Source organism: Triturus cristatus, chromosome 7 (assembly GCF_964204655.1).
Source record: "Triturus cristatus chromosome 7, aTriCri1.1, whole genome shotgun sequence".
Lineage (NCBI taxonomy): Eukaryota > Metazoa > Chordata > Amphibia > Caudata > Salamandridae > Triturus > Triturus cristatus.
Window position 1 is genome coordinate 244,602,092 of NC_140590.1, and position 72,089 is coordinate 244,674,180.

A 72,089-nucleotide genomic window follows, 5' to 3' on the forward strand; every position below is an offset into this window, starting at 1 on the left:
CAGTGCACATATATACACAGCCAGAGGCCGTAGTCTGAGTATTGAGGAGCCACAGTAGGTGACGGTGGGCCAGCGCACATACATACACAGCCAGAGGCCATAGTCTGAGGATTGAGGAGCCACGGTAGGCGGCAGTGGGCCAGCGCACATACATACACAGCAAGAGGCTGGAGTCCAAGGATTGAGGAGCCACAGTGGGTGATGGTGAGCCACCTCACATACATACACAGCCAGAGGCCATAGTCTGAAGATTGAGGAGCCACGGTAGGCGACGGTGCGCCAGCACACATACATACATAGCCAGAGGCCGGAGGCCAAGGATTGAGGAGCCACAGTGGGTGAAGGTGAGCCACTGCACATACATACACTGCCAGAGGCCGGAGCCCAAGGATTGAGGAGCAGCAGTGGGCGACGCTGGGCCAGTGCACATACATACACAGCCAGAGGCTGTAGTCTGAGGATTGAGGAGCCAAGGTAGGCGGCGGTGGGATGGCTTAATTACATAAACAGCCAGAGGCTGGAGTCTGAGGATTGAGGAGCCACAGTGGACGATGGCGAGCCACTGCACATACATACACAGCCAGAGGCCATAGTCTGAGGATTGAGGAGCCACAGTAGGTGGCGGTGGGCCACCACACATACATATACAGCCAGAGGCTGGAGTCCAAGGATTGAGGAGCCACGGTAGGTGGTAGTGAGCCACCGCACATACATAGACAGCCAGAGGCCGTAGTCTGAGGATTGAGAAGGCACAGTAGCAGGCGGTGAGCCACCGCACATAAACACATAGCCAGGGGCCAGGGGCCATAGTCTGAGGATGGAGGAAGCATGGTAGGCGGTGGTGAGCCAGCTTACATACATTCACAGCCAGAGGCCATAGTCTGAGGAATGAGGAGCCACTGTAGGCAGCGGTGGACCAGCGCACATACATACATAGCCAGAGGCCATAGTCTGAGGATTTAGGAGCCATGGTAGGCAGCGGCGGGCCAGCCCACATACATACACAGCCAGAAGCCATAGTCTGAGGAATGAGGAGCCACTGTAGGCAGCGGTGGACCAGCGCACATACATACATAGCCAGAGGCCATAGTCTGAGGATTTAGGAGCCATGGTAGGCAGCGGCGGGCCAGCGCACAGATATAAACAGCCAGAGGCCGGAGTCCAAGGAATGAGGAGCCACAGTGGGTGATGGTGAGCCACCGAACATACATACACAGCCAGAGGCCATAGTCTGAGGATTGATGAGCCACAGTAGGCGGAGTTGGGACAGAGCACATACATACACAGCCAGAGGCAATAGTCTGTGGATTGAGGAGCCACAGTAGGTGGCAGTGGGCCAGCTCAAATACATACACAGCCAGAGGCCGGAGTCCAAGGATTGAGAAGCCACAGTGGGCGACGGTGAGCCACCGCACATACATCGACAGCTAGAGGCCATAGTCTGAGGATTTAGGAGCCACGGTAGGCAGCGGCGGGCCAACGCACAGATATACACAGCCAGAGGCCGGAGTCCAAGGAATGAGGAGTCACAGTGGGTGATGGTGAGCCACCGCACATACATACACAGCCAGAGGCCATAGTCTGAGGATTGATGAGCCACAGTAGGCGGAGGTGGGACAGAGCACATACATACACAGCCAGAGGCCATAGTCTGTGGATTGAGGAGCCACAGTAGGTGGCAGTGGGCCAGCTCAAATACATACAAAGCCAGAGGCCGGAGTCCAAGGATTGAGGAGCCACAGTGGGTGATGGTGAGCCACCTCACATACATACACAGCCAGAGGCCATAGTCTGAAGATTGAGGAGCCACGGTAGGCGACGGTGCGCCAGCGCACATACATACATAGCCAGAGGCCGGAGGCCAAGGATTGAGGAGCCGCAGTGGGTGAAGGTGAGCCTCTGCACATACATACACTGCCAGAGGCCGTAGTCCAAGGATTGAGGAGCAGCAGTGGGCGACGCTGGGCCAGTGCACATACATACACAGCCAGAGGCTGTAGTCTGAGGATTGAGGAGCCAAGGTAGGCGGCGGTGGGATGGCTCAATTACATAAACAGCCAGAGGCTGGAATCTGAGGATTGCGGAGCCACAGTGGACGATGGCGAGCCACTGCACATACATACACAGCCAGAGGCCATAGTCTGAGGATTGAGGAGCCACAGTAGGTGGCGGTGGGCCACCACACATACATATACAGCCCGAGGCTGGAGTCCAAGGATTGAGGAGCCACGGTAGGTGGTAGTGAGCCACCGCACATACATAGACAGCCAGAGGCCGTAGTCTGAGGATTGAGAAGGCACAGTAGCAGGCGGTGAGCCACCGCACATAAACACATAGCCAGGGGCCATAGTCTGAGGATGGAGGAGCCATGGTAGGTGGTGGTGAGCCAGCCCACATACATTCACAGCCAGAGGCCATAGTCTGAGGTATGAGGAGCCACTGTAGGCAGCGGTGGTCCAGCGCACATACATACATAGCCAGAGGCCATAGTCTGAGGATTTAGGAGCCATAGTAGGCAGCGGCGGGCCAGCCCACATACATACACAGCCAGAGGCCGGAGTCCAAGGAATGAGGAGCCACAGTGGGTGATGGTGAGCCACCGCACATACATACACAGCCAGAGGCCATAGTCTGAGGATTGATGAGCCACAGTAGGCGGAGGTGGGACAGAGCACATACATACACAGCCAGAGGCAATAGTCTGTGGATTGAGGAGCCACAGTAGGTGGCAGTGGGCCAGCTCAAATACATACACAGCCAGAGGCCGGAGTCCAAGGATTGAGGAGCCACAGTGGGCGACGGTGAGCCACCGCACATACATCGACAGCTAGAGGCCATAGTCTGAGGATTTAGGAGCCACGGTAGGCAGCGGCGGGCCAGCGCACAGATATACACAGCCAGAGGCCGGAGTCCAAGGAATGAGGAGTCACAGTGGGTGATGGTGAGCCACCGCACATACATACACAGCCAGAGGACATAGTCTGAGGATTGATGAGCCACAGTAGGCGGAGGTGGGACAGAGCACATACATACACAGCCAGAGGCCATAGTCTGTGGATTGAGGAGCCACAGTAGGTGGCAGTGGGCCAGCTCAAATACATACAAAGCCAGAGGCCGGAGTCCAAGGATTGAGGAGCCACAGTGGGTGATGGTGAGACACCTCACATACATACACAGCCAGAGGCCATAGTCTGAAGATTGAGGAGCCACGGTAGGCGACGGTGCGCCAGCGCACATACATACATAGCCAGAGGCCGGAGGCCAAGGATTGAGGAGACGCAGTGGGTGAAGGTGAGCCTCTGCACATACATACACTGCCAGAGGCCAGAGTCCAAGGATTGAGGAGCAGCAGTGGGCGACGCTGGGCCAGTGCACATACATACACAGCCAGAGGCTGTAGTCTGAGGATTGAGGAGCCAAGGTAGGCGGCGGTGGGATGGCTCAATTACATAAACAGCCAGAGGCTGGAGTCTGAGGATTGCGGAGCCACAGTGGACGATGGCGAGCCACTGCACATACATACACAGCCAGAGGCCATAGTCTGAGGATTGAGGAGCCACAGTAGGTGGCGGTGGGCCACCACACATACATATACAGCCCGAGGCTGGAGTCCAAGGATTGAGGAGCCACGGTAGGTGGTAGTGAGCCACCGCACATACATAGACAGCCAGAGGCCGTAGTCTGAGGATTGAGAAGGCACAGTAGCAGGCGGTGAGCCACCGCACATAAACACATAGCCAGGGGCCATAGTCTGAGGATGGAGGAGCCATGGTAGGCGGTGGTGAGCCAGCCCACATACATTCACAGCCAGAGGCCATAGTCTGAGGTATGAGGAGCCACTGTAGGCAGCGGTGGTCCAGCGCACATACATACATAGCCAGAGGCCATAGTCTGAGGATTTAGGAGCCATGGTAGGCAGCGGCGGGCCAGCCCACATACATACACAGCCAGAGGCCATAGTCTGAGGAATGAGGAGCCACTGTAGGCAGCGGTGGACTAGCGCACATACATACATAGCCAGAGGCCATAGTCTGAGGATTTAGGAGCCACGGTAGGCAGCGGCGGGCCAGCGCACAGATATACACAGCCAGAGGCCGGAGTCCAAGGAATGAGGAGCCACAGTGGGTGATGGTGAGCCACCGCACATACATACACAGCCAGAGGCCATAGTCTGAGGATTGATGAGCCACAGTAGGTGGAGGTGGGACAGAGCACATACATACACAGCCAGAGGCCATAGTCTGTGGATTGAGGAGCCACAGTAGGTGGCAGTGGGTCAGCTCAAATACATACACAGCCAGAGGCCGGAGTCCAAGGATTGAGGAGCCACAGTGGGCGACGGTGAGCCACCGCACATACATACACAGCAAGAGTCCATAGTCTGAAAATTGAGGAGCCACGGTAGGTGACAGTGGGCCAGCGCATATACATACACAGCCAAAGGCCGTAGTCTGAGGCTTGAGGAGCCACGGTAGGCTGAGGTGGGTCAGCGCACATACATACACAGCCAGAGGCTGAAGTCTGAGGATTGAGGAGCCACAGTAGGTGGCGGTGGGCCACCACACATACATACACAACCAGAGGCTGGAGTCCAAGGATTGAGGAGCCACGGTAGGCGGCAGTGAGCCACCGCAAATACATACACAGCCAGAGGTCGTAGTCTGAGGATTGAGAAGGCACAGTAGAAGGCGGTGAGCCACCGCACATACACAGACAGCCAGGTGCCATAGTCTGAGGATGAAGGAGCCACAGTAGGTGGCGGTGAGCCAGCACACATACATACACAGCCAGAGGCTGTAGTCTAAGGATTGAGGAGGCACAGTAGGCGATGGTAGGCCAGCCCACGTACATGCACACCCAGAGGCCATAGTCTGAGGATTGAGGAGCCACGGTAGGCGGCAGTGGGCCAGCGCACATACATACACAGCCAGAGGCCGGAGTCCAAGTATTGAGGAGCCACAGTGGGCGGCGGTGATCCACTGCACATACATACACAGCCAGAGGCCATAGTCTGAGGATTGAGGAGCCACAGTAGAAGGCGTTGAGCCACCGCACATACACACACAGCCAGGGGCCATAGTCTGAGGATTTAGGAGCCACGGTAGGTGACGGTGGGCCACCGCACATATATACACAGCCAGAGGCCATAGTCTGAGGATTGAGGAGCCGTGGTAGGCGGCGGTGGGCCAGCGCACATTCATACACAGCCAGAGGCCATAGTCTGAGGATTGAGGAGCCACGGTAGGCGGCAGTGGGCCAGCGCACATACATACACAGCCAGAGGCTGGAGTCCAAGGATTGAGGAGCCACAGTGGGTGACGGTGAGCCACCTCACATACATACACAGCCAGAGGCCATAGTCTGAGGATTGAGGAGCCACGGTAGGCGGCGGTGGGCCAGCGCACATATATACACAGCCAGAGGCCGTAGTCTGAGGATTGAGGAGCCACAGTAGGCGACGGTGGGCCAGCGCACATACATACACAGCCAGAGGCCATAGTCTGAAGATTGAGGAGCCACGATAGGCGACGGTGAGCCAGCGCACATACATACATAGCCAGAGGCCGAAGGCCAAGGATTGAGGAGCCACAGTGGGTGAAGGTGAGCCACTGCACATACATACACAGCCAGAGGCTGGAGTCCAAGGATTGAGGAGCCACAGTGGGCGACGCTGAGCCAGTGCACATACATACACAGCCCGAGGCTGTAGTCTGAGGATTGAGGAGCCACGGTAGGCGGCAGTGGGCCAGCGCACATACATACACAGCCAGAGGCTGGAGTCCAAGGATTGAGGAGCCACAGTGGGTGACGGTGAGCCACCTCACATACATACACAGCCAGAGGCCATAGTCTGAGGATCGAGGAGCCACGGTAGGCGGCGGTGGGCCAGCGCACATATATACACAGCCAGAGGCCATAGTCTGAGGATTGAGGAGCCTCAGTAGGCGACGGTGGGCCAGCGCACATACATACACAGCCAGAGGCCATAGTCTGAAGATTGAGGAGCCACGAAAGGCGACGGTGAGCCAGTGCACATACATACATAGCCAGAGGCCGAAGGCCAAGGATTGAGGAGCCACAGTGGGTGAAGGTGAGCCACTGCACATACATACACAGCCAGAGGCTGGAGTCCAAGGATTGAGGAGCCACAGTGGGCGACGCTGAGCCAGTGCACATACATACACAGCCCGAGGCTGTAGTCTGAGGATTGAGGAGCCACGGTAGGCGACTGTGGGCCAGCGCACATACATATACAGCCAGAGGCTGTAGATTGAGGATTGAGGAGCCACGGTAGGCGGCGGTGGGCCAAAACAGCCAGAGGCTGGAGTCCAAGCATTGAGGAACAACAGTGGATGATGGCAAGCCACCGCACATACATACATAGCCAGAGGCCATAGTCTGAGGATTGAGGAGCCACAGTAGGTGGCGGTGGGCCACCACACATACTTACACAGCCAGAGGCTGAAGTCCAAGGATTGAGGAGCCACGGTAGGCGGTAGTGAGCCACCGCACATACATACACAGTCAGAGGCCGTAGTCTGAGGATTGAGAAGGCATAGTAGAAGGCGGTGAGTCACCGCACATACACACATAGCCAGGGGCCATAGTTTGAGGATGGAGGAGCCACGGTAGGTGGCGATGAGCCAGCCTACATACATACACAGCCAGAGGCCATAGTCTGTGGATTGAGGAGCCACAGTAGGTGGCAGTGGGCCAGCTCAAATACATACACAGCCAGAGGCCGGAGTCCAAGGATTGAGGAGCCACAGTGGGCGACGGTGAGCCACCGCACATACATACACAGCAAGAGTCCATAGTCTGAGAATTGAGGAGCCACGGTAGGTGACGGTGGGCCAGCGCATATACATACACAGCCAAAGGCCGTAGTCTGAGGCTTGAGGAGCCACGGTAGGCTGAGGTGGGTCAGCGCACATACATACACAGCCAGAGGCTGAAGTCTGAGGATTGAGGAGCCACAGTAGGTGGCGGTGGGCCACCACACATACATACACAACCAGAGGCTGGAGTCCAAGGATTGAGGAGCCACGGTAGGCGGCAGTGAGCCACCGCAAATACATACACAGCCAGAGGTCGTAGTCTGAGGATTGAGAAGGCACAGTAGAAGGCGGTGAGCCACCGCACATACACAGACAGCCAGGTGCCATAGTCTGAGGATGGAGGAGCCACAGTAGGTGGCGGTGAGCCAGCACACATACATACACAGCCAGAGGCTGTAGTCTAAGGATTGAGGAGGCGCAGTAGGCGATGGTAGGCCAGTCCACGTACATGCACACCCAGAGGCCATAGTCTGAGGATTGAGGAGCCACGGTAGGCGGCAGTGGGCCAGCGCACATACATACACAGCCAGAGGCCGGAGTCCAAGTATTGAGGAGCCACAGTGGGTGACGGTGATCCACTGCACATACATACACAGCCAGAGGCCATAGTCTGAGGATTGAGGAGCCACAGTAGAAGGCGGTGAGCCACCGCACATACACACACAGCCAGGGGCCATAGTCTGAGGATTTAGGAGCCACGGTAGGTGACGGTGGGCCACCGCACATATATACACAGCCAGAGGCCATAGTCTGAGGATTGAGGAGCCGTGGTAGGCGGCGGTGGGCCAGCGCACATTCATACACAGCCAGAGGCCATAGTCTGAGGATTGAGGAGCCACGGTAGGCGGCAGTGGGCCAGCGCACATACATACACAGCCAGAGGCTGGAGTCCAAGGATTGAGGAGCCACAGTGGGTGACGGTGAGCCACCTCACATACATACACAGCCAGAGGCCATAGTCTGAGGATTGAGGAGCCACGGTAGGCGGCGGTGGGCCAGCGCACATATATACACAGCCAGAGGCCGTAGTCTGAGGATTGAGGAGCCACAGTAGGCGACGCTGGGCCAGCGGACATACATACACAGCCAGAGGCCATAGTCTGAAGATTGAGGAGCCACGATAGGCGACGGTGAGCCAGCGCACATACATACATAGCCAGAGGCCGAAGGCCAAGGATTGAGGAGCCACAGTGGGTGAAGGTGAGCCACTGCACATACATACACAGCCAGAGGCTGGAGTCCAAGGATTGAGGAGCCACAGTGGGCGACGCTGAGCCAGTGCACATACATACACAGCCCGAGGCTGTAGTCTGAGGATTGAGGAGCCACGGTAGGCGGCAGTGGGCCAGCGCACATACATACACAGCCAGAGGCTGGAGTCCAAGGATTGAGGAGCCACAGTTGGTGACGGTGAGCCACCTCACATACATACACAGCCAGAGGCCATAGTCTGAGGATTGAGGAGCCACGGTAGGTGGCGGTGGGCCAGCGCACATATATACACAGCCAGAGGCCATAGTCTGAGGATTGAGGAGCCACAGTAGGCGACGGTGGGCCAGCGCACATACATACACAGCCAGAGGCCATAGTCTGAAGATTGAGGAGCCACGATAGGCGACGGTGAGCCAGTGCACATACATACATAGCCACAGGCCGAAGGCCAAGGATTGAGGAGCCACAGTGGGTGAAGGTGAGCCACTGCACATACATACACAGCCAGAGGCTGGAGTCCAAGGATTGAGGAGCCACAGTGGGCGACGCTGAGCCAGTGCACATACATACACAGCCCGAGGCTGTAGTCTGAGGATTGAGGAGCCACGGTAGGCGACTGTGGGCCAGCGCACATACATATACAGCCAGAGGCTGTAGATTGAGGATTGAGGAGCCACGGTAGGCGGCGGTGGGCCAAAACAGCCAGAGGCTGGAGTCCAAGCATTGAGGAGCAACAGTGGATGATGGCAAGCCACCGCACATACATACATAGCCAGAGGCCATAGTCTGAGGATTGAGGAGCCACAGTAGGTGGCGGTGGGCCACCACACATACTTACACAGCCAGAGGCTGGAGTCCAAGGATTGAGGAGCCACGGTAGGCGGTAGAGAGCCACCGCACATACATACACAGTCAGAGGCCGTAGTCTGAGGATTGAGAAGGCACAGTAGAAGGCGGTGAGTCACCGCACATACACACATAGCCAGGGGCCATAGTTTGAGGATGGAGGAGCCACGGTAGGTGGCGATGAGCCAGACCACATACATACACAGCCAGAGGCCGTACTCTGAGGATTGAGGAGCCACACTAGGCGGCGGTGGGCCAGCGCACATACATACACAGCCAAACGCCGTAGTCTGAGGATTGAGGAGCCACAGTAGGTGGTGGTGGGCCACCGCACATACATTCACAGCCAGAGGCCATAGTCTGAGTATTGAGAAGGCACAGTAGAAGGCGGTGAGCCACTGCACATACACACACAGCCAGGGGCCATAGTCTGAGGATGGAGGAGCCACGGTAGGCGGCGGTGATCCAGCCCACATACATACACAGCCAGAGGCTGTAGCCTGATGATTGAGGAGCGACAGTAGATGATGGTGAGCCACCGCACATACATACACAGCCAGAGGCCATAGTCTGAGGATTGAGGAGCCACGGTAGGCGGAGGTGGGCCAGCGTACATACATACCCAGCCAGAGGCCATAGTCTGAGGATTGAGGAGCCACGGTAGGCGGCAGACGGCCAGCTCACTTACATACACAGCCAGAGGCCGGAGTCCAAGGATTGAGGAGCCACAGTGGGAGATGGTGAGCCACCGCACATACATACACAGCCAGAGGCCATATTCTGAGGATTGAGGAGCCACGGTAGGCGGCGGTGGGTCAGTGCACATACATACACAGCCAGAGGCCATACTCTGAGGATTGAGGAGCTACAGTAGATGGCAGTGAGCCACCGCACATACATACACAGCCAGAGGCCGTAGTCTGAGGATTGAGAAGGCACAGTAGAAGGCGGTGAGCCACCGCACATACACACACAGCCATGGGCCATAGTCTGAGGATGGAAGAGCCACGGTAGGTGGCGGTGAGCCAGCACACATACATACACAGCCAGAGGCTGTAGTCTGAGGATTGAGGAGCCACAGTAGGTGACGGTGGGCCAGTGCATATACATACACAAACAAATACAGATAGGGTCTGAGGGAAAATATTTAAAGACCTATGGATGTCTCTCAACAAGAAGTAAGAGTTGAGTTTGACCTAAAAAACTGCATTATAGTTCTGACAAAAGCATTTTTGTATCTAGTAAATTGTCTTGTACATGGTAATAATATAAATGCCCATGAGATTGCACCATTGAGAATACTACCACACCTCATAATGTAATTAAAAATTGATAGAGGGCCCCTTCGTTGCATTTTTAAGCTATATAGTACTTGTACATCTATTGACATTTTGTCATGTGGCAAACAGCATGCAGATCGATCATGTCTCAGCTACTAGTTGATAGCAGCAACGCTATTTTTTCAGCATTGACATTAGCCTACGCGGAGATTAGATGATATTGATACACGTCAGATCCTGCTTTCCCCACCGCACTTAGTCCTACAGGCATCTACAGACAGGACAAGTGCCGTACCAACATTGCTTGTAAATAATAAAAAATAAAATAAATAAATAATAAAAATTAAAATTCTTTTCCGATCATTAATGGGTATTTCTCTTAAATTAAGCCTAGCATGATAGCTATCACACCCTTTTTGATGCCACTGTACAAATACTGTTACAACAATATAGATGCCCGACAGACATATCGTTAACAACACGTAGTGACACAGAAAACTACAACTACCACCCTTTATGACGCTGTTTTGTAGTTCTGATGTACGTAATGCTTTAAGCGCCGGAAGTCTCTACGGCGGTCTATTCCGGATTGCTTACAGCTGATGATTATTTGCAAACGGTATAAACGTAAGCTGTTTGGTCACGTTCGGTACCTCCATCCCAGCACGAGTCCCTGTCGGAGGTACCGACGGACAGGTACGGACACATAGCATTCCTTTGTGTCTCTTGTAAATGACTTGCTTTTTTGCCGCTCTAGAGATAAGTACATGCTTTCTGATGCTTTTTGAACTTACATTTAGAACTCTGTCGATTATAAACATCTACCATGCCACAGAAAATCACTGTCCTAGTTACTTTTCTATCACTGCTCTAAATTACATTATTGTCAACTATGTCAGTATGTTGCTAAGATTAAGAGATGTAGCTCTGACCTGAGCAGTGTTTTGCCAGTTTGCTAGGACTGTCTTTACATCATAAGCCAGAGGGGCTTTTTTACCTTGGGTGTCTTTTGACTATGGAAAATTGTTGCATTGTCTTCCGTGCCATACCGCGGACTTTGGTCCTTAAATATCATTTGTTGCTTCGCTGACAGGCTTCACATTCGAATACTGAAATAGTAAGGGACCTGGTCAAGCGTTTTTGTTTTGTTTTGTTTTGCATTCTGCTTTTTGAGTTAAGAGACTGCATTTTTCTTTTTCTTTTCTCCTTATTGGCTCACGTTTATTTTCAGAGCGGGGCCTCTTTCTTGACTTGAGCTGGTGCCAAGCGAGGTGAGGTCTTTTTCTCAATATGTATTGGTAAGAATTATTATCATTATCCTTTTTAGATACTTTGATTAATGGGGACAAAAGGTGGAAGCACAAAATGCCATGTGATTATTTGCACAACTTAAATTTTAATACACGTCTCTGTTGCTTTTAGATGTCATAATACATCAATATTTACAGTGAGGAATTGGAAACAGCTATGAGGGTATAGTAATAACCCATTATTTCTTGCGAAGCCTACTACTAGAAGCTTTGGTTATGAGGTCCTGAAGAAAGCCAGGGATAGTCTTTCCGAAGGCTGAAACATGTCGACCAGCAAACAGGAGCAGTAATCGTTTTCAACTGTTCCTTCTTGTTTATTTTCTTTCATACACAGCTTTTAGACAGGAATGCGATTGATTAGACACAAGCAAGAAATATATACTTGTTGTTTGTCTTTTGCTTATTCTATTTTAAAAACACACAAATTCTTTCTCAGAAAATTTGCACTGCACTCTAATATTCTTTTCCTCTTTTCTTTGATCTAAACTTGGTAAGAGGACTCAACTCGTTCATATCTCCTCTCTGTTATAAGAGGTTGCTGAGAAGAGTTGTTTGGTAACCCAGATGATGACACTGGGCACTTTGAGAGTGTAATGATGGGATGCTGATTATCCTTATCAAGTTCTTTTCTCTCACCTGTTTTGTTCTTCACCTTTTGCATCTGATATCTTACATGCTTACTTCTTATTTTATTTGTTGGAGCAATTGCTAAATGGCAACCATCTTGAATTGCATCAAGAGTTGCTTAGTTCTAGACCTCGGATTTCTTTATTGTATTTGCATATACATACACAGCCAAAGGCCATAGTCTGAGGATTGAGGAGCCACGGTAGGCGGCGGTGGGCCAGAGCACATATATACACAGCCAGAGGCTGTAGTCTGAGGATTGAGGAGCCACAGTAGGTGACGGTGGGCCAGTGCATATACATACACAGCCAAAGGCCATAGTCTGAGGATTGAGGAGCCACGGTAGGCGGAGGTGGGCCAGCACACATACATACACAGCCAGAGGCCTGAGTCCAGGGATTGAGGAGTGTAGGAGAGTAGGATCTGCACTTATGTTGCCCCCACTTTTTTTCTGATGTATACACTGGTTTCTGGCTATAGTCTGGCTGGGTCCCTGCTAATCAGGGCCCCAGTCTCACTGATCTCTCTAAACACCTTGGTGTGCATATTAGATGCACTAGTGATTGGATACTGTGGTACCTTATGAGCCCCTAGTATATGGTACCTTAGGTACCTAGGGCATTGGTACTTCACAGGCCTACCAGGGGCTGCAGCATGTATTATGTCACCCCTGGGAAGCATTCACAATCTGACACCACAGGCCTGCTACTGCAGCCTGTGTGAGGTAGTGTTAGCACTCCTCACTGAGGTATAGGTTCCTATATCTCACCATACACACACATATAAACCTATCAGCCACCCCTATTGCAGGCCCTAACAATCCTGAGGGCAGGGTGCTTGCTTTACTATGTGAGGGGGTGCTTCTGCATGAGCAGGACCCCTCTGCAGCTGGCAGAGTCTATTCTCTGCTGCTGTTTGTGGATGCGGTTAAACCATATACTCTTAAGTGCATTATAACCTCGCGGTAAATGCTAACTTTGGAATGACTGCATCAAAACATGTCGTTTGTTGGTTTCAAACAACTTGGAATCATACCTACACACCAGTAACTGGTGTGGGAGTATGATCCCACCCTTCTAGAGGGGATCACATGTACCCACTGTACTAAACGGTAGAAATCTTCTAGAGCCCTGGCGTCACAAAATGGATGCCACCAGCATAGACACTGGGCTGCCCTCCTGCTGCTGACCGAAACTCGCAGTGGAGGAAGCCCAACAAAAGGTATCCTGTCACAGGGAGGTGTCACCACCTCCCAGACAGGCTTTAGTGTATTGGAGCTGGGTGGGTGCACTCTTAGAGTGCTTTGAAGTCCTGCACTGGGGGAGCAGTGCATATGCCAGCTCAAACCGGTTCAGGGGCTACCTGCCCCTGCTCTGGCGCGAAACTGGATAAAGGGAAGTGGGTGTAACCACCCACTACCCTGACCCTCCTAGAGGAGTGGTCATAGAGCTAGTCCCTCCCCTATCTTAACTATAAGATAGCAAGCATTGCCAATGCAATCCAGATTACCCTGGACGACGCTCTACAAAGAAGAATCCTGGCCCTTCAACGTTCCACTATCTCTGGAAGACTGAAGACTCCCCTGCTTGGCAGGCACCTGTAACTTCAATCGACGGTTGCAAACTTCACCGCTCCCACCAGAGTCCGATGTCCCTGCGTCCCCTGAAGCAGATTTCCTGACCTCTTGACGGCCATTTTGAGTCCCCAGCGAAGCTGTGGCATCTGGACCCCACGAGTGATGATGAACAGCAATACCAGGGAACCGTGCACTGATTTCGAGTGCAAACCCTAGACAACGTTCTACGAACTTGTGCTTTGGACCATCTGTAGTCCAAGTCCCTAGCAGGTCTGGTTCCGAAAATCAGCAGCTTACCCCGTCCCGAGTGACCGTGGGCTCCTGTGAAACTTTTCCTGCAAAGGCGTCTTTGCGGTTACTTGCCCGTTGGCTAGTGACTCACCCGAAGACTTTCTAATCAACTTCAATGGCTCTCCTGATTGCTCCGGGCCTGCCCTCACTTACCCTTGCTGGGTAAGTCCATCAGACCTTGCTGGTCTGCATCACCAACTATCTTTAGTCCACACGAGACTTGCAGTTGCCAAGGCTTGTTGGCGCCAATCCAGTTGCCGTCACCATCATCAGCTGCAGACGTTGTGGGACACTCCGAATCCAGATGCTGCTCATTGTTCATCCCTCCTGGACCTCGTGAGCGAAGAGACAAATCACAATCGATGAACTGAAACGACGAGACATCAGTGGTCATCCATCCTGCTGGCCACCGGTCACTGGCAAGTGACTTTGAACACTGTCCCCTCAATTTTCAGGTCCTCTTCATCTTCAATCCACCTTCGGATTCCAGCGGACACCTCTTCAGTCGTCTCAAGCAGCAAGTCTTCATTGGTCTCCATTGAAAACAGCATCGCGACCCGACACCAAAAGACACCTTTGCACCCGGCTTCCCTGGGTGAGGTAACTCGTGCACTCCGGTGCCCAAGTGTGTGTTGGCCCTCGAAATACTTACCCTGTAAGTGGCTTGCTTGTTGACTTCTTCGAAGTGCCCTAAAACTTTAAAATACAAACCGCGACTTGCTCCATTGTAACCTATAGGAAACACGCGGCTGTTTTTAGACACTGCACGCGTCTCCCGTGGGCTTGTTAATTACCTGCTAACACTGCAGTAGTGAAGCCCCAGCGATTCCCAAGGCCCTAGGCTTTGTCATTTTGCAAGTCGACTTTGTTAAACCATTTTCTTAGTATATGGTCTGGTACGCCCCTAGGGCTACAGCCATATTTGTGCTAAATTTATTGAGAACTGTTGACATTTGAATGTGTATCTGGGTTCTAATCTCATAAAGAGATTAGTAGAGTGTATCTAGAAATAAATACATATATATTTGATATATATACCTGTGTGGTGTCATTTTCATTTGGTAATTCAAGAGATTATAAGGTAAAACAAGCTGCTTTACATTCCTCAGAGACTTAGCCTGAAGGCTGCTCTCCACAGCTACCACTAGGATAGCTTTCTTTAAAAAGGTTGTCTTAAACCTATCTACCATAAGAGTCGAATTGGACTGGTGCAAGGTGGCCACTATAACTAGTGACCAGCATATGCCAGGCCAACTTCTCACAAGGAGCCACAGTGGGCGACGGTGAGCCACCGCACATACATACACAGCCAGAGGCTGGACTCCAAGGATTTAGTAGCCACAGTGGGCAACGATAAGCCACCACACCAACATACACAGCCAGAGGCCGTAGTCTGAGGATTGAGGAGCCATAGTAGAAGGCAGTGAGCCACCGCACATACACACACAGCCAGGGGCCATAGTCTGAGGATGGAGGAGCCATGGTAGGCGACGGTGCTCCACCGCACATACATACACAGCCAGAGGCCATAGTCTGCGGATTGAGGAGCCACGGTAGGAGTCGGTGAGACACTGCACATACACACACAGCCAGAGGCCATAGTCTGAGGATTAAGGAGCCACAGTAGGTGAAGGTGGGCCAGCGCACATACATATACAGCCAGAGGCCATAGTCTGAGGATTGAGGAGCCACTGTAGGCGGCAGTGGGCCAGCGCACATACATACACAGCCAGAGGTTGGAGTCCAAGGATTGAGGAGCCACAGTAGGTGATGGTGAGCCACCTCACATACATACACAGCCAGAGGCCATAGTCTGAGGATTGAGGAGCCACGGTAGGCGGCGGTGGGACAGAGCGCATATATACACAGCCAGAGGCTGTAGTCTGAGGATTGAGGAGCCACGGTAGGCGGCGGTGGGCCAGAGCACATATATACACAGCCAGAGGCTGTAGTCTGAGGATTGAGGAGCCACGGTAGGCGGCGGTGGGCCAGAGCACATATATACACAGCCAGAGGCTGTAGTCTGAGGATTGAGGAGCCACGGTAGGCGGCGATGGGCCAGCGCATATACATACACAGCCAAAGGCCATAGTCTGAGGATTGAGGAGCCACGGTAGGCGGCGGTGGGCCAGCGCACATACATACACAGCCAGAGGCCGGAGTCCAAGGATTGAGGAGCCACAGTGGGTGATGGTGAGCCACCTCACAAACATACACAGCCAGAGGCCATAGTCTAAGGATTGAGGAGCCACGGTAGGCGGCGGTTCGCCAGCGCACATATATACACAGCCAGAGGCCGTAGTCTGAGGATTGAGGAGCCACAGTAGGCGGCAGTGGTCCAGTGCACATACATACACAGCCACATGCCATAGTCTGAGGATTGAGGAGCCTCGGTAAGCAGTGTTGGGCCAGCGCACATACATACACAGCCAGAGGCTGGACTCCAAGGATTGAGTAGCCACAGTGGGCAACGGAGAGCCACCACACCAACATACACAGCCAGAGGCTGTAGTCTGACGATTGAGGAGCCATAGTAGAAGGCAGTGAGCCAACGCACATACACACACAACCAGGGACCATAGTCTGAGGATGGAGGAGCCATGGTAGGCGACGGTTGTCCACCGCACATACATACAAACCCAGAGGCCATAGTCTGCGGATTGAGGAGCCACGGTAGGTGTCGGTGAGCCACCGCACATACACACACAGCCAGAGGCCATAGTCTGAGGATTGAGGAGCCACAGTAGGCGACGGTGATCCAGCGCACATACATTTACAGCCAGAGGCCATAGTTTTAGGATTGCAGAGCCACAGTAGGTGGCGGTGGACCAGCGCACATACATACACAGCCAGAGGCCGGAGTCCAAGGATTGGGGAGCCACAGTGGGTGAAGGTGAGCCACTGCAATTACATACACAGCCAGAGGCCATAGTCTGAGGATTGAGGAGCCGCGGTAGGCAACAGTTGGCCAGCGCACATACATACACAGCCAGAGGCTGGAGTCCAAGGATTGAGGAGCCACAGTGGGTGATGGTGAGCCACCTCACATACATACACAGCCGGAGGCCATAGTCTGAGGATTGAGGAGCCACAGTAGGCGGCGGTGGGCCAGCGCACATATATACACAGCCAGAGGCCGTAGTCTGAGGATTGAGGAGCCACGGTAGGTGGCAGTGGGCCTGCTCACATACACACACAGCAAGAGGCCGGAGTCCAAGAATTGAGGAGCCTCAGTGGGCGACGGTGGGCCAGCGCACATACATACATAGCCAGAGGCCATAGTCTGAAGATTGAGGAGACACGGTAGGTGACAGTGGGCCAGTGCACATACATACACAGCCAGAGGCCAGAGTCCAAGGATTGAGGAGCCGCAGTGAGCGATGCTGGGCCAGTGCACATACATACACAGCCAGAGGCCATAGTCTGAGGATTGAGGAGCCATGGTAGGCGACGGTGAGCCAGCGCACATACATACACAGCCAGAGGCTGTAGTCTGAGGATTGAGGAGCCACGGTAGGCGGCGGTGGGCCAGCTCACATACATAAACAGCCAGAGGCTGGAGTCCAAGGATTGAGGAGCCACAGTGGGCGATGGTGAGCCACCACACATACATACACAGCCAGAGGCCATAGTCTGAGGATTGAGGAGCCACAGTAGGTGGCGGTGAGCCACCACACATACATACACAGCCAGAGGCTAGAGTCCAAGGATTGTGGAGCCACGGTGGCGGTAGTGAGCCACCACACATTCATACACAGCCAGAGGCCATAGTCTGAGGATTAAGAAGGCACAGTAGAAGGCGGTGAGCCACCGCACATACACACATAGCCAGGGGCCATAGTCTGAGGATGGAGGAGCCACCGTAGGTGGCGGTGAGCCAGCCCACATACATACACAGCAAGAGGCCATAGTCTGAGGATTGAGGAGCCACTGTAGGTGGCGGTGAGTCAGCGCACATACATACACAGCCGGAGGCCGTAGTCTGAGGATTGAGGAGCCACGGTAGGCAGCGGTGGGCCAGCGCACATACAAACACAGCCAAACACTGTAGTCTGAGGATTGAGGAGCCACAGTAGGTGTTGGTGAGCCACCGCACATACATACACAGCCAGAGGCTGGAGTCCAAGGATTGAGGAGCCACAGTAGGAGGCAGTGAGCCACCGCACATACATTCACAGCCAGAGGCCATAGTCTGAGGATTGAGAAGGCACAGTAGAAGGCGGTGAGCCACCGCACATACACACACCCAGGGGCCATAGTCTGAGGATGGAGGAGCCGTGGTAGGAGGCGGTGAGCCAGCGCACATACATACACAGCCAGAGGCTATAGTCTGAGGATTGATTAGCCACAGTAGATGATGGTGGGCCAGCGCACATACATACATAGCCAGAGGCCATAGTCTGAGGATTGAGGAGCCACGGTGGGCAGCGGTGGGCCAGCGCACATACATACACAGCCAGAGGCCGGAATCCAAGGATTGAGGAGCCACAGTGGGCGATGGTGAGCCACCGCACATAGATACACAGCCAGAGGCCATTGTCTGAGGATTGAGGAGCCACGGTAGGAGGCAGTGGGCCAGCTCACATACACACACAGCCAGAGGCCGGAGTCCAAGGATTGGGGAGCCACAGTGGGTGATGTTGAGCCACCGCACATACATACACAGCCATAGGCCATAGTCTGAGGATTGAGGAGACACGGTAGGCGGCGGTGGGCCACCACACATACATACACAGCCAGAGGCTAGAGTCCAAGGATTGAGGAGCCACGGTGGCGGTAGTGAGCCACCACACATTCACACACAGCCAGAGGCCATAGTCTGAGGATTAAGAAGGCACAGTAGAAGGCGGTGAGCCACCGCTCATACACACATAGCCAGGGGCCATAGTCTGAGGATGGAGGAGCCACCGTAGGCGGCAGTGAGCCAGCCCACATACATACACAGCCAGAGGCCATAGTCTGAGGATTGAGGAGCCACTGTAGGTGGCGGTGAGTCAGCGCACATACTTACACAGCCGGAGGCCGTAGTCTGAGGATTGAGGAGCCACGGTAGGCAGCGGTGGGCCAGCGCATATACATACACAGCCAAACACCGTAGTCTGAGGATTGAGGAGCCACAGTAGGTGTTGGTGAGCCACCGCACATACATACACAGCCAGAGGCTGGAGTCCAAGGATTGAGAAGGCACAGTAGGCGGCAGTGAGCCACCGCACATACACACACCCAGGGGCCATAGTCTGAGGATGGAGGAGCCGCGGTAGGAGGCGGTGAGCCAGCGCACATACATACACAGCCAGAGGCTGTAGTCTGAGGATTGATTAGCCACAGTAGATGATGGTTGGCCAGCACACATACATACATAGCCAGAGGCCATAGTCTGAGGATTGAGGAGCCACGGTGGGCAGCGGTGGGCCAGCGCACATACATACACAGCCAGAGGCCGGAATCCAAGGATTGAGGAGCCACAGTGGGCGATGGTGAGCCACCGCACATAGATACACAGCCAGAGGCCATTGTCTGAGGATTGAGGAGCCACGGTAGGTGGCAGTGGGCCAGCTCACATACACACACAGCCAGAGGCCATAGTCTGAGGATTAAGAAGGCACAGTAGAAGGCGGTGAGCCACCGCTCATACACACATAGCCAGGGGCCATAGTCTGAGGATGGAGGAGCCACCGTAGGCGGCAGTGAGCCAGCCCACATACATACACAGCCAGAGGCCATAGTCTGAGGATTGAGGAGCCACAGTGGGTGATGTTGAGCCACCGCACATACATACACAGCCAGAGGCCATAGTCTGAGGATTGAGGAGACACGGTAGGCGGCGGTGGGTCAGCGCTCATACATACACAGCCAGAGGCAGTAGTCTGAGGATTGAGGAGCCACAGTAGGCTGCGGTGGGCCAGCGCACATACATACACAGCCAGAGGCTGGAGTCCAAGGATTGTGGAGCCACCGTAGGTGGCAGTGAGCCACCGCACATACATACACAGCCATAGGCCGTAGTGTGAGGATTGAGAAGACACAGTAGAAGGCAGTGAGCCACCACACATACACACACAGCCAGGGGCCATAGTCTGAGGATGGAGGAGCCGTGGTAGGAGGCGGTGAGCCAGCGCACATACATACACAGCCAGAGGCTGTAGTCTGAGGATTGATTAGCCACAGTAGAGGATGGTGGGCCAGCACACATACATACATAGCCAGAGGCCATAGCCTGAGGATTGAGGAGCCACGGTAGGTGGCAGTGGGCCAGCTCACATACACACACAGCCAGAGGCTGGAGTCCAAGGATTGAGGAGCCACAGTGGGTGATGTTGAGCCACCACACATACATACACAGCCAGAGGCCATAGTCTGAGGATTGAGGAGCCACGGTAGGCAGCGGTGGGCCAGCGCACATACATACACAGCCAGAGGCTGGAATCCAAGGATTGAGGAGCCACAGTGGGCGATGGTGAGCCACAGCACATAGATACACAGCCAGAGGCCATTGTCTGAGGATTGAGGAGCCACGGTAGGCGGCAGTGGGCCAGCTCACATACACACACAGCCAGAGGCTGGAGTCCAAGGATTGAGGAGCCACAGTGGGTGATGTTGAGCCACCACACATACATACACAGCCAGAGGCCATAGTCTGAGGATTGAGGAGCCACGGTAGGCGGCAGCGGGCCAGCTCACATACACACACAGCCAGAGGCTGGAGTCCAAGGATTGAGGAGCCACAGTGGGTGATGTTGAGCCACCGCACATACATACACAGCCAGAGGCCATAGTCTGAGTGTTAGATCTGGGGGTCTCTAGTTGGCAGAGGTATACACCTTAGACCAAATAGGGACCCTTGCTTCTAGTCAGGGTACAGGGACACACACGGTAGATAACCCCTGCTCACCCTCTAGGTAGCTTGGCTCGAGCAGACAGGCTTATCCCCAAGGCAATGTGTAAGGTATTTGCACGTAGACACCACAATGATCCCCCCTTCCGTACACCACAAACTTAGACCACACAGGTGAGTTATATCAAAATTAATATATCTTTATCTAGTTTCCGCAGTTGAAATCAAGCATCACAGGTTTACACAATATTCGCTTTCTTGGTTGGTCGGGATCGTAAGACGATAGTCTCTAGTCTCTTGTGTGATTCGATACTCACTGAGAATGAATCAGTTTGTAGGCTCTTGTTGTTTAGGCAGCTACGTTGCTCCGGAGGTGTCGCTGCACTCGTTGTAAAAGCGCTCCTCGGGCTGTTCGGTGCAAGGTTTCCACAACTCCCTCGACGAGCCCCCAGTGACGATGTCGAGTCAGCCACTCACAGCGCGGCTTCGTAGAGCAGGGAAGTACGACTCTCGATCTGCTTCAGGCCTCCGGGTCGCGGCAAGGCACGTGCCGATGAGCACGTCGGTCTTCTTGATGCGGCAACCGGTGTCAGGCCTGGATCAGCGCGGCACTCTCCAGCAAGACAGAGAGCAGCCAGCCCACTTCACAGGCAGATGTTGAGAAGCTTGGTAGAACAGTCCACGGTCCCTGCGGCACACAGCAGCGCAGGGGGGACACAGCAGAGTCTTGAGCTTTTGGCAACCTTTCTATCCCTGGGTTGCGAAACAGGAGGCCAGCTCTTCTCAGGCCCTTGGAGATTCGGTTTAAGACACAGCACACAGCAAAGTCTTGTTTAGTCAAGTGGGTAGGGTCAGCACACAGCAAGACCCCTTCTCCTCCTCAGCTTCAGTTGTCCAGCAGAACAGGTCAGCCCTTAGAGCACACAGCACGGCAATCTTCCTTTAGTTCTTCAGCGATCCGTCTTTCAGCAGAGGTTCCTCTTGATGGTAGAATCTAAAAATCTGTTGTCAGGGGTCTTGTACTTATACCCCTAAAAGTCTTTGAAGTCTTTGTGCAAGTGGGTCCTGAGCCCGGTCTGATCCAGTTCTGGGTGTTGCTGGAGCACTTTGTTTTCTTGGCTTCTGCTTTCTTTTCAGAGTGAGGGGCAGAGTCGTCAGCCGCCCAGCAGGAGGTGGAGCCAGCAGTGTGGCAGGCAGGCAGGCACAGCCCTATTCACTCCCAGGTGCTATCTCCTCCCTCTGCTCTCCTTGCAAATGTCGCCATTCAGCAGAGGGCTGACTCAGCCAACCTCCCGGGGAATCCCCAGCCCCTGTCACTCGCAAGCCAGACAGTCAATCCACAAGCGCGCCCATGCACACAGAAGGGTCAGACAAGAGAACAGCCACTCTCTAAAAAGTACTGTCCTCCAACTCAGGATTTAGAAACAACCTCTCCTACAAGATGTGTTATTAAATGCTGAGCTCAGGGATATCAAATACTCATGTCTTATCTTGTTCCTATGAGAAGATAAGCCGATAGCCATTGGCACCGGCCATCCCCATGTTAGCCTATGGAGCAAGATAACCTTGCAGCAGTGAACACACAAAATGGCCGTTGTTCACTACCAGAACATGTTACCTGCACTAGTACATGCTCTACCTTTTACATACACTGCACCCTGCCCAGGGGGGTACCTTGGGCCTTCCATAGGGATGACTGACGTGTATAAAAAGGGAAGGGTTAGGCCCGGTCAGTGTGGACACTGGCCAGGAGGACATGGCAGTCCGGGGACTGCAGGCAGGCCTGCGGTGGCAGGCCTGAGACACCATTTTAGGGCTACACAGGTGGGTGGCGCAATCAGCGCTGCAGACCCACTAGTAGCATCTGTCATCACCAGCCCTGGCACACACAGCGCACTTTACTAGGGACTTCATGGTGATACAGATATGCCAATCAGGTATATCCAATCAATATGATATTTTACACAGGGAGCACTTACACTCTGGCACTGATTAGCAGTGGTAGAATTTCCAAAGCATCTAAACCAGCAAAAACGAAATCCATCACAGCATCAAAAATCCAGGTAGCAGAGGCAAAAGATAGGGGAAAAACCCACGCCAAGGATGTCAGGTCTAACACTGAGGATTGAGGAGACACGGTAGGCAGCGGTGGGTCAGCGCAAATACATACACAGCCAAAGGCCATAGTGTGAGGATTGAGAAGGCACAGTAGAAGGCGGTGAGCCACCATACATACACACACAGCCAGTGGCCATAGTCTGAGGATGGAGGAGCCACGGTAGGCGGCGGTGAGCCAGCACACATACATACACAGCCAGAGGCTGGAGTCCAAGTATTGAGGAGCCACAGTGGGCGATGTTGAGCCACCACACATACATACACAGCCAGAGGCCGTAGTCTGAGGATTGAGGAGCCACAGTAGAAGGCGGTGAGCCACCGCACATACACACACAGCCAGGGACCATAGTCTGAGGATTGAAGCACCACGGTAGGCGACGGTGGGCCACCGCACATATATACACAGCCAGAGGCTATAGTCTTAGGATTGAGGAGCCATGGTAGGCGGCGGTGGGCCAGGGCACATACATACACAGCCAGAGGCCATAGTCGGAGTATTGAGGAGCCACAGTAGGTGGCAGTGGGCAAGCACACATACATACACAGCCAGAGGCTGGAGTCCAAGGATTGAGGAGCCACAGTGGGTGATGGTAGGCCAGCCCAAATACATACACACCCAGAGGCCATAGTCTGTGGGTTGAGGAGCCACGGTAGGCGGTGGTGGGCCAGCGCACATATATACACAGCCAGAGGCCGTAGTCTTAGGATTGAGGAGCCACAGTAGGTGACAGTGGGCCAGCGCACATTCATATACAGCCAAAGGCCATAGTCTGAGGATTGAGAAGCCAGTGGGCGACGGTGAGCCACTGCATGTACATACACAGCCAGAGGCCGTAGTCTTAGGATTGAGGAGCCACGGTGGGCCATGGTGGTCCAGCGCACATACATACACAGCCATAGGCCATAGTCTGAGGATTGAGGAGCCTCACTAGGTAACAGTGGGTCAGCACACATACATACACAGGCACATGCCATAGTCTGAGGATTGAGGAGCCTCGGTAGGCGGTGGTGGTTCAGCGCACATACATACACAGCCAGAGGCCGGACTCCAAGGATTGAGTAGCCACAGTGGGCCACGGTGAGCCACCACACCAACATACACAGCCAGAGGCCGTAGTCTGAGGATTGAGGAGCCATAGTAGAAGGCAGTGAGCCACCGAACATACGCACACAGCCAGGGGCCATAGTCTGAGGATTGAGGAGCCATGGTAGGCGACGGTGGTCCACCGCACATACATACACAGCCAGAGGCCATAGTCTGCGGATTGAGGAGCCACGGTAGGCGGCGGTGGGCAATCGCACATACACACACAGCCAGAGGCCATAGTCTGAGGATTGAGGAGCCACAGTAGGTGACGGTGGGCCAGCGCACATACATACACAGCCAGAGGCCATAGTCTGAGGATTGAGGAGCCACGGTAGGCGTCGGTGGGCCAGCGCACATACATACACAGCCAGAGGCCGGAGTCCAAGAATTGAGGAGCCACAGTGGGCGACGGTGAGCCACCGCACATACATACACAGCCAGAGGCCATAGTCTGAGGATTGAGGAGCCACAGTAGGCGGCGGTGAGCCATCGAACTGCTTGGGCGAAGGAGGGTCTAATGTCAGTGGGCAGGCATGGAACAGCAGCATCTTCTGGCGTCTCCTCCAGTCCATTGCTGCTGATATTCCATTTCAAGAAGATGTTCCATTAGTTGCTGATGCCATCTTGCATTGAGCCCATTTGTTAAAATGCTGCGGCTCAGTTCCTGGCCCGCTGCCTGTTGCAGAGGAGATGGGTCAATGTTTCCTCTCGCTTTCAAGAAGTAATCTCTGTTCATTACTATCGACTTTATTGAAAATACAAAGAGAAACAGGAGAAAGAAATAGACAGCAAAAGTAACTCAGCCTGCTGGCTGTTTGCAATTTTTTTTCCAAAACATTCTTTTCTTTCTTTAAAAGGAGATAGAAATCCTGTTTTTTAAATAAATCCCATTGTGCACAAATCAGAAAAACATAGGATTCAAACAATTATTAAAACATTCCTTACCTTGTTGCGCTGACTTCACCGGCATCACGATTAAAAAGAGTCCTCATCCTTCCAGACCTCTTCTGTCCTTCTGTCAGGAACGCAGAGCTTTTTCCTTGAAAGTGAAATTACCATAGTTCCCAGAAGAGCAGCACAGTGTGCATTCTGCATTACAATATCGCCACGTCTTTAAACGGAATAAACAAGCCCTCGCAAGTCTCAGCATCCCTTTTACAATCTAGGCCAAACATTTATTTGCCACCCTTGTCCTCTGTACCGCTGGTAAAAAGACAAATAACAACGCAGATGACGTGCACCGCTTCTCTTATACTCCCCCGCGGACTGGTACTATTGGTGAAGACATCAACAACAACATCGCTAGCTGCACCACTGAACCTCGGGTGCCGCAGGCATACACAGCATTGGTGCATTCTTAAACAACAAGGCGAGTGACATGCGCTGCCTCTCTTTTGTCTGCTTCCGCTCTTCGTACTGTGGATTCTTCCACAAACAAGCATTGGCAAAATCAATAGGTCTCGCCTAGTTGTCCTGTTGCACAGGCCAACTAGGCGAAAGGAATGAAAGGGAAAACAGAGCTTAGAAAGGAGGGTGCCAGATCAGAGGGCAGAATCTCTTCTGCTCTATTAAGGAATGGGATGAAGAGGAGATGAGAAGACAGGCCCCGATTTACTAATACTTGGTGCTGGGGTTGCATCATCTTCTGAGATGCGAACCTTGGCACAAAGTGTTAGGGTGGGATTTAGTGTCCAGTGCAAATCAGGATTTGTGTTGGATATTATGCCAAAGTAACATGAAATTGTGGTATGCGCTGCATTGTGTTACTTTGCATCAAGGAAGGAGTTCCACAAGCGGTGTATGGGCGTTCCCATGCAACCACCCATTTGTTTTGAGGCAAATCCTTATCTACAAACATTGGTAGACAGAGATTTGCACCAAAATCTTACACCTCTTCGAGGCAGGCCTAACAAGACATTTTTCATTTCTCCTCGTTTTTCCAACTTTGCATGTATTCTGCAGTGTATAGTAAACAAACAAAGTGGGACAAACTCGAAGGGACGTACCCTCACACCGTGGCTGCCAAAAGTGTGCCAGCACTAGGGGAGTTGCAAAAAATATACCATATCTTAGGAGATAGATATAACACATTTTTTCTGTCTGCCTTTCATGCAAGGCAGTGCAGCAACCTTTGGTCAGTGTTGCTTGTGTCAAAGAATAATAAATATGGGGCGAAATGTGTATGCCTGTGTTAGCAGGTGCTGCTCCTCCGCTAGGGCGCAGGTGTGTCGCTGCAGAGGCAACAGTGAAAAAAAAATGATAATAAAATGGGTAGAGGATGTAGCCTTGCCGCTAGAGCCTCGACATCGAAGCTGGGAAGGCATTCGAGTCTCGGCAACGACGCTCAACATCCTGTGATTCTGGGCAAATCACTTGGGGGCATATTATCAAGACAGGCGATAAAATTATCGCCGCTTTAGCGGCAGAAAACTGCCGCTAAAACGGCGATAATGGGCTTGATAATATGCCCTATGGAATTCCAATTGAAGCTCATGTTAGATGTCCTTCACATCTAACATGGGCTTCAAATGAATTGGAATTCCATAGAGCATATTATCAAGCCCATTATCGCCGTTTTAGCAGCAGTTTTCTGCCGTTAAAGCAGCGTTAATTTTATCGCCTGTCTTGATAATATGCCCCTTAATCTCCCCATGCCTAACAAAAATGAACGTGTCCTCATGTAAAGAAACTGGTGCAAGGTAAAGCGCTCTGATACCCGATATCTTCGGATCTAGTTTGCGCTATATAAAACAAAAAACAAAAAAGAGAGCCGTTCAGTGTGTATGTGGTGACAGATTTCACCGCTGTAAACACCTTCCAGTGTCTGTGCATGCATGCTAACAGTGTTCCATGCTGCATAGTGACACAGCTGAGACAGACAGAGTGAGCTGCATAAGAGAGCTGTTCTGTGCGGGCGACAGCTGCACCTGCTGCCAAGGAGACCTGCCGTGTGTTCTGCTTTCAGGGTTATGTCAGCACAGAGCAATCTGTTCCAACGCGCCACGAAGGCAAAATGTCAGAGAAATGACACTGGTATTATGGAGATGTTGGCGTCTTCATGCAACACTGACCCGGCTGGAGCGGGATTTGCGGCATTGATAGCATTAGCCACTTCTCGTGTCGATTCATAAATCATTGTGTCACATCATGATTACCTCAACTCCTGCCCTGCCCCCTCCCCTTCCCCAGCAACTGGCTTTTAAAATAATTTATTGCTTATAGGAGCACATTTTTCTAATAATGTTCTCTGAGGAGGATACTTCTCGTTTCGAAGGGATAAGAGCCCCGGGGCAGATGCGTGTGAGAGAAGCGAACAAAGTACCAGCCACTGAAGCCGAGTTCAGCTCAATGCATTGATTTTCTTTGGTGTATCCATGTTTTTGATTATTTCCATGTCTGGGGGCCAGGGGGTGAGGGGAGAGTGGTCTGCCACCTCCCCCACGCTCTCACTGCACAGGCAGTGATGATGTAAAGACCAGAAAACCAGAAGAGGACAAACCATCTGCCTTTGACAAACGCAGATACACAGGGGCAGATCTATGTTGCAGTTGCGCCACTTTTACGCCGACGTTGCGCCCTATTTACATCGTGACGCATCTATGGAGATGCGTCACGGTGTAAATCCCTGCGCCACATGAAACCTGCGTAAGGTTTCATGTGGGCGTTTCCACGCAGGGGGGGGGGGGCGTTCCATCGCAGGAACGCCCCTGAAAAGGGACTCAGTGAAATCTATAAGATTTCACTGAGTCACTTTCCCAACGCTGATGCGTCAAAACCCTGCGCCTGCTTGAAGCAGGCGTAAGGCTTGACGCACCATGTTAGGTATGGGGTAGGTTGGAACAGTGCTGAAGTTGCGTCACGCTTGCGACACAACTTCAGCACAACTTCAGCACTGCGCCAACCTTAAGCCGGCAGATACGTCACACATCTGCTTGTCCTTGCGCCATGATGCACTGCATTGTAAATGCGGCGCATCTGCGGTGGCGCAAGGGCAAACTTGCGTGACGCATCTTCCCTGGCGCATCCAGGCTGATTTGCAGGGATGCGGCAGGGAACATAAATCTGCCCCACAGTTCCCTCAAGGACCCAATTCACTGCACCTCTACTGCCACACAGTTGCCTAGAAGTCAAACAAAGGACCTGATTTAGAGTTTGGCAGAGGAGAACTCCATCACAAACATTCTGTCAGCTTTATTTGAAGTGTATTATATTCTAGTGCATTTGCACGAAGGCTCTTTTTATTGTTGTTTTGCATAAATGATGAAATTGTAATCTTATTTTGATGAGTTTTCGCCTTGAGCGATTTCTTTTTTGTAAAGGTTTTTATTAACTTATACAATACAAATTTACTTACTTACTTAGTTACAAAGGCGGGTGGGACAGGATCATGATTGTGAAGGAGTAAACATAAGCTAAATGCCAAATAAGCCCCAAAGTCACATGGGGCAGATATCTCCTCAATCAGTGGTAGTGCCGATCCATCACCAACAGGTGAATACAAAACTTCCCAGGAGGAAGGCAGAAACGTATATCTCACCTTTTCAACAGTCAGCTACATCAAAGGTGCCCTATAAGTGGGTGCCACAAGGTGCTTCCAGAAAGTTCTCTAAGTGATGCTTTTTATCCTCCTCACAGTTCTCATTGCAGACAACAAGCCCATCGACTATTGGGGTACGGCATCCTCCTTGCAAACCAAGTGCCCTGATTACGAGTGGCCAGGAAAATTCTTAAATGTTCGAATGTGGGGCGTGAATGGCTTCCACTCTACAGTGAAAATTTTGAATATCTTGCTCAAGGAGTGGAATGACGTTGGGCGTGGCTAGCTAGCCAAGATGGCGGACCCACTCTAACGAGGCTCCGTCCCAAGATCCATTCCATTCAACAAACTTTATTTCGGTCATAAGAGGCCATAAAAAGTAAAAAATACATATACATATATAGCTCTGATAAGACAAATGATGAGAATTCATTGATAAGAGGTTACAAATTATAGCCAAAGAAGCATTTTAGTTTGTCCAATATCTTTACACCAGTTAAAAACGAGGATGATTAAAACCAGATAACATTTTTATAATTTTTAAAACTAAAAACGACAAGAGTGCGGGGGACATTTTTTACAGTTGCTGAGATGTATTAAAAAAGGCCCTACACCTGTGCCACATAGAATTAAGGAATTGAGACACAGCAAAAACTATGAGGGGGGTGTCAGATCTTAAAATTCTATACATCTCCAAACACTGTGTACAGCCCCTGTTTCTACATAATGGTATGAGCCAACGCCGTCTGGCAGATTTGTAGCCAGGACAAAAAAAGAAAACATGAATGTCGGTCTCATCAGGGCTGTTGCAAGCGGGTCACCCAACAGAGGGATCTTTTGACCATTTATTCGTAAAAAAGCATTACCCGGGAGGGTCCCTGATCTAAACTGGATATACAGCTTCCTGGCCGTATATCATCCAAAAAAGGCTCAAAGAGATACTCGGCTTTTATGTTAAGAAAATCAGCCGTTAAGTGCCCGAGTTTGGTGTTCCCCTGCAGATCGACTACTTTGAGCGATCTATATGCTCTTACAAGTTGAAGTCGAGATATTATCGGGGACACTTCCTCGGGATTGCTCCACAGGTTAGGCATGCCTATTTTGGTGCATGCTTCTTTGATGTACTTGAACCATGGCAATTTTCCAGCCCCCGGAAGTCCCAGGACCCTCTTGAGTTCTGTTTGGTAAGATGCTAGTTCAGGGGTCGCCCACAGTCTGCGCCAGAAGGTCAGTGGTCCTAATCCGATCTCCTCTGCAATGGGTTTGATTCCTAGATCCAGGCGCAGGGGAATGAGGGGAGTGCTAGGCGGGAGGCCCAAGACCTTTCTCATAAATTGGTTCTCTATTTTGGCCAATCCGCCAGAGGGGCGGTGACCCCATAATTCCGCCCCGTACATTACAGCACTCCTTACTTGTACTTTATACATTTCAGCAACCGGGCCAGTGGTTTGTATAGGGAATTCCTAAAGCTTTTAGTGATTCCCCCCACCATCTGCACTAGCCTCAAGCCTGCCTTGGCTAGTTGAGGGCCCCATTCGAACGTTTCGGACAACGTGACACCAAGGTAATCAAAGACAGTCACCCTTTCTAACAAGATGCCATTTAAGGAGGGGTTTGAGTGAGATGTTTTGGCTGGGTTGAAGACCATCAATTTGGTTTTTGTTGTGTTAATCTCCAACCCTGGATCTTTAAAAAATAAAGAGAAACTGTCCAGGATCCTTTGAATGCCCATAGGGGACTTAGACAACAGCAAAGTATCGTCCGCAAACATCATTGCTGGCACCCTGCCTTGTACCAGCTTTGGGGCGTCACTGTCTGCTACTTCGTTTAATTGGGCCACCAGAGCGTTAATAAAAAGGCAAAACAGGGTATGGGCCAGCACACACCCCTGTCTCACTCCACTGTTAACTGGGAAGCGGGGGGGTCAATTCTCCATATTTCCTATATCTGACTTGGGCAAAGTTGCCATTTGTGCAATCGCATAAACAGTGACAACAGGTAGGGCGGGATACCCAGCTGCTCAAGAACCTCCCACAGTTTGGCTCGGTGGACCAGATTGAAAGCCGATTTAAGGTCAACGAATATCAAATAGAGGCTGCCACCCTCTATTGACACCGTCTTCCAGTATAATAGTTGGAGCCTGAAGAGCTGATCGATGGTGGAAATATTCTTCCGAAACCCAGCCTAATACGCACTTTAAACTTCACGCTCTTCCATCCAAGAGTGAAGTCGCTCAAGAAGGATCCTGGCGAACAATTTCTGGGTGACATCTATCAGGCTGATCAGCCTATAATTGGAGGGCAAAAGGGGTGAGCCTTTCTTGAAGACTGGGAAGATTTTGGCCATTAGCCACGTATCCGGGATCTTCATGCCTAACAAAATAGAGTTAAATATTGCCCAGAGATAGGGTCCCCAGTAGTTAGGTTCCTCCCCTAATAAGTCCCCAGGGATCTTTTCTAAACCAGGGGCCTTTCCTAGGGGGAGCTTCCTAATTGCGTTTAAAACTTCTTTGAGAGTAATCCATTGGGGGTCTTCAATGGGATTCCCTAAAGTTGCTAAAGACGCTGCGGCTTTGGGCTCTGTGGGTGCCTCAGTAGAATAGAGAACTTGGAAAGGCAACTTCCTTGCGGCTGCAGCAATGTTTGGCTCTAACGCTGTGTTCTCTATACTGCCGTCTGCGCTCACGAATGACCAGAACTTCTTCATGTCCCTATTAAAGAGTGCTGCCTTAATGTCAACCCACCTTTCAAGCTCCCAGTTCTTCTTGGCTAGGTTGATACTATCTCGATACTGGGCCCTGCTTGATTTGATTAAGGATCTATCCTTAAGTTTAATAGCATCTATAAGGGCACCCTTTGCCTTGTGGCAAGAGTTATTAAACCAGGTTTGCTTGGTACCCTTGTTAGGCTTAGAATATGTCAAAGGTTTAAAAATATTGGTCAGGCTTGTTGACAGTTTTTCATGCAGTGCCTCTAGTGTGCTAATGGTTTGTGGAGTGTTGAGTGTTGCAGCAACCGACTCCATTTCCATTAAGGGCGAGATGATTAGAGAATATAATGCGGCTATCGTGTCTGGTGACTGCTTGAGTTTTCCCCACCGGATTTTCCTTCGATTATTGGCATGTGTTAAGTTGGTGCCTGCAAGGGTACCAATAATCGTGGGATTATAAAGTTCTGGAGGCTCCAGCTCCACTATCAGGGCATTATGATCACTGTCAAATCTTGGCATGACAGCGAAATCGACCACCCACCGCCAAATACTTGTCCCCACTAAAATATAATCCAGCAGGGAAGATTGTCCTGGTCTGTTAAAGGTTAGCTTCCCTGGCTGGTCAAACTTGGAACGGCCGTTACACGCCCTCAGAGAGTGGGTTAAGGTTACTGCATTTATCTGGATTACCAGAGGAGTCCAGGCCTTTACCGGTGGAATTTGAGGATCAGGTATTAGCCAAAGACTATCCTCATCGCTAGAGGGGGCATCAGTGGAGGCAGCAAGGGGCACGTATTGGCAGTTAAGGTCTCCCCCAATAATCAATCTAGCATTCAGGGGTGCTGTGTCGATGAAGGTGTTAAGTAGGTCTATGGTCGGGGATTCCTGTGTGATGTTTACAGGACGGGAATAGATATTAATAAGAGCAAGATTTAAGCTGGAGGGGAAAGTGAGTACAGTACACTGGATATTGTTGGATGTGGTATTCAACTGTACCACAGTGCAATTCAGGTGGGTAGCTGCCCATTGTTAAACTCAAGGACCCCTCTTAATATAATTAGATAGGGTAGTGAGGTTGGGGGTAGATTTATGGTCGGTGTCATCAATAGCACAGGTCCTGTATCCTCGGCCACTGCTGGATGTAGCCTTTCCCTGCCTTTCCTCTGCTCTATATGAATGGGCCCTCTTCTATGTAGAACCTCCCTAGGAGGGGCAGGGCCGGATGTCACCCTAGGATCATGGGATGGATATACACCAGGTTTTTCAGAATGTGCCGAGATGTTAGCAGCCGGAACGGCACTAAGACCCTCTGCTCTTCCGGCACTCAATTGGGCAGAGGAGTTTGGAGCCTTTGTGGGCCCCTTCTTACCAGTGGAAGATTGGGCTATGCTATCTGTCTGGGAACTACAGTCTTTCCTCTTCCATAGGACATGAGTCGTACTAGGAATTGCCCTTGCTGCTTGTCCCAGTCAGTTGCCCTGCACCTCTGTGCTTGAATATAAGCGAACGCTCTTCCTTTACAATAGCTCTCATCTGGTTCTCCAACTCCACTATCAGGTTCCTCACCCAAGGAGGACAATTAGAAGCTGTTAGGGGGTTGATAAGAGGCTCAGTCGTTCTTTCACTGCTGAGCATTTCAACTACAATGTTTGTTATATCTGGGTTTTTCCTTCTCTCATTTCCTGCCCCATTTCCAGTCTTGCGTTTGGTGGTTTTAAGAGAGGTGGTGATGGTGCCACCTTTACGGGTTATTGGCGTCACTGGGAGTTGTTGAGGTGATGGTGAGGATGACTCAATTGCTCTACACAGGGATTCTGTTGGTCTTAGTGGAGAACCAGGGGTTATTGATTGAGGGATGGGTGAGTCAGGCCCTGATCTGAATAAGTCTGGAGTTAGAGAGAGGCGCCTCTCCGTCAGTTCTGTTTCAGTTGATACCACCTCATCCTGTCTATTGAGGTTTGGGGCAAAGGGGCCAGGATGGGGACCTGGGGACCTTTTTTTACTGCACAAATCCGCTTGCCCATGTTTAATTCAAGGAAAGGGCACCCCTAGTACAAGCCTATAAGGCATTGAGCCAACTAGGGCACAAGACCAAGATTGTGATTGAAAACAGGAGATATTTAATACACAAACTGTATGCCAAAACAATAATATTAAAGTTATAAGCTAAAAATAGTAAGAAATCAATATATACATATACAATATGCCTCAGTTAATAAACAACTTAATATAGAGCAGTTCCACTTATGGTTCTTGTGGGACACTGGGTTACAAGTTCCCTGTATTCGCCACAAGATCCAGCAAGTAGTTGCAAGGAATGGGCTAACGCTTCTGTCAGATGAACTGGGTGTGCCGGATAAAAACGACTGGATTAAGGGTCCCCGGACAGTCTTACCAGTGTCGATGGACAGATGATTCAGGAACCAAGGGGGGTGGCCCTGCCCTGCCTCTTCCTGGCAATGACGGGCCCGTCCTTGACCCGGGTGTGGCCCGGGTGCGTCCCGTGCTGCGGGGAGTGAGGCAGCGCATTGTGCGTGGTGGTGGCGCTTCCCCCTCGTGAGCGTCGGCTGAAGAAAGTCTCCGTTGCACCCTGGGACTTGTGGTCCCACAGGGTGAGGTGAAGCGTATCGGAAGTGCAGGCAGCAGCAATCAGGTCTCCCTGGGACTTCAGTCCCACCAAGATGCTGGAAGAGATGCCCCCGCTATCAGCCCCCAATGCAGGAAACAGAGCAACAGTGTCCCATTTTAGTTAATCCACACAGGTCCCTTTGCAAAGGCCTTCATGGCATCATTCAAGTTCATCTGGAGCACGTTTCCCAAGAACGGCAGCGGGACAGGCCCTGGGGGTCGGCGGTGCGAGGGATACCACAGCCTCCGGTGCTCCAGCAGGAAGAAGGCTCTGCCCCGCTGCACCGCTAACCGTCCCAAGATCTGCAGATCTTATTATTATCCTGTGTGTACCAGTGCCATCGTGTCGGTTACTGTTGTCTAACCGAGAGAGTACCATCTGTAGAGCACGACTGGCGAAGTTGAGCCTGCTGGCTGCAGTCTCCTACCTGGTGGGACTGCCAGTGAGGTGTTGGCACTGTGGGCCTGGACTGGATCCTGTGCGGCCTCGCCAGACAACAAGCTGCTGGGATTGTGACTCGGCTGCGCTGTCGGGGCTGCGCAATGGCGTCCGATCGACACGCAGTGCGGCTGCGGACCAGGAGACGAGGTGCGGGAACTGGTCTTTGGGTGCTGCGGAGGCGAGCTCCAGTCAGACCGGCAGGGGACTGCCGTGGAGAGCTGTGTTATGTTCAAGGGAACACCCCCACGCCTACGCGAGGGTGGTCCCGTCTGTGACCCGGAAGGGCCTAAACAAATAAATGGGGGCTGGACCGGATGATCCGGGTCAGTGCACCGAAGCGCATTAGCAAGCGTAGGTGTGTGTTATTTTCATTGCTCCGGATCCCGGAGCATCTGCTACCCGCCTGCATACCGCTGTCACTATCCGTCCGGTACCGGACATAACAACTGGCGACGAGGGGGTCTCTTCCGGACTCTCGCTTCTTCGACGGCTGGATCCTCGCTGCCTGACCCGCTCCGGTGGCGGCCGCCACACGGAGCGCTCATCTTCACACGCACGTGCGTCTACGCGCGGCCTGTCCCGGCCGCCTTCCTGCTGTCTCCCGGTCCCCGGCCCGCGTCACAGCTGCCATCCTGCGCGTGGGAGCGCCCTTCATCGACCGGCCTGCTGCCTGGTCTGCACCATCGTGCGCTGCTCAGGAGGACACGCCCCCTTCGACCGGCCTGCTGCCTGGTTCTGCACCCTCGTGAGCTGCTGTGGAGGACGCACACCTGCAGTTTGCCCCTCCCGGTCAGTGCCTGTCTGTGTCCCTGCTGGGGTTTTGCTGGCTGTGGTGGTGGCTTCGGGGTGGCGTTTTGAGGCTGCTGTGAGACGGAGGGGGCCCGTGGCTGCTGATTCCTTCCCGGGGGTCTTACCTGCTGCCGCCTGGTGCCACGTGGTGTGCGCTTCATCGACGCTCGACGCCTGGTCCCTGTGGCCTGGCTGCTGGGTGCCTGGAGGCCGAATTTTACCGCGGCCTGCGCCAGAAGTACTGCGTTTTGGCCGCTGTGGCTGTGTCTAACCCCTGAAGCGCCTCATCTGACGTTCTTAAAATCTGCATCCACCAGTCAGCGCCGAGATGACGACGGTGTCCCCGGTGGAAGCGTTCGTTGTGGATGGCCCGCCTTCCGCCCAGGCGGCCAAGTGGAAAGAGTGGCTGGAGCGCCTGGAGAATTATTTTGCCGCAGTCGGCCTCAAGCCTGAACGCCATCGGCCCATGCTCCTGCATCTGGGTGGTGCTGCAATTCACCGTTTGGCCAAGTCCGTGGTGGAAACCGGTCCTCCCTTCACCTATGCCACACTCAAGGCGGCCCTGACCGCACATTTTGAGCCCTTAGCGAATCCAGATTACGAACGTTTTCTCCTGCGCCAAGCAAGGCAACAACCCGAGGAGTCTGTTGACACCTTCTATGCTCGTCTGAAAGAACTGGCAATCACCTGTACTCTACCGGACACTGATGACGAATTGCGGGCGCAATTCATCCAAGGCTGTTCGTCCGTGAAGCTGAGAGAAAGAGTCCTCGAACTGCCCGGGATCTCCATGACAGATATCCTCACCATGGGCCGGTCTAAGGAGTTGTCCAAAGTGCGAGCCGCACATATGGAAACGGCCCTCCAACGTCAGGTAAAAACAGAGCCAGTCAACGCGGTGGTGGCGACTACCCCGAAGAAAGCGTCTAAAAAGAAGCCGGACCACGGAACTCCACCACCATCATCCCGCACCTGCTACATGTGCGGAGGCTCGTACCCACACCAAGGTGTATGCCCGGCGCAAGGGAAAAGATGTTCGGCATGTCGTCGCCTGAACCATCTAGCCAAAGTGTGCCGATCGGCGGGACGTCAGCGGCAACAAAGTCGGCAGGTCAATGCGGTGGATGCCCCTCCGCCCGAAACTGAGGAAGACGACATGGATGACGATGAGGACGAAGGCACGGTCCATGTAATTCACGCTCTACAGCCTGATGGATGCCCGAGACGGAGGGCACCGAAGTGTCACGTCAAGATTGCAGGGCATCTAACGCCGGTGCTGATCGACACAGGTGCGTCCATCAACATAATGGCCCAGTCCATGCTGAAATCCTTCCCAACTCAGCCCGTCCTGAAGCCAACGTCCATACAGGTGTTTGCTTATGGCTCCGGCACACCACTCACTGTGGTAGGCGTTTTCACCACCGACATTGCTCACGAGATCAACTCCGTCCGTACCAAGGTGTACGTCACCAAGGAGGGTACGGGAATGCTGTTGGGCTGTCGTACGGCGGAACACCTGCAACTGGTGGTTTTTGCGTTCGCTGTGCACCGGGAGGATGTCGAGTCATTGGTGGAAGAATTTCGGGACCTGTTCAACGGCATTGGATGCCTGAAGGACCACCTGGTGCGGCTGCACATAGACCAATCAGTGCAACCGGTTGCTCTCAAGCATCGGAGAGTAGCGTTTCATCTGCGGCCCAAGGTGGAAGAGGAACTAAGGAAATTGGAGGCCGCTGACATCATCGAGAAAGTGGACGGACCAACCCCTTGGGTCTCCCCCATTGTGATTGCCCGGAAACCAAAGCAACCAGGTGAAGTCCGGATATGCGTGGACATGCGTCTGCCGAACCACGCCATCAAGCGGGAACGCCATCTGACGCCCACTGTCGACGACATCGTTGCGGAGGTCAGCGGATCGCGCTGGTTCTCGAAGATGGACCTTCGGGCGGGCTACCATCAACTCCTGCTGGACCCCGAGTCAAGAGCCATAACCACTTTCTCCACCCATGTGGGCCTGCGCCGCTACAAGCGCCTCAGTTTCGGGGTGTCCAGCGCGGCGGAAGTGTTTCAGGACACCATCAGAGGGGTGTTGGCTGGCCTCAGTGGAGTCATAAACGTCAGTGATGACATTCTTGTACATGCACCGACTCTGGAGGAACACATGAACTGCCTACGATGCGTGTTCCGGAGACTCCAGGACAGTGGTCTCACGCTACATCGCGAGAAGTGCGAGTTCCTGAAAAAGGAGATAGCGTTCTTTGGCTATCACTTTTCGCAACAAGGAGTGTCGCCCGACCCGGCCAAGGTTCGAGACATCCAGACGGCTCCAGCCCCGACCACAGTCACCGGAGTGAGAAGCTTCCTGGGCATGGTCACCTACTGTGGTCGCTTCATCCGGAATCTCACGAATCTAACAGCACCTCTACGGGACCTCACCAAGAACGCCGCAACCTGGGAATGGGGCCCCAGTCAAGAGAAGGCTTTTCAAGACACCAAACATGCTCTGTCCGCCGAAACCACCCTAGCGTACTTTGACCCCACCCGGGAGTCTGAACTGTCGGTGGATGCCAGTCCCATCGGTTTGGGTGCTGTATTGTCCCAGAAGCAACTGGACGGGGAGTGGGCCCCGGTTGCCTACGCGAGCCGGGCCCTGACAGACACTGAGCAACGGTACTCCCACATAGAAAAGGAGGCGATTGCGATACATTGGGGGTGTCGCCACTTCCACCTCTACCTCTATGGGCAGCCGTTCACGGTCCATACTGATCACAAACCGCTGATTCCTCTCTTCATGGGCGTGTCGTCTAAACCACCCCCAAGAATCGAGAAGTGGATCCTGCAGCTGCAGGAATATCAATTCAAAGTGGTCTACCGCCCGGGGACGCAAAATCCTGCAGACTTCCTCTCCAGGCATGCCCGGCCAGTTACCCGAGAAGAAGAATCTGAAGCGCAGGAGACGGAGGAGTATGTCAGGTTGGTGGTGGAACGCTCCCGACCCCTGCCCATCAGGCTCGAGGACATCCTGGAGGCGACCAAACAGGATGACTGCTGGGAGTTGGTGATCTCCGCGATTGGATCAGGAAGGTGGCACTCCCTGTTGGAGAACCTAACGCACCGCACGGATGATGCACAACTGGCGTTAAGGGCTCTTCACAACGTCCGGTCTGAATTGGCCGTGTCCCCCGAGGGTTGTCTGATGAGAGGCACGCGTCTGGTTATCCCCAGGTCCTTACAACAGCGAGTGGTGGACTTAGCTCACATTGCGCACCAAGGGGTAGTCAAGACAAAGTTCCGTCTGAGGAGCAAGGTGTGGTTCCCTGATCTGGACAGTGTGGTGGAGAGGACTGTCCGGTCTTGCGCACTCTGCCAAGCGGTAGGCCCAGCAGATCCGCCGGCCCCAATCGTGACGGAAGATATCCCTCCTCACCCGTGGCACCGGGCGAGTGCCGACTTTGGGAGCCTACCCGATGGCCGACACATGCTTGTCGTCATTGACGATTTCTCAAAATACCCTGAGGTTGAGGTACTGGACTCCATCACGGCGAGCAACACCATACCTCGATTCGAGAAAATCATGGCCAGCCATGGGCTAATCAAGGAGCTACGTACGGACAACGGCCCGCCGTTCGCCAGCCATGAGTTCTCTGAATACCTCCGATCAAGAGGCATCCGTCATGTAAAGATCACACCACGGTGGCCACAGGCTAATGGTGAGGCCGAGCGTTTCATGCGCACCCTGAACAAAGTGCTCCGGATAGCTATGTCTCGAGAGCAGAACATGGAGTGCGCCCTGTACAACTTCGTGAAGGAATACAGACTTACGCCTCACTCAACCACCATGGCCAGCCCTGGTTCTCTGTGCAATCAACGGGTGCTGAATGATGTTTTTCCCCAAGTGACACCGTCTTTGCCTGCGTATCGTCAAGTATCCGTACGCCTCCAACAGAGGCGGGCCAAGAACGACCGAATGTCCCAGAGGCGCCATGCCAGGAGCAGTGTGTTGGTGGCTGGCGAACGGGTGCTGGTGAGAAATCGACATCCACGAGGGAAGTTCTCCCTTCCGTTCGAACCGGAGCCCTGGGTGGTCCAGACAGTTAAGGGCACGATGGTCACTGCCCAGAGGGGCCATGAGACAGTCACCAGGAACATTTCCCAATTCAAAAAATACCGGTGCCCGGCCCCACCCCGGGAGGTGGTGCCAGAGCCTGAGGGTGGCGATCCGACGGGCGACGATATTGACGAGGAGAGTGAGTCACCAGGGCCAGCCCCCCCTCTGCCTGGGGCAGTTGTGGAACATTCGCCAGGGGCGGCTGGAGCAGAAAGCCGGAGAGGAGCGAGTGAAGGTCGAGGTGGACACAGATATCATCTTAGAGCCAATCCAACGGTGTCGTCTCGACTGAGAGGTTTTGTAATGGACTAGAGAACAGTAATGCAATGTTTTCCCATTTTCCTTTTGTTTCTCTACTTTTCCCTCTCTCCCTCTCTCTCTATATTCTCTCTCTCTCTCCTCTCTCTCTCTCTCTCTCTCTCTCTCTCTCTCTCTCTCTCTCTCTCTCTCTCTCTCTCTCTCTCTCTCTCTCTCTCTCTCTCTCTCATTTTGAACTGGAGCATTCTGCCAAGCGGTATTGTGTTTTCGTTTGTTGTGCCATGATAAAGGAGGAATGTTATGTTCAAGGGAACACCCCCACGCCTACGCGAGGGTGGTCCCGTCTGTGACCCGGAAGGGCCTAAACAAATAAATGGGGGCTGGACCGGATGATCCGGGTCAGTGCACCGAAGCGCATTAGCAAGCGTAGGTGTGTGTTATTTTCATTGCTCCGGATCCCGGAGCATCTGCTACCCGCCTGCATACCGCTGTCACTATCCGTCCGGTACCGGACATAACAAGCTGGTGCAGAATGCAGGACCACCCTGAAGACGAGGCCAGTCACTGAGGTACGCGGCGCCCTGACCGTGTATGGCTGGAATCATGTGGCAAAAGTGGCCCCTGGACAGCGGAATGTGACATTGAGGCTTGCTGTCGTTACCGGAGCTGAACAGCAGGGAGTGCGATGTGGCCTCCTGTTTAGTGCCAGCTGAAGAAGCGAGAGGGGCTACTGCGGAAGGCGACGATCGGCTCTCCGCTGTGCCCTCAGGTGCGAGGCCTATACTTATCGCACTTAACGCCCACACGTAGGAGAGGTACGAGGACGCGAGTATCCAATTACTAGGACTTGGGCTGCTCAAGCGCTAACCACACGCTCTTGGATCTTGGAGGCCCTCCCCGCTCTCCCCAGCAAAATCCAAACAGAGACGGAGGCTTGCGTTACAGCACCAGGGAACACAGAGGCCAGGCCAAAGACATTACTGGCTGCTCAAGCGCTACCCACACGCTCTTGGACCCTGGAGGCCCTCCCCGCTCTCCCCCGCGAAATCCAAACGGAGACGGAGGCTCGCGTTACAAACGCCAGGGAACACAGAGTCCAGGCCAAAGACATTACTGGGTGTGAGCGTCGTGGGAGACACTATGAACCAGATGCCATAATACTTTGCCTTCGAGTAGGTGTTTATCTGCTGATTGCGGATTTATTGACGCACTGTGTGGAGATTGGGAGCCACAGGTGGGCCCGCGTCACATGGGGTTGTGAGTGTGGATGCCTTCAAAGCAAGGGTGCGAAAACAGTGGTGCGCTCAACCGCCTGAGACCAGCTTGATTTGGTCTGGACTGATCAGTACGGTGCACAGACTCATAATACGGTCGGAGCTAACTCAGCTATCTGGCAACGACCAAGGCTGTGCCAGCCACTTGATCGCTCACCGGGCTGCACAGGCGTGATCACCTTGAAGTGGTACCAAAGAGGTGACACACGAAACACTAACCCATCTCCCGTGTGCCAGGGGTACTGCACTTCAAGCGAGATGGACAGGCAATGCACGGGGATGGGAGCAGCACCCACGCGCTTGACCCCGGGCCCCACTCAGTCGGACCAGGAGACTGAGACAACAGATTCCTCCAGAGCCACAAGTCTGGAGTCCAAGATTGACTCAGTGCTGCAGGCCGTACCGTAGATTGGTGAGGCGCTGTGCAAACCTGCACCTCGCTTGAAGGCCGCATTAACAAGATTACATCAGACTTTACGCTCTTACATGCTGATCACAGTAAATTAACAAGGAAGGTCCATGAGCTGGAGAAGGAGGTGCAAGAGATCTCCCCGGTGGCCAGGGCGGTGTCTACGGAAGTACGTGACCTCACGCCAGACTCCACTCCCTGGAGTGTAGAATGGAAGATGCAGAAGGCCGCTCGAGAAGAAATAATGTGCGCGTAGTGGGCCTACCGGAGGGCATGGAAGGTGCTGACGCAGTAGCGAACTCTGAGGACTGGCTTAAGTCGCTGCTGCCTGAAGGTGTGCTCCCGCCCTTCTTTGTAGTGGAGAGGGCACATAGGGTGCCTGCGCGTCGGGCTCTGGGCCGCGGCCTTTCTTAGTTTGTGTCATGAACTTTAGAGATAGATATGCAGTGCTCCGTGAGGCCAGAAAACTGGAGGCGATAAAAGTGAACAACTCACAAGTTCTCCCTTACCGGACTATGCCCTAGGAGTGCAGCGACAATGGAGTACCTTCCTCGCCATCAAGCGGCATATGCGAGAGCTAAACCTCAAGTATTCCCTCATATTCCCGGATAGTCTGCGGGTAGTAGCAGATGGCTCCACGCACTTCTTCGACGTAGCAGAAGACGCATGGGAATGGCTTGAATCCAAAACCACCCCACCTCACCGAGCCAAAGACACAGTGGTATGGGCCCACAGGCGGGAACTCGTAGAGGATAACTAGCCAGGCGTGGACTGCGGGCAGCAGGGGAGTCGGCACAGTCAGCGGTGGCCCCCGACTGTGAACAAGTACTCCGCTAGAGGAGGGATGCACTGCAGGCAGTAGCGGACATGGGAGACCGTCGGAGTAGCAGGGACGCTGATGCCTCGTCTGAGCAATTACTGAGTGAGGACGGCTTGCAATTTGGATGGCCAATCCACGAAGATTCACAGCCGCTTCCAGAGATCACACCACAGACTGCGGACGATGTAAAACTGTGGTGCAGTACATAGACACGCAAGTATCAGATGGGGGAGCTAAATGCTAATGTGTTATTTGCATCATGAATATGATTCACATGTTGGTCGTCTTGCGACATTGGCTGGATCACAGTAGTAGGGTGTGTCCTTGTAGAGTGGGATACATAACAGACAGCAAGACACTAAGGCCTGATGCGCGAAGCAAGGTGACGCACATATTTACGTACACAGAGCGGATCTACTACCATGCACTTCCTTCATGTCTAGCTTCAGCCCACCCCACCTTTCAGTAAGATCTAAGCAGCGTATCTAGCCGTGTGTTACCTTATGGCGTTCTTCATGGTTTGGGTGGGTATATGCTGCTTTTCTGCTCTCTCCCAGTTAGCCCGCACCAGGGTTCCTTCCCTACCCCCGTTGGAGTTTTGAAATCCCTACACCTTTGGCCGACACAGCAGCATTCAGTAACATCTAGAATCTGCATAAGTTGCCCCTATGCTCCTGCCTCTGACCCACGCAAATTAGACCTCTATCAACACACCCTATGCCTCCCACAAATATAGTCACCTGGAATGTTCGGGTGCTTCACACGCCAGCCCGTAGATATGGCACATATGCATACCTAAAGGGTCACGTCGCACATGTGGAGGGAGCAGTACTCACTACACAACACAACATACATGGTGCATTCACCGGGCATTACACCAGAATATACCAATCAATAAACTGTGCAACACCGGCAGATATAGCTGCATTTCTCGCCCCTTTACCCTTATGACAGGTCACAGTGGAACAATGCAATGAGTTAAGCGAACCACTCGCGCTGGTGGAAGTGCAAGGGGCCATCAGCTTGTTAGCCACAGGTACCAGACGGCTACCCGGCTGAATATTATAAGGCCTATCAACAGGTCTTGGCACCGCTCCTGCTCGCAATGTACTAAAACGCACAGGAGTTAGGCATTCCCCCGGACACCCTTTGCGAGTCCCTACTGGTGTCTCTACCCAAGCCGCACAGAAATGTGGAACTTATGGGGTCCTATCATCCGCTGGCACTACTCAACTTGGACTATAAGATACTCGCTAAAATACTAGCGAACAGGTTGGCCCCCTTGATGCCACAGTTGGTACACGAGGACCAAAACGGCTTTATGCCAGCGCGCAGTACATCGCTAAACCTGCGCCGATTTTTTCGCGTGGCGCATTACTCAGGCAATGACTGTTCGCAAGCTGGGTGTCTGGTGTTAGACCTCGAGAAGGCTTTTGATACCCTAGAGTGAGAGTTCCTATTTGCAGCATTGCGTCGCTATGACCTGGGAGACGCATTTCTAAGCCTGGTCAAATTGCTTTACATGTGTCCCACAGCCAGGGTCAAGACGGGCCCCTATGTCTCGGGATGTGTCTCCGTAAGTCAGGGTACGAGACAGGGCTGTCCGCTCTCCCCCTTTTTATTCACGCTTGCTATCGAACCACTTGTGAAGGCTCTTCGTTCTACACAGGATGACTGGGGGATACCACTTGGGAACGGTATACATGCTGTCTCCTTACATGCGGATGATCTAGGGATCTATCTCAGAGACGTGGGGCAAGTGCATCAAGCGATCAGTGTCAGGACGGAGGGTGAACTGGTAAAAGTCATGCTTATACCCATTCACAGAATCTATCCCGGATCCACACCTGGTCATCAATGGCAAGAAAGTCCACTGGCAGACCGAAGGGTTTCGATATCTGGGGGCCCTGATTTATAGGGACTCGCAGGACCTCCTTGAGGGGAACCACACCCAAGCTGTTACAGCACTCCGAGCGCAGATGTCTTTCTGGTCTACCTTACTGCTGGCGGTCATGGGTAGAATTGCGCTACTAAAAATGGTGGCGCTTCCGCGCCTCTTTTACTACTTTACAAATCTACCATTGCACCTCAGACAACCATTTTAGAAAATTTTTGAAACTGACAAGCCACAATTTGTATTGCATGGGACATGGCGCAGAGTGTCCCTAACTAAAATGTACCCATCGAAAAGCTATGGCGGTCTCTCACTGCCCCACATCGAACAATATTGCTTGGCTGCGCAGCTTCAATGGGTAGCGCGTTGGATTGGCACACGGCAGCTGTCAAAAACAGTAACGCAGGAACCTGAGCTCACTCATACCCAGATTGTGACGCTGTTTCATGGGGCTGGACTGGCAGTGTGTCTACACAGCTCTTGGTGCGAGTGGCGTATGCAATGCTATTGACGCAGTATTTACATCACGCGAAGTGTCACACCATACCCGCCATCCCTCCCAATACTGGGCACCCCCAGGAGGTTCCGGGCAATAACTGGCTGGGAAGAAGCCGGGGTGCAGATGCTGACTGATCTAATGCTGTAGGGCAGCTCATTCCATTCGCAGAACTAGTCGAAGACACGGGATTGCCGACGGGTCAATTCCTGCTGCGTGCCGCCATAGTTCACTCACTTAGCGCACTGTGGGGCGATATAACGCAGGAGCCTGCTGTGAGAAGTTGGCCTGATGTATGATGTCACTAGTTATAGTGTACACCTTATATCAGTCCAAATACCCTTATGGTGATTGGTTGTAAAGTCAACCTTATAGACCAGCTATCCTAGTGGTAGCATGGACAAGAGCAGTCTTAGGCTAAACTCTGAATGGCATGTGAAGCCAGCTGTGATACCATATATAATCCCTTGAATACCAAATGAAAGGACACCACAACAGATATATATAAAATAAAGTGTATTTATTCTAAGCAAACCCTCAGCACTCTTTATGAGATTAGAGGTAAGTACAACACAGTCTTATTAATGCATACAGTAAGTCACACAGGTAAGTAATACAGTTAGGCCCTAGGGGCCACGCAAACCATATACTAAGTAAGTGGTATAAGAACCACTGTCACGGAAATAGAATAGGCCTTGGCCTAGGGAATCGCTGGGGCTACACTACACTAGCGTTAGTTAGGAAGTGGGAGGCCCACGGGATTCGTGTGCAGAGTGGAAACACTCACGCGTAATGCGTAAAAGTCAATAGCAATAGTACAGTTTAGAAAACGGTAGATTTAGGACACTTCCGGAGTAGCTAGGAAGTTGAGACTTGAAAACTAGACACTAGGATAGTCACTATCCTGATGAGCACCGGAGTACCCAAGTTACCTAGCCCACAGGCTGCGGTTGCATAGGGGTGAAGATGCGTCGTTTTCGTCGTCGACTCCTATGGATGCCTGAAGAAAGATGCTGACAGGCAGTCAGGGGAGAGTGTCCGGTGGATCCCAAGGCTGGGATCAAGAAGAGAAGAAACCTGCAAGCAGAAGGGACAGAGTCAAGGTCACTAGCCAGTGACCACGTGGAACCAGGAAGGAACCAGGTGATGTCGTGAAGAGTTGCAGGTGAAGGTGAAGCTTGTCGCTGCAGCCAGGAGGACCAGGAAGCGTCGAGGACGACCAGGACCAGGAGGCGAGCTGTTCCACGAAGGCTCTTGCTGTCGGCGGCGTCGAAGTTGGACTAGGACTCACCAAGCCTTGGCAAGCGGAACCCACGAAGAACAAAGGACTTGCTTCTGGTGCAGACCAGGAAGGTCTGGGGTGCTTCTTCTTTGCAGAGAAGCGGGAGCCAGTCTGGAGGAGCCAAACCAGCGCAGAAGATTTCAGGGTGCGTCGTCACAGAGGCCACTAGCCAGCGGGCAAGCAACCGGACAGACACGGCAAGCAGGAAAATGCTGAAGGGCCCCACGCAGGACTCGTGGAGTGTGGGGGCTGATCTTCGGTGCAGATGGTGCTTGGGGTTGGGGCTTCTCAATCCCCGGTGCACAACTTCGAGGGTACCTCAGAAGCTGCGCTGTAAGTTACTAGCCACTTTTCCCAGGTAGCCGGTCCCACGTCGCTCGTCGCCTCCACGGATCTCAGCTCTGCTGCAGATGTGGATGAGGGTCGGAGAAGTCTGGAAATCAAGGCTCTGGTCGGGCTCTGCAGTCGGTTCCTCGTAGAACGGTCGCAAAGCAAAGGGTAGTCTCTTGATGGTGCCTGTTTGCACAGGGTAGCCACTCCTTGGCTACAAGGGAGATTCTTCAGTCTTCTTCTTTCTTCGAATGTCGAAGGTCCAGAGTTTCTGTTCAGTTTTGCAGGTTCAGGATAATCTAAAGTCTTGAGGCCCAACTCCCACTCTTATACTAATCTGGGGGGCTGGGATACCTGCTAGGTCACGCCTTATGGGTGGGACCTGGGAGGGGGTGGTTACACCCACTTCCCTTTGTCCAGTTTCGCGCCAGAGCTGGGGCTGGAGTGCCCCAGCGCCGGTTTGAACTGGACTATGCAAGGAACACCTTGTGTGCCCCAGGCATGTCTCATTCCTTTCAGCCCACCCTGCCCCAATACACTAAAGGCTGTCTGGGGAGGTGCTAGCACCTCCCCAAGCAGGAAACTTATTGTCCAGGCCTCCCTGGCTGGGATCACTCCCAGCTGCAGGAGGTCAGACTTGTGTCGTGGCAGCAGCATCCATTTTGTGATGCTGAGGCTTTGGTCAGAGGCTAACAGTTGAAGTAGGATTTTAACATGTCTCTCCCTCTAGAAGGGAGGAATAATATCCTCATCACCAGAAATGGTATGGGGGTATTATTCCAAAGTGTTAGACACCTTACACGACATGTTTTGATAAAGCCAAACCATAGTTACCATAACCGTTTAAGATTATAAGGCACTTTAAGAGTATATGGTAGGCTATATCATAGAACAGCTATAAGGACATGGTTCCGAAAGCTGCAGACAGGCTCAGCTCATGCTAGAGCACCATCTCACATGTTACCAAGCACTCTGCCTCCAGGATTGTTAAGGCCTGCCATAGGAGTGACTGATAGGTACACATGTGTCTATATATAAGGTAGGTATAGGAATACTACACCTAAGCAAGGGGTGATTACACGACCTTGCCCCAGCTGAGTGATCAGCCAGTTGTGTCTGATTGGAAGGCCAGACCAGGGGTGGCATAATACATGCTGCAGCCCCTGGGAGGCCTAGGGTACACCTATGCCCTGGGTACCTAGGGTACACTGTACAGGGTCCAATAAGGTGATCCTTACCAATTGTGTATGTACCTAGGGTACATGGAGTCCATTTTTCAGAGAGAGCAGACAGCCTGAGACCCTGAATGGCAGGATCTCAGGCCAACTAAGTCGAAAAACCAGCTAGACACTAGGCAAAAAGTTGGGGGTAACCATAGTCAGATATCCACCTTCCTACACAGCCCCCCCCCCCAAACGAAAGGAGATAAGGCTGGCCTTGACAAGGTAAGCCTCTATTGCCTGAGTGGCCATATAAGGAAGAACCAGCACTGGCATGGTTACCCCCTGTCTCATGGTCCACTAAGCAATCCCTCATCCTAAAGATATCATAGGGTCTCCACCATAGGGAATCTCTACCTTTGGTGTGTCTTTGCAAAGTAAAAGGCTGGTGTTGAGATGGAGTACTGAAGTGAGTGTCCTCAAAGTGAGGCCTCAGCTTCCTCCAATCATCCTCCACCCTGGATGCCTTTCTTTCTCTAACTGAGTTGCACTGTGCTCTCAGGGTCAGCCTCTGGCTACCTAAAGCTGGAGGCTGGGTCCCTTTTGTGGGCTTACTGGAGGGACAGGTCAGGTTTGGGGTCCTAAGGTCCCATGTTTGCCTGTGCCCAACAGAATCCCTCTGGGGGAGGTCCCTAACTACCTGTGAAGGGGATCCCTCAGGAATGTTTTTACCCATCACCTGGCTAGGGCAACTAACCAGGCAATCCTCATTCTTTTGAAGGGGGGGTTCTTGTGGACAGGGGCCCTCTTGGGGTCCACTGGCCTCCCTGACCTCTGCAGCCCTGGGCTGACTGAGGCAGGGTAGAGAGAGGCAGGCTACCTGCACCAGACTGGGTCCCACCTTGGAAGGGGCCACTGACATCAGAGGCTCTGCCAGGCCAGGCCTGGCTACCTCTGGGGCAGTTCCTTCACAAGGGGTGAGGTCAGATCCCTGAGGAGGCTGACCTTTTCCTAATGTCTGGGGAGAGGGAAACTTTTCTTCCTCCCCACTACTCTCTGTCTGTGTGGAGTGATCCATAGTTTCAGGCTTCACTACACCTATATCAGTCTGAGTGTGGGCTGAGACCATTACAGCCTTGCCAACCTTTTCAGGAAGGCACTCAGTTTGTGTTTGAGCTGTGACTGTCACAGCTCTGCCAGTCCCTACAGGGAGGTCTGTCTGTGCCTGGGCTGTGGCTACCACTGCCCTTCCAACCTTTTCAGGGAGGAAAGCTACTTGGACAGGGGTTGTGACTGGCACAACCCCACTACCCTTTTTGGAAAGGCCTACCATTTTGGAATGGGTGTCTTGTTCAACTCCAGCCCAAGCTGAGAGTTCTAAGTCATTCCCCAGCAAGCAGTCCACAGGCAAGGTTGGAGACACTGCCACCCTTTTAGGGCCAGTGACCCCTCCCCAGCTGAGACATACTTCTGCCATGGGATGACTGTTTTGTTTGCCATCAATGTTAGTTACCTGGTATGAGAAACCAGGCAAAAGCTGCTCAGAGGGAACTAGCCTATGGGCCACCATAGTGATGCTAGCTCCAGTGTCTCTGTAGGCCTCAGCTTTTCTAACATTGATGTAGGGTTCCTGTCTGTACCTACCCAAAGTGTTGGGACAGGCAGTGAAGTTGGCAAACCCCATGCCACCATCACAGACAAGAGTAGCTGCTGTAGGGGAATTGGCTAAGCCAGGATCCCCCTGTGTTCCCCAAGAAAACCCAACCAAATTTTTGGGGGCACTCCCACCACCTGGGGGATTACTGCTGACAGTAATAGGTGGTGTGACAGGAGTAGTTGGAGGAACAGTTTTGTTTTTAGCCTGTGGGCAACTGCTGTCAGTTTTCCAATGCCCAGGTGTTTTACACACATGGCAGTAAGGCTTTTTAACTGTGGTAGAGGAGGGAGCTTGGGACCCACCACCCTGTGTGGAGTTTTGGGGCCCTGAGGAAGATTTCTCTTTTGCTTTATCCCCACCCTTGTCTTGAGGCTTGGTGGTATCTTTCTTTTGGTCACCACCCTGATTTTTAGGCCTAATCCTGGTCCTGACCCACTTATCTGCCCTCTTTCCCAATTCTTGGGGAGAGGTCAAATCTGAGTCTACCAGGTGTTGATGGAGAAGCTGGTTCTGACAATTATTAAGGATCTGCTCCCTCATAATCAAGTTGTACAATCCTGTATAGTCCTGCACCTTGCTGCCATTTAACCAACCTTCCAAAGCCTTAGTGGCACAATCCACAAAATCAGACCAGTCCTGTGTCTGTGTCTTCTGGGTGTCTCTGAACAACAACCTATATTGCTCAGTGGTTAAGCCAAACCCATCTATCAGAGCACTCTTCAGGACTTTGTAATTGTTTGCATCCTCATCACTGACTGTGAGGAGCTTGTCTCTACCTTTGTCAGAAAAGGAGAGCCACAAGATAGCTGCCCACTGACTTTGGGGTACCTGCTGTACTTTGCAGGCCCTCTCCAAAGCAGTCATCCACTTGTGGATGTCATCCCCATTCTGATATGGGGGGACTATCTTGCTTAGGTTTCTATGGTCATAAGACCTATCCCTATCTCTAGGAATGTTGCTGCCACCAGTGGGTTCTGACCCACACAATTTTTGCTCTCTAGCCAGAGCAAGCTTCTCCTTGGCAAGGGCAATTTCTTCCCTCTGAATCCTCAGATTAGCTTCCCTCATTCTGGCTTTATGCTCCTTTCTCTCAGGTGAAGTCATTCCCCTGTGAGAGGAAGCATTAGAGATGCTAGAGACATGGGAGTGGATGGATTCCCTTGAAGGGGATCTGTCCCTCCTGCTTCTCTGTGAAAACCTACTTGGGGGTCTGTATGGGGGGATCCCATGCAAACTCCCATGTAAACTTAGGTTAGCCTGGCTAAGTCTCCTTACTTGGCCCTGGCTGTCTACCTCCCCATCTGAAGTCCCATCTGACTCATCTGTGGTGGGTAGACCCTTATCTACAGCTATGGCACCATCCCTGGCAGCTCTTTCAGCATCATAGGCCTCCAGAAGCTCCACTAGCTGTCTAAGGGTAGGGTTGGAACCCTGTTTTATTCCTCTGGAGGTACACAAATGTCTAATCTCCTGGAATGTTAAGGTATCATACCTAGAGGGGGTCTTCTGCAGACCTGCCCCTCCTGAGAGAGCATCTACTTGATCTCCTCCCAGAGGCATGATCTAGTGAGGGTGTGGTGTGTGCACCTACCTACACTAGTTGTTTCTACTAAACCTCTCTAGTAGTTGTAGTCAGGGTGTGTTACTCCCTTCAACCTATAACTACAAAGTCCAGTAGGACTTAAGTATAATAATCTATGTTATATGTACCTAGACAATATCTGTGTGATCTTTCAATTTAGTATCTCAAGATTACAATGGTATTACAACAGCAAGCTCAGATCCCAACCGCTGCTCACCAATGTGAGAAGTTGGCCTGATGTATGATGTCACTAGTTATAGTGTACACCTTATATCAGTCCAAATACCCTTATGGTGATTGGTTGTAAAGTCAACCTTATAGACCAGCTATCCTAGTGGTAGCATGGACAAGAGCAGTCTTAGGCTAAACTCTGAATGGCATGTGAAGCGAGCTGTGATACCATATATAATCCCTTGAATACCAAATGAAAGGACACCACAACAGATATATATAAAATAAAGTCTATTTATTCTAAGCAAACCCTCAGCACTCTTTATGAGATTAGAGGTAAGTACAACACAGTCTTATTAATGCATACAGTAAGTCACACAGGTAAGTAATACAGTTAGGCCCTAGGGGCCACGCAAACCATATACTAAGTAAGTGGTATAAGAACCACTGTCACGGAAATAGAATAGGCCTAGGCCTAGGGAATCGCTGGGGCTACACTACACTAGCGTTAGGTAGGAAGTGGGAGGCCCACGGGATTCGTTTGCAGAGTGGAAACACTCACGCGTAATGCGTAAAAGTCAATAGCAATAGTACAGTTTAGAAAACGGTAGATTTAGGACACTTCCGGAGTAGCTAGGAAGTTGAGACTTGAAAACTAGACACTAGGATAGTCACTATCCTGATGAGCACCGGAGTACCCAAGTTACCTAGCCCACAGGCTGCGGGTGCATAGGGGTGAAGATGCGTCGTTTTCGTCGTCGACTCCTATGGATGCCTGAAGAAAGATGCTGACAGGCAGTCAGGGGAGAGTGTCCGGTGGATCCCAAGGCTGGGATCAAGAAGAGAAGAAACCTGCAAGCAGAAGGGACAGAGTCAAGGTCACTAGCCAGTGACCACGTGGAACCAGGAAGGAACCAGGAAGGAACCAGGCGATGTCGTGAAGAGTTGCAGGTGAAGGTGAAGCTTGCCGCTGCAGCCAGGAGGACCAGGAAGCGTCGAGGATGACCAGGACCAGGAGGCGATCTGTCCCACGAAGGCTCTTGCTGTCGGCGGCGTCGAAGTTGGACTAGGACTCACCAAGCCTTGGCAAGCGGAACCCACGAAGAACAAAGGACTTGCTTCTGGTGCAGACCAGGAAGGTCTGGGGTGCTTCTTCTTTGCAGAGAAGCGGGAGCCAGTCTGGAGGAGCCAAACCAGCGCAGAAGATTTCAGGGTGCGTCGTCACAGAGGCCACTAGCCAGCGGGCAAGCAACCGGACAGACGCGGCAAGCAGGAAAATGCTGAAGGGCCCCACGCAGGACTCGTGGAGTGTGGGGGGCTGATCTTCGGTGCAGATGGTGCTTGGGGTTGGGGCTTCTCAATCCCCGGTGCACAACTTCGAGGGTACCTCAGAAGCTGCGCTGTAAGTTACTAGCCACTTTTCCCAGGTAGCCGGTCCCACGTCGCTCGTCGCCTCCACGGATCTCAGCTCTGCTGCAGATGTGGATGAGGGTCGGAGAAGTCTGGAAATCAAGGCTCTGGTCGGGCTCTGCAGTCGGTTCCTCATAGAACGGTCGCAAAGCAAAGGGTAGTCTCTTGATGGTGCCTGTTTTCACAGGGTAGCCACTCCTTGGCTACAAGGGAGATTCTTCAGTCTTCTTCTTTCGTCGAATGTCGAAGTTTCTGTTCAGTTTTGCAGGTTCAGGATAATCTAAAGTCTTGAGGCCCAACTCCCACTCTTATACTAATCTGGGGGGCTGGGATACCTGCTAGGTCACGCCTTATGGGTGGGACCTGGGAGGGGGTGGTTACACCCACTTCCCTTTGTCCAGTTTTGCGCCAGAGCTGGGGCTGGAGTGCCCCAGCGCCGGTTTGAACTGGACAATGCAAGGAACACCTTGTGTGCCCCAGGCATGTCTCATTCCTTTCAGCACACCCTGCCCCAATACACTAAAGGCTGTCTGGGGAGGTGCTAGCACCTCCCCAAGCAGGAAACCTATTGTCCAGGCCTCCCTGGCTGGGATCACTCCCAGCTGCAGGAGGTCAGACTTGTGTCGTGGCAGCAGCATCCATTTTGTGATGCTGAGGCTTTGGTCAGAGGCTAACAGTTGAAGTAGGATTTTAACATGTCTCTCCCTCTAGAAGGGAGGAATAATATCCTCATCACCAGAAATGGTATGGGGGTATTATTCCAAAGTGTTAGACACCTTACACGACATGTTTTGATAAAGCCAAACCATAGTTACCATAACCGTTTAAGATTATAAGGCACTTTAAGAGTATATGGTAGGCTATATCATAGAACAGCTATAAGGACATGGTTCCGAAAGCTGCAGACAGGCTCAGCTCATGCTAGAGCACCATCTCACATGTTACCAAGCACTCTGCCTCCAGGATTGTTAAGGCCTGCCATAGGAGTGACTGATAGGTACACATGTGTCTATATATAAGGTAGGTATAGGAATACTACACCTAAGCAAGGGGTGATTACACGACCTTGCCCCAGCTGAGTGATCAGCCAGTTGTGTCTGATTGGAAGGCCAGACCAGGGGTGGCATAATACATGCTGCAGCCCCTGGGAGGCCTAGGGTACACCTATGCCCTGGGTACCTAGGGTACACTGTACAGGGTCCAATAAGGTGATCCTTACCAATTGTGTATGTACCTAGGGTACATGGAGTCCATTTTTCAGAGAGAGCAGACAGCCTGAGACCCTGAATGGCAGGATCTCAGGCAAACTAAGTCGAAAAACCAGCTAGACACTAGGCAAAAAGTTGGGGGTAACCATAGTCAGATATCCACCTTCCTACACCTGCCACCCATTTTACTATACAATATTTGCACGAGCTGGGTACTGGCCGACATTTAACAAAGTGGTTGCGGCATCTCTCCGTATGCACACGGCACCGCAGCTGCTTTCCCTCTGTGCCCGATGTGACGCGGACCTGCGGCGCCCCACTACGGACGGGGCTGGGAAAATATCCTTGAGAGTCTGGTGCGCATACCTCGGAAAGTCCGATTCCGGCTCATTCAGTAATTATATCGTTCCCAGAGCCTATTTGACACCGGAAAGTATACATAGATATTTTGGCCGTACTGATGCCAAATGTGCGAGATGCGACGAAGTAGGGGCAGACCTGAAACACATGTTGTGGACTTGTGCTACCATTCACACGTACTGGGGCACGGTCACCAGTTGCTTAGCTCAATGCACGGAAAGGGTGTTGGACTGGACGTGGGAGTAGTGTATCTTGGGACTGTATCCCAGATGGAAGATTCTAGAGGGCTGCGCAAACAGCCAAAAGCAGCGGCGTGGGACGCGCTACTCTTAGACTCTCGCACAGCTTGGTGCGATCGTCAGTGCCAGCCACCGGGAACACCCACGAGCGCCGACGGGCAGGAGAGTGCAGGGGACCCATAGTGCAGGGAATGCAGGGTAGTGTGCAGCACGTCGTCCAATCACTCTACACAGGCCCATGACTGTCTTCTCTGTCCCCCCCACCCCCCCTCCAAAAAAACGCATACTTAGACCCCAAGCACCAGAGTACATCGTCTGAACTATAAGTAATATGCATCGAAAGGAATGGGAGACTGGGTGAACACATCGCATAGAAGTATAGGTATGCAGGGTCAAGCGCGGAGGCAAGGAGGGAGTCACGAGGGAATGAATAATGTACAATGTTATATGTTAGGTTGTAGAATAAGCAATATGTACGGTATCACAGTCTGCTATGTTGCTAAACCAGTGAATGTAACAGGCAGATGTAAATGACTGTTTCTGTATCACTCTGATCTGAACTGTATTAATCATGAAGATCAAACGATGCACTGTAAACTGCAAATTTGCTGAAAATAATAAAAACAAAGTTAAACAAAAAAAGGAGTGAAATGACGTTACCAAACCCAGGATATGGTTGTGTAGCCTATTGTGAAGTCGTGAAACTGGGGAGTTTGCCAGTTCCTAAAGTTTGGTGAAGGCTGATTGATTCATGGGAGAAGGGGATGGGACAATTGTTGCTAGGACAGGAGTATGGGTAGAACACTCAAGCATCCATTCTTAGCAATTCATTCGATCTGCACAACCATGTTTGAGATTTCTACAGCACAGACACTACACAAAGATTTCACTATGAAGACAGGGCCTGCTGATATTCCATAGGAAAACCTGGTCTATAGTAATGAAAAAAACAATATCATCTATAAATGTATTTTCCAATAGTGAGATATATGTTGTGTCTATGTATACTACTGTGTAAAGGCATCACTAAATGTCCAGAAAATCTATTTATTTTATAGTAAAAATAGTGCAAGTCACATAAGTAGTCTGAACACTCAGGGAAGGGGTGCATGAAGGAAGATGGAAGAGTAAAACTCCAGATGAGCAAATCAGGTTGAACGAGACTGATGACCAAGCCACATCCTTGGGAGCAGATAATGCATGATGAAGCCTCATGGTGTGCAGAAGTGAAATATATTTACTCTTATATGCAAAGACTACTAGCCTACTAGACTGTCATAAGACAAAAGCATTACATCCTAAATATAATGGATAAAACTAGCGCCTAATTAGAGAAAATAATGGCAAATCTACACAGTGCAACAATAGTTTCATAAATGGTAATTACAACACAATATTTCGGTCATTAAATGTTTTTTTGTCAGTGATATTCTGCCATACAACCATACTGAGTATAGTGCAGCCTCCATATAGCTACTCCAGTGCAGTAAAGTCAGGTTAACAATAAGCCTGGATGAAGAGGTCAGTTTTATGTTTTTGTTTTAATTTGAGCAAATGCATTTTGAGTCTCAGATGTGATAGAAGAGAATTCCACATACAGCAGTCATTCATACGGAGGTAATAACCCCAAGTTTCTTGTATCTGGTCTGACTGATGGAGAATAGGTTGAGGTGGACAGACCTTATGCATTTCAGTAGTTCATAAGGAGTAAACAGCTTCATGAGATAGCTCAGGTTAAGACAATTTATGTAGCACAGTGATAACAAGGGAGAGTTTCGAATTGGGATCTCAATTTTAATGGCAGACAGTGGAGGGACTTCAGTGCAAGAGAGATGTCATGGCGTGGGTTGAGTATCAGAATATCATACACAGAAATATCGTCCGATATAATCATTGTTTCCTAACTATCACTACCAAAAAATCACCCCATTACCCCAATGGTGTGATTTTTTTAAACGGTTTGTAGGATGCAATATTTATGTCAGAAGATATTCTGAATACAATATACTAGTACCATAGAAATCTTATGATGTCAGGCCCTTTATCAGATGAGCAGTTTGATTCTGATCTTATGTAGTTTCTGGTGAGTTTTAATGGAAAGTCCTATGTATATCCCTGTTAGAAATGGGGTCTCTAATTGGCAATGGTTTGCACCTTTGTCCAAGTAGGGACCCTTCTTCCTAGTCAGTTTAAGGGGGATACACTTCTAAAATAACCCCTGCTCCCCGCCTTGGTAGATTGGCATGAGCAGACAGGCTTATCTCAGATGCAGTGTGTAAAGCATTTATGTACACTTACAGTAATACAGTGAAAACACTACAAATGGACACTACACCAGTTTAGAAAAATAAGTAGTCTTTATCTAAACCAAACAAGACCAAAACAACAAAAATCCAACATACAGTTATCAAGGTATGACTTTTTAAAAGGTAAAAACTGTTCTGTCCCTAGCAGACTATAGATGAGACACTTGCAACACAAAGTACCTAGGATGTGTCAAAATCATACACAAAAACAGCTTCAGGGAAGGTAATGCATCAGTTCCTTATGCGCAGGGAAGGTGATACGTCGTCCTTCCTCCAGGGGAGGTGATGCGTCAGTTCCTTACTGCCACGCAGGGGAGGTGACGCATCGGTTCCTTATTGAAGAGGAGGTGATGCGTCAGTTTTCTACTGTGCAGGGAGGTGATGCGTCGGTTTCTTACTGCGGCCTGTGTTGCTGTAGACTTGGCGCCCTGGTGCGATGCGCGGGGATTTAGGGATGCCTCAGTTCTCGATGCGGCTGTGGCGGCAATAGTTGATCTCTCCAGCTGCAGTCCCACAATGCTTCGGTTCTTGCAGTTGCACAGCAGGGCCTACGTCAGAATCGGTGTGGTGATCTTGAACTTCGGTGATAGGTGAATGAGATTCGACATGCATCGATTTCTCCAGCCGCAGGCAGGCGCTGTATCAGGAGCACGGGACCCACGTCTGGGCATACCCATCCCACTCGGGGTGACAAATGCAAAAATAACAATTGAAGGAAAGAATGCAGAACAATGTCATACATTCACCCCTGTACAGAGATCTGGGCCTAAATCCATCTTTTTTTTGCTCCTCATGCCATTCCAGTTTGAACTTAGCCATATGCAAATCAGTCTTGACCCTGCGCCCAATGGGAACAGTCCAGCCTGAACTGCCAGGCCAGGTCCTCCCTGGACTGGAAACTAGCATCCTAGGACCGGTTTCGGGGTTTCACCAGGATAGCTTGACAGCAGTGGCATGGAAAGCATGTGACCAACATCAGTGCATACCCGTCCCACTCAAGGTGACAAATGCAAAAAGAACAATTGATAGAAAGAATGCAGAACAATGTCATACATTCATCCCAGTACAGAGATCTGGGCCTAAATCCATCGTTTTTTTTCTCCCCATTCCATTCCAGTTTGAACAGAGGCCAGGTCGACATGGTAGTAGACACTGCACGCAGACACTGAAGTGGCAGGTCTGACCCCTTTTAAAGGATGCTTTTGTGGGTGGCACAATCAGTGCTGCATGTCCACTCTCCCTCCTGTCAGGTCAGGGATGACATCCTGACACCGACCTACCAGCCCATGATCTGTACCCTGAGACTGAACAGGAGACGGGTGGGCTCTCCCATACCCTGTCCTACTCTTTGGGGCTCTGTACCCTCCTATGCAGAGAGGCACCCCCAGATTCAATAATTTTCATAGCACCTGTGGCAGGTGTCTTGTCCAATTCTCCCATAAGTTCAGGGGTGCTGTCCTGCAACTGGTACACCAGCCTAGGGTCTGTGCTTTGGCTGGACAGGGGTCAGGGCTGAGGCTACCCTCTCCCTGCCCCCCGCCTCCCAGGGCTCTGCACCCTCCCACCTGGAGCAGTACCCCCAGAAGACAAACCGTTAGGGGCACTGCTAGAAGTAGGGTGAGGGGGGACACCCTGCTCCTGGCCATCCAACCCAGTGTCTGTACCCTTAGGCTGGACCTGTGCCTTGCAACCCAGGACTTCTGGGGGGGGGGGGTATACCAACCACCCTAGGGGAAACACACTCCTCATTAGTGGTGCAAGAGTCTGCCTGGCGCAGGTCTCCAGCCTTCTGCCCAACTCATGAAGAGCATGAAGACCCCCAGGCCAGAAGTGGCCTCATCGGGGTCAGTCGTGGGGTGCTCTGACCTCAGAGCTGGCAACCCCTGTTCCACTGGTCCTTCCATTGGGGACTGCATCCCCCCTTGCCCCTCACCCCTCTCTCTGGACACATGCACCCTATCAACTGAAGAGGTGCTGCCAGACACCAGAACTGGTGGGATGCTTGTTACAGTCTACCCCCCACCAGCTCATCTGACACCTTGGGATCCACCTCAGGGAAAGGCCTCCTATTACAGACCAGATCCCCCTCCTGGTGTTCCCCCATGGAACCAACCAGGCCTTGAAACTGGGTTTCGGGCACACCGGGACACAGCCCGCTCCTTCTCCTCTGAGACAGTACATGGGACCCTGCACCTCACCCACAACTCTGGGCTACCACAACCTTCCCATACCTCAATTGGCTGGGTAGAACCTGAGCCACCTCCTTCAGGATCACCCCCAGATGCTTCTTCAGACCCTCTGGAATCCACCAAAATGTCTGCCTCCAGTGCGAACTCCCTAGAGTTAGAGAACTTACACTCCACCGGGTGTTGGCATAGCTCTGGAAAACAGGGACTTAAAATATGCTCCCCAACAATTGAATCACATAGCCCCACACAGGTGTTAACCAAGCTACTCTTTAGCTCACCATCCATTCCTCACACAAGTACCTCACACCACCCTCCTGAGACTGGCAAGACAGTGTCTGACTGTCTCTGTCACTCAGCCCACACTCCCATACCAGGACTTCTACCATGGGGGAACCCATCTCCCCTCATCTCTCACCTAGAGTCTGTAGGGTGTCCCTCCCACCACTAGGAATATGATCCCCTTTGCCATTTTCCCAATCTACCTTAGGGACATTGTGCACCACTGGAACTACCTCATAAACCTGCACCCCTTTGTTTATGTCAATCCCCCTCCTTCTAGTCAGACGCCACATATCTAGGAGGGTATATTTTCCCCTCAGCACTAAATAACACCTTTTTGCTGTCATCATCTGAGGTGGACTCCACCTCCAGCCAATCCAAGCTCAGTTCTTGAGCTATACACATTTACTTTTCTTGGGCTAAGGCCCTCTTGGTCTCAGCCCTCTCGACCTACTCATCAAGCTCTCTCAGCCTCTGCTTACAAGCTAGAAGCCATTAATCTCTCTCTGTTTCTCCCTCACTTTCAGAGAAGTTCTCCTCCTCAGATTAATCTGGTAGTGTTGGCCCCCAGCGAGGTCACTCATAGTGAAACAACGGCTGCCTTTAGAACCTCCCTGGACCGTCTCTTCACATGCAACCCCCTTTCCTTGCAGAACACACATAGCTCTCTCATCGTATAGAGGAACATGTGCCAGAAGTCAAGTTCCATTTTGTCAATACTTCACAGGTGCAACAACTAACCAGGGTCTCAGTATCACTAATACTTCCAGGAGGACACAAGAAAACAGAAAAAAACAGTATATGATTGCTTAATGGTCTGCACTATACTAGTAGTGTACACCAATCACTGTCTGTTAGGCAGCAATGCAAGTCCTAATCCTCACCACTGACCACCAATGTTAGAAATGGGAGTCTCTCGTTGGCAATGGTTTGCACCTTTGTCCAAGTAGGGACGCTTCTGCCTAGTCAAAGTAAGGGGGATACACTTCTAAAATAACCCCTGCTCTCCCTCTTGGTATCTTGGCACAAGGAGACAGGCTTATCTCAGAGGCAGTGTATGAAGCATTTGTGTACACATACAGTAATACAGTGAAAACACTACAAATGGACACCACACCAGTTTAGAAAAATAAGTAATCTTTATCTATTCTAAACCAAAGAAGACCAAAACACCAAAAATCCAACATACAGTTATCAAGGTATGACTTTTTAAAAGGTTAAAACAGTTCAAACTATAGATGCGACCCTAGCAATACAAAAGTACCTTTGATGCGTCAAAATCATAAACAAGGACAGCTGCAGGGAAGGTGATGTGTCGGTTCCTTACTGAAGAGGAGGTGATGGATCAGTTTCTCACTGTGCGGAGAGGTGATGCGCTGTTTTTTAACTGCGGTCCTGGCATTGTTGTAAACTTGGTGCCCCGGTGCAATGTGTGGGGATTCGGGGATGCCTCTCTTCTCGATGTGGCGGCGTGGCAATGGCACTGCATTGATCCCTCCAGCCCCGGTCCCACGATGCGCTGGTTCTTGCAGTCGCACAGCAGGGCCTGTGTCGGACGGTGCGATGATCTCGGACTTTGGAGATAGGTGCACGAGATTCGGCATGCAGCGATTTCTCCAGCCAGGGCAGGACATGCGTTGGTTTATTCAGTGACACAGCCATGATGTGTCAGAAACGGGTGCGGATACATGATGCTTCTTTATTTGCTTTTCTTTTCCCAGCTCCCAGCAGCAGGAAGACCTCCAGAGACCCAACACAGTACACAGGCACCTCTTAGCAGTTCAGTACTCGCAGCAAGCGAGTTCAGGGGAGCTGGTGGTGAAGTCTTTGTGTCCCTGAGACTTCAGAACAGGAAGCAAGCTCTACTTCAAGCCCTTGGAGATCTTCTTCAAGCAGGATACACTGCACACAGCAAAGTCTGTGTCCTCTCCTTGGCAGAAACAGTCACCACAGCAGGCCAACCCCAGACCGCACACAGCAAAGGGGCAGTACTTCTCCTTCGGCTTTCCCAGCTCTTCTCCTTGGCAGAGCTTCCTCTTGAGTCCAGAAGTATTCTAAAGTTCTGGGCCCCAATATTTACACTGTAATTCTCTTTTGTGTTTTTTGTGACAGAAAGGCTCTGTGCTCAGCCCAAACCAGTTCTGTCCTCTCTGGTCCAGCTTCCTGGAAGGAGGTACAGACAGCATTGTGTAAGGCAGACCCGGCCTATTTAGATGCAAGGAAATCTCCTCCCCCTACTCTAAAGGCAGCCCAGGTCTATTCAGCCCAGACATGACTCATCCAGGAAAGGCAGGACACACCTCAAACCCCCAGTGCCTGTCTGAAGAGAATGAACATCCCCACCCCTTGTCACCCCAAAGCCAGACAGTCAATCCACAAACCAGCAGAGGCACACAGGATGGATAAGCAAGAAAATACCCACTTTCTAAAAGTGGTATTTTCAAACACACAATATAAAAATTATCTTTACTAAAAGATGCATTTTTATATTCTGAGTTCAGGCATACTAAACCCCAACAGGTCTGTTAAATGTTCTGGGCCAAGTCTGGGAGGCACGAAGGACATTGGGAAACAGGCATGTTCATGCTGCAACCTGAGACTCACAGATATAAAAAAAGTAAGCTTCCTTTAGATAAGAACCCATTGGACAGCCATAAGGTGCAGCCGGTAGAACCAATGAGGGATCATGTCGATCCTAAGATCAAAAAGCCTACCCGAGGGGTGTCATGTGCATTGATAACTGCATGATTGCTATTCAAACACAAGTTTGAATTTGGAAATTTTGTAGACTCCAATGCCCTGGATCTGGTCTTTGTCTCAGAAACCTGGGCTGACAAAACCTCATGGCCCGATTTGGTGACAGCGGTCCCACAGGGGTTTGCAATAGCTAGGAGGGATCGTATTGGTAAAAAGGGAGGAGGTCTGGCAATAATCTATAGAAACCACCTGAAAGCATCGTGTAAAGATACTACTATAGATGCGGAAGCCGAGGTGTTTTCTGTTAAGATAGCGGCCAGTCACGTATACTCCTTTAACGGGCTGCTCGTGTACAGGCCACCAGGATCCAGAACAAATTGTATGCAAACCATGGGCCAACTCTTGGATCATAAAGTAAATTCACAAGACTTCACCATCCTGGGCGATTTTAATTTCCACCTAGATAACCTCTTCGATAAAGACTCTCGGGCCCTGTTGGACCTAGTGACAGGTGCAGGCCTCGAACAAATTGTAGTCGGTCCCACTCACACAGCGGGACATCTCTTGGACGCTGTTTTCTCTGACTGCCCCCTGTTGAAATATAATAACACCTTACAACTTCTCTAGTCCGGCCACCATGCAGTGATGCTAACTCTCACTCTCCGCTCCTCACCTGGCTTTAAGCACGGCCCAGTTAGAAGCCCAAAAAGTTATTTGTGGCAACGCCTAGACTTAACCGAATTTTCCACCCATTTGAGTCAGAACAAGCCCTGTTTTGCCAGAGACCCAGAAGCTGCATCTTTACAATATTATAACTGGATTACAGCAGCAGCACACACCACTGTTCCCCAGAAAACAGGGAAAACTAGCAGGACAGCTCCCACTGAACCTTGGTTCTCTGATGAACTAAGGATATCAAGAAGACTTTGTCGTAGTCAAGAAAGATGCTGGAGCAAACACTACGATCCCAGAGAGAAAGAATTATATAAGACGAGACTGGCACAATACAAAGAACTGATTAAGAAAACTAAAATCAGGTATTTTTCAGAAAGAATTGAAGGAGCTAAGAACAATTCCAACGAGCTTTTCGCAACGGTTTTGAAACTCAGCCATTTGCAAGAGTCCAATGATAGCACAATAGATCAAGCTTTTTGTGATACTCTGGCCTCCTCTTTCTGCGATAAAGTCTCTGCCATCTACAATACCTTTACTCTACGATCTATAAATTCCCAGGGTATTCAGATTGACACTGTAAATTTAACCTCAGATCAGTCTATTTCATGTCCTGAACTCGATCCATCCCACTTTTTAAACTTCACATTGCTTTCTCAAGAACAAACTTCCAAACTTCTTTTAGCCACTAAATCAGGATCCCCTTTGGATCCATGTCCTCCGAGAGTAACTCATTTGTTAGTGGAGGCAGTTGCACGTCCACTCATGGAGTTTCTTAACATTGCCATTGAAACAGGGTCCTTTCCCACAATGTGGAAGAAAACATCAATTTTGCCTCTGTTAAAAAAAGTCAAACCTGGATAAAACAGATGCAGGAAACTATAGCTCTATTTCCTGTCTACCTCTACCAGCAAAGGTTCTGGAGGAACACATGAATCAAGAACTAGTGGCCTTTATTGAGAACAATCATGTTCTGGACTCCACCCAGTATGGCTTCAGAGCCAAGCATAGCACGTAATTGGCTCTAATCAATGCAACAGAGGCAGTCAGACTGGCGGTTGATAAAGGAGGATCGGTAGCTCTGATATTGTTAGACTTATCAGCTGTCTTTGACACTGTAGATCATGCCATTTTAATACATCAGCTTCAAGAAGTAGGAGTAGCAGGCCAAGCTCTAGCACTATTCAGGTCCTTCTTGCTCAATCGCGAGCAATATGTTGAAGTGGGAGGTTTCAAATCAAAATGTTTCAGGCTCCCATGTGGGGTGCCACAGGGCTCATCATTGAGCACCACCCTCTTTAACATTTATGTCGCTCCTCTGGCACGTATGATCAAAATTCAAAACCCATGGTTTTGAATTGGTATCATACGCCGATGGCACCCAGATTATTGTATTGATTTCGAACAGTAATCCTGATATAATAGAGTGTATACCCAAGCACACATAACATTCAATTGATAGTTTCACAAGTTATTCACACATAAAACACAATAAATAAATCCGTTTCTTTCTGCTTCTTTCCTTCTTTCTTTTTAATTGGTCTTCAAGTTTTCAGTTAGTAAGCAGTTCCCAAGCCAGCACGTGTTTCGTCGCCTCAGTATAGTTGTACATGCGACTTGTTCACGGCTAGGTAGAGAATAATATGATGTTTTACATTACTTGTTATTCGCAAACATTTGTTAATACCAGAACAAATGTGCTCCCAGGGGAATTAAAATGACGCGGTGCTAATCATATATTAGCACCTTGAAGTCTAGTATTCGTTCATGCATATAGTGCCAATAGTGACATTCAAATCAAAATGTGAGAAATCACACGTTATGGAAACAGTTGTACACATATATTTTCTTTAAAGGTGAAAAGTGCGCGTGACAATGATTGGCTATGTGATAAAAGTTAAATTCTATATGAATCGTAGAACCAGTATTTCTAATTCAAGTCCAAATACGTCACCCAGTGACAAAACCTGAAACACCACCTCAGTTTATAAACTGAGACCTCAACATTATTCTCAGTTCTACCAAAATCACAAATACGAGACCCTCTGACCTGAACCGATTCACTGTATTGAGGTCTGTTAGGAGAGCAAAGAAAGGAAAAAAAGGGTTTATATTACACTCTGGACTGATCTTTGCAATTTCAAAGATTCAAAGCTAACTGCTGCGCAGTAATTAACATCCTTCTACATTCCCGTATTTTATACATACTTAAAGTGAGGCGATAATTCCAAGCCACACTACTCCTGCGGCGTGAGGGGAAATCCTGATATGGACTGCTAGGCCGGTTTCCAGAAAATAATCCGTTACTTTGCAATCTTAGTTTCCAACTCTATTGAAGGGATAAACAAACAAAAACCGGCCTGGCTTTAATACAGAGCGGCATTGGTGCTCTGAAAAATGTCCACCATTAATATTTAAAAGACCTCACAATTCCGCGCTCTACAGCGTCAATATAGGGCACGGGCTAAGTTGTCATTACCTGGAGAGTGTACACAACGAGCCGCCGATACGCAAACTCTTCTCCTCATGCCGGACTCCACAATGCGAGTGCCGGCTGAAAAGTCACGTGATCGCGTCCCCAGTGCGCGATCACGTGTGTGGTTAGGCAGCAAACCCCATCTTTATGTGGGCAAAATGTCATTGAATATCAGTGTTTAAGGTATGGACCTACCCCCATCCCGGTGTGAGATTCGGCAGTAATCGTAAAATTTCTCTTCAGTCCATTTGGGATATTTTTAAGAGAAGAAACGCGGGATTTTTTGATAGCACGAGTTTCAGTAAAAAATAATCCTAATGTCTAAAATACCCCTGTATGTCATAAAAGCGAGTCGTATGTGGCATGGTATGTTATTCGTATGGCCAAAATTCTGAAAAATAAGGGGACAGTATTCCCTATGCATTTAGGCTAGTGTTATAATGGTGGCCATTTTGGATCCGGTAAGCACCCTGTTTGTGTACGAATTGGTCCTGGGTAGAAGGATGTGCTACAATACCGGATTGTGCTCTCCACTATTTTGTAAAATTGTCTATAATCACTATTACACATCATAACTTGATAATCAATAACTCTAATTCCTGTGGTCAGTATCTGAAAATTATATCAAGTCAGTGTTCCTCATATCCTGTGAAACCATTCTTATCTTGCACAAGCCCAATGGGTCCCAGCGTGTTTATTTTTAGTACGAATAGTCTCGCATTTGTCTAAACACTGCAAAAAAATTCTCTAAAATTAATACGTATGGATCAAAAACTCTCACTGCGTTCTAGTTATGTGTATGCACCTGCTATATAACTTACAGGTTGTCATCAGTGGCTATTGTGTATAAGTGACATTACTGTTTGTGACTCATAATATCATACACTGAGAAGTATAATCTTTACTTAAGCTGCTTAGTGTACCATTTATACTTTTATGCATCAGATCACATCATAATTCAAAAGGTTGCTCAGTATGTTTTCATACAAATGCACTCTATCTGTAGTTCTTATTTCCCTAGGAAATAGTGCATCTCATTATCAACATTCATCCCAACATCTGTCGTCCGTAATTTGAGAATCCAGGATGCCTCATTCCTGCGTAACATCAGTTCTCTGTTACCTCCCCTTGGGTTTTTCAAGGTTTGCTCTATCCCGTAAAAGGAGAAGTCTTTATGTTGTCCTTGTGCATGGCATTCTGTAATATGCGTCGCAATAAGGTATCTGAGGTCGCCCTGTTTGACCGCCCTCATGTGTGCCCCAATCCTCTCACGTAATGGTCGTATGGTGCTCCCCGCATATTTTTTGTTGCAATGGCATTCAATTATGTATACTACAGAATTGTTACTGCAGTTTATGTTGTAGCGTTTGTTGCCAGGGCCTGTGAAGTCTACCTTTTTACTGTTTGCCCATTTGCATACTGAACAACGTCCACACCCATAGAATCCCACCATGCGTGTAGTCAACCAACTCTTATTAGTTTTTGGTGTGGGATAACTGGGGCTCAAGAGGTTTCTGAGACACATTTCTCTCCTGTACGTTATTTCTGGTTTGTTGTTGATAGATCCTATCAGTGTTACATCTTCCCTCAGAATATGCCAATGTCTATTAGACTTTTGGTCAAAACAGTTGAGAGATTATTATAATTTGTAACAAATCTGATTTTGTTGTCACTCTTCTTTTTGATATTAGTGTCCCTCAGAGTTGTTTCTCTCTTTGTCGTATCTATCGTTGTTTTAGCTTTTTATAGGGTACGTGTCATAACCCCTTAGTTTGAAGCGGTGAGTCATTACTTCTGTACAGGCTTTGAAATCAGATTCTAAACTGCAGTTGCGTCTAGCTCTCACAAATTCTCCGTAAGGGATAGCGTTAATCTGGTGAGAGGGGTGTGCGTTTGATGAATGTAGAATTGCATTACTGGCTGTATTCTTACGGTATAGCCTACTGTGAATCTGACTATCCTTCACATATAGTTCTGTGTCAAGAAATGTTATTTTCTCTCTACTGTATTCGTATGTAAATCTGATGGTGCAGGTGTTGTTGTGGAAATTTAGCTTGCAAACTGAACATTATCTGCGCCATCTTGCCTCTCCCCAGCGCCACGCACAGCGAATGCACGGCCGCCATTTTAGGCACCCCACTCTCTCCCCGCTCATTCTCGATCACCAGCGCTTCCCCCTGGCGCTGCGAACATCCCCCCGCGCGCCGGCCACCCCCGCTCTCTCATACACGGGCCATAAACCCTCTCCTTCAGCGCGACCCTGCTACGGAACCACATCCGACCGACATCCCATACATGGTCATGCCGCACCTTTGATAACCCCCTTCCTCTGCGCCCCATTGTCCGAACTGGTCCCAGGCCATCACCTAGCCCTGCGGATGCAGTTTATTGCCCCTACTGTAAGGGAAACACCCCACATCAAAGGGATTACAGTGGATCAAAGCCCCTACCCCCTGAGACCCGGCCGGCCGCACACACCCCCGGGAATTGGCGGAATTCCCTGCTGCGCGATAGCCATCTCCCACTGCGGGTAGGGTGGGAACCTCTACTGTAACTATGTGTGGGATCGGATCTGAGCCGGGGCTTCAGGGGATGTTCTTTCATGCATCAAGAGAATCTCAAGAATGTACTATGTGTAATAAAGCAATAAACCGGTGTATAAGAGACCAGGTCTCAGAGATGCAGGTAGAGCACCTCGTGACAATACCTTGCTGTCTGATCTGATGTGTTCTGCTCCGACGGAATAAAACTTTGTTTCCTGCCTTCCAGTCTCCGGCGCCTGCCTCTTTCATTGGTAAATTATCGAGTGGTATGAGAGGCGATTACCGCCGGGCAATACTTGAAAGGTTATCGACTGAAACTGCCGCTACCATTTAACATTGTGGTTGAGATGTTGTACAAATTCAACCAGTTTGCCAGTATCCCCTGTCCAAACCATAAGACAGTCATCGATGTATCTGCCCCAGAATAAAATGGAGTCAGTCCAATTAGCACCCGCTGGGCCCCAGATCCATCTCTCCTCCAGCCAACCCATGAAAAGGTTGGCATATGAGAGAGAGAACCTGGAACCCATGGCTACTCCCTCTTTTTGGCGGTACCATTTGTCTTTAAATAGAAAGACATTATTATCTAGGATCAGTTCAATCATTGTGATCAGCATTTCCGTGTTTTCCCATGTGCTTGCTGACCTTGTACTTAGGATCTTTCTAAGAGCCTTAAGTCCACACTCTCTCTTGATACTCGTGTAGAGTGCGGTAACGTCTAGTGTTACTAGTGTCATGCCATTTTCCCATGTTATGTCTGATAAGAGCCCCAAAACATGTTTAGTATTCCGTTTAAATGACGGTAGGTTGTTCACCATTGGTTTGAGGAAGATATCTACATATTCTGATATTTTTTACATGGGTCCCTCAATCCCAGATATTATGGGCCTCCCAGGTGGAAAGGGTAGATTTTTGTGTATTTTAGGGAGCGTATATATGCACGGGTATCTGGGCCTGTTTACCCGTAGATAACTATATTCATCTTGATCTAAAATGCCCATCCCATGCCACTGTTTCAAGTGTTAGTTTAAATGGTCTGTCAGTTTCCAAATTGGATTAGTAGTAAGTGGTTTGTAACAGTCCAAGTCTCCCAGTTGGGAAAGAATGTGGTTTTCATAATCTACACTGGACATAAAGACACTGGGCCCGATTCACAGAACTAACTTAAGACAAAATCCTAAACTTACTACCATTTCGTATTCACAGAAGGCACGTACTCAATTTGGTATTCACAGAAGACACTTACTCATTTCGGTGAATACCGAAAGTCTTAAAATTTGGATTTTTCTCAGTTTAGGAATCCTAAAGTTAGGACTCCTAACTTTACTACTACTAAACTGAGAAAAATCCTAATTTTGAGGCTTTCGGTATTCACAGAAGGCATTTAGGAGTCCTAAACTTAGGAGTCTTAACTTTACTACTACTAAACTGAGAAAAATCCTAATTTTAAGACTTTCGGTATTGACAGAAGGCATTTAGGAGTCCTAAACTTAGGACTCCTAACTTCTGTGAATACCGAAATGACTAAGTGCCTTCTGTGAATACCAAAATGAGTAAGTGCCTTCTGTGAATACCAAAATGGTAGTAAGTTTAGGATTTTGTCTTAAGTTAGTTCTGTGAATCGGACCCACTATTCCCCTCTTTGTCCGCCTCCTTGATGGTTATACTGTTGTCCTTCCTTATCTCTTTCAATGCTTGTCTTTCCCCGTATGTTAAATTGTCCTTCGCTATGCGCAGTAGGTGTTTCTTAGAGTCAAATCTGTCCAAATCATTCAGTACTAGTTTATGGAAAATGTCAATATTATTGCCTGTATGGAGGGTGGGTGTCCATTTAGACTTTTCTTTTAAACCACTTTCAATCCGAACATCATTTATTACATTAAGATCTCTCATAACAATATCAGCAGTAGTTATTTGATCTTCGCAATCAGTAGGTGACAATAGCAATCTAGTATCTAATATCTCTTGAATAGTGATTTCACTCAGAGGATGCATTTGCTGTTCAACATTCGATCCTTTATTCACTTCATTGCACATCATGAAATGCTTTTTAATCTTCATTTTCCTTATAAATTTATACAGATCAATTTTCAGATCAACCACATTGCCATTACTTTTTGGACAGAAACCCAAGCCTTTTCTTAAGAGAGCCATATCATCATTTGTAAGGATTTTTGTGGACAAGTTGACTATACTGACATCGTCTATTTCTTCCTGTTCCAAGACCTCGTTCTCATGCCTTATTTTTCTTCTTTTTCTGCCCCCTCTTTTCCCTCTCCTTGTTTTGGGCTTGTCATAGGGCATTTGTTTTGTTCCCTGTTGCCTCTCTTTATTCTTATAACCTCTTTTAAAAAACGGTTTTCATTGCCTGTTGTATCTGCCAATGCATCCGCCTGTTCTGATCCACTAGTAACTGGTGTGTCAAGTGATGTATTACTAGAGCTAATAGAGGCTGTTATTTTTGGTGCAGTGAGATCATCTTTGGTCATTAGGTAGTCCACTTCGTCTCTCTTAAGGTTTTTGGTCTTATGTGTTTTGATCTCTGAAATCCTGATATAGCCCAGAATTTTAAGGAGTGCATGAGATAAGTCAGTGATTGGATGGCCGAGAACCATCTTAAGTTGAACTCAAACAAAACATTTGTTCCACTTTTCGGGAGAGATAGATCATTCTGGTCCTCAGAATGGTGGCCATCGGAGTTGGGGACTCTCCCAACACCAGTCACCAAGGCCAAAAACATTGTAGTTATCATAGATACCTCGATTTCCTTTTCCCACCACATAAATATGCTCAATACCTCTACCTATTAAATTTAAAAAATCTTGAGGAAAATGATTCCATTTATACCGGTGGGATTGCAGAAAACAGTGGTGGCAGCTCTAGTGTTGTCCAAACTTGATTATTGCAATGGGCTACTGGTAGGAGCTGATAAATCAGTAGTAGCTAAACTATAGGTACTCCAGAATTCTACCGCTAGATTTGGTTTAACTAAATACTCCTCAGCCAAACACGCTTTGATCACCTTGCATTGGCTGCCTATTGAGAAGCGTATCAGATTTAAGGCATTACAGAATTCAGGTCCTACCTACCTGAAAAAACGCTTTTGATGGTACACACCAGCATGTAAACTTTGTTTGACTTCATTGAAGTTAGTGACAGTGTCAACCTTCCGTCTCCAGAGATGGGGTGGAAAAAGCTTTTTTAATACTACCACTAGATGGTGGAACAAGCTACCTTCTCAATTAAAGAACTCTACCGACCTCTTGTCCTTTAGGAAAGGACTCAAGACCTGGCTTTGCACTATGTAATCCTTGCAAATACTGGAAATGTTGCATTTCGCAGTTGCTCTGTGTGCTACCTTTGCAAGCGCCTAGACGCCCTCGGGTAGTAGTGCACTATATACATTTATAAATAAATAAATACACTTTCTATCTTGTCCCAATGGAAAGTTATAACTATAAGATGTAATAAATAAACTCCCATTCTATCCTATGGGACAGATAGCCTTTCAATAGTAAAAAACAAAATACACTGTATTTCACTATCAGTACATGTCACACACATCAGTACATGTACTACATTTCAGATACACTGCACCATGCCCACATGGGTGCCTTGGTCCTTCGTTAAGGGTGACTCACATGTAATAAAAGGGAAGGTTAGGGCCTGGCAAGTGAGTGCACCTGCCAGTTCAACATGGTAGTAGTCTCTGCACGCAGATATTGAAGTTGCAGGTTTGAGACCCCTTTGAGAAGCTGCTTGTGTCGGAGGCAAAATCAGTGCTGCAAGCCCACCAGCAGCATTTGACTCACAGGCCCTGGGCACCCACAGTGCACCATACTAGGGACTTAGTAGTAAATGAAATAAGCCAATTATGAAAACACCAATCCATAATAACAATTTACACAGCATATGCACTTTAGTACTGATTAGCAGTGGTAAAGTGCCCAGAGTCCTAAGACCAACAAAAACAGTGTCAAAAACAGGACGCCAGAAAGCAAAAAGTCTGTGGGTAAACCCGCTGTAAAAAGCCAGGTCTAACACAACCCACTTCCAACCCAAATGGTATGAAAGAGAATTCATTATCAAACCACACTCTTAAATTCTAGGCTTGTTTTATAGGCATTGGATGGGAATCAAGAGATGTGGCCAGATAACAGACAGGAGATCTTGTTTACAGGATCAAAAAAACATGAAATCAGTCTTTTCCTTGTTGAAACAAAGCTAAGATTTGACATCCAGAGTGGGACCTCAGACAGGGAGAGATACACATTTGGAAAGTATCAGGAATTGTCTTCGATCGTGAGGTGAATCTGAGTGTCAAAGACATACATATGATAACTGAGTTGGTGTGAGTCAAAAATTAAGTCTAGTAGAGCTCTGCAGATATAAAATAATATAGGTGACATTGCGAACCTGGAGGTGTTTCATGCTTGCCTTTTTGGAGAGGAAAGTGCCCAGTTCGATGTGACATGTGCTTTTTAGGAGGGAGTCAAAGACTTCCTCAGGATGAGCAGCAATCTGTGATGTTATGTCGGCTGCCACTGTGTGTAAACTCAAACAGCAGACTGGCAAGCAAAAGTATGAACTACATCTTATTGGTCAGTGTCAAAGTGGGTGAGAAAGACAATTGTTCATGAATTTGAAAAGGACAGCCCTCATGTCAGTCTTCTTCACCTAGTATCGCAAATGTAGTTCCACTAGTTAAGAAACTGACAGATCCAGTACCTCACAATGGAATTCCCTACACCATCTTTACAAGAGCAGGACCCATGTGCTGTTAGGTCCGAGGGGTATCCTAGAAGAAAGCCTGCAACAGTGAGGTCACATTATGATATATCTCCTCAGGAATCTCACACAAGCAGCTCTCCTCAAATTTCCCAGATACCAATATTACCAATATTATTTGGTATGCAGGAAATGCTGAAAAGTCCCATGAAACCCTGTCCAGAGTGGTAAGAACACCCCTCGGAACTCAGCAGTCCAGCCTCCGTGTTCGTCGCAACAGCTTCCATTCCCTGTTTTCAAGGACTGCAACCATCCCAGTAGATGTCTCTCTTTTACGCAGTTTTTAGAACCTTTTTTTAAAATTGTTTTTATTAACATTTCTTAATTACAGCATACAGTGTACACACAGAAAGCT